Genomic DNA, 71,904 nt, shown 5'->3' on the forward strand with positions numbered 1-71,904 from the left:
CGTTACACATTCGTTAAACTCATATCATGCTTAAGCAATCTTTATAAATATTCACAAGCTATTGTTGTCAGTTAAGTTCGGATTGAATTGTCAGGGAGAAAATTCCCCCAAAAGTTCTGTGGCTCCACATACAAGGAGTAGGTCGAAGTTGGGAATTCTGAGTTGTAGCAAGAGATAGAGTCTTCGTACTGTAAACCACCTTTCCGAATTAACGCTTGTTTTCAGCCTACGCCGGAAGATCGATCTTTCGTCGTTGGAAATTGAACAGTGAGTGAGTAAGCATACCTTCCAAAAGTTGAAATGTACGTAGTTTTGAAAACCAACTGATCCTTGCCCAACCTCGCGAATTTGAAACCTCTGACCCCTGCCTATTGAGGCTTTGCCTTGAGCGATCTGATCGTTGGCTAATTAGAGATGCCATCTGCATCCAGTCATCGACTGAACTCCGCATAGGAGATCACGTTTTGTCAGCCAGACCGCCTCTTTGATTTTCGACTCATTCCGAAGTTAAAAGATTTAATGATTTTTCCACATTTGTGCGAAAAGCGAAAGTAACGAACTTAAAGTATTCAATGATTTTCCCATGTTATGCGAAAAGCGAAATTTATGAATTTAATTAGAATTTAACTCGAATTACAATATCCTTATATACCCAACCATTACGAATCACCTATTTTTAGTAGTTATTAAGATCATTTACTATGTTGCCATATCGGATTTAATTTTTGTGTTAAGGAAATAATGTTGAAGTTTAGATAAAAGAACAAAATGGACTCAATGCTAGCTCGCGCGTTTTCGTAAAAGGTCAAAAGGGGTCATCGAAGAACGGCTATTCCGTGAGGATGACCAAAGGCAGGGTGGGTTCAGACTCCGCATAACATCTGCGGACATATACACCGATGTCTCTCCGTTTTCCTTGGTTCTTACTTCCCTTTCCTCTTTATCCTTCTTTCCTTTCGCTTCCCTCTCTCTTCCTGTTCTCTATCCTCTTTAGCTTCGTATCTTCTTCTCGTCAAATCTACCGTTTTAGCACAAGTCGCAGCACGCTAAATTCTGGCAATATTATTAGTAATTGAAGCCTCGAGTCTGGGTTGATCTGAGGGAGCAACAACTCCACCCCCAAAGCCGGATGATTATTAGCGTGCCCAGCTCTCTCAAATCGTAACGCCCGTTTTCGAACAGGACTCGTTGCACGTTACAGTTATAATTATTAATAATATTAAAAGTGGCGCCCAACGTGGGGCCCCAGTGGGTACTTCGAAATATTCCACGGGGACTCCTGGATGATTAGATAGATTCTTTCATTTTTCCCTTTTCTAAATTTTCCGCTTTCATTTTTCGGAGGAGTTATTGCCGTGTTAGAGTCCGCTTGGAAGACAGATAGAGAGAATACCCGTATTCCCTTCTGACCGCGGATTACTGGTTCGGTGACGATTTTTCCAAATATGAAAGCGAAGTTAGGCCACTTTAAGCAGAGGAATTGCAGGACGAGATCGACTCCGGTTGACCACCTGACCCTTTAGAGAGTTCCGCGTCATTGGCTTATTGGTGTTCAATGTTAGATTGGTTCTTTTACGCTGCCGCGTCGGAAAATAAATAGACAGCTTTCGAAAGTCTCTTTATCCACGGTCGCTGGAGAAAATCTTCGGTTGATTTTTCTGAAGAAGCATTAGAGGTAGCCATCGAAAGCTGGAAAACCGACAAACCGTTGTTGAACAGTTGTCTGTCCGCTTCGGTGTGAGCTGCTGACGGGAACATCGTTCGTTTTGAGGAATAAGTCTGGAGATTCCTGACTGCCCACGACCAAGCGATTTACTTGAGAGTAGTAACTCTAATCTTTTTCCGTGGTGAGGGAGATATCGGTTGTATGATTAGGACCTTACGATTCGCTGCGTAGCTGCATTGAGTTCAACCTAGTCCAAGTTAGTTAAAGTTAGTTCAAGTGAGTTCAAGTTAGTCAATTGAGTTCATCATTGGTATTAAAGTTATTATCGGAATTGTAGGTGAATAAAACAAAGTTAGGAAGAATTATAGGCACGAATTTGAGTATAGTATTTCTGGCCATGGGTTTGGACAGATCTCCCGGAAAGGAAGCCCAAGGGGCAGGTGAAGGCGTCAGCCCGCTGTGCGCGCTGTGCCAGAAAGCCATACTGACCACGGATGAGGTATTCAGATCGGTTTGCGAGCACGTGTTCCATCTTCCCTGTATGACCACCCATTTAAAGACTAGCAATGTTTGCCCGGTATGTAAAGGCAGGTGTAGAACTGTAAGCGGGGCGGTGCCGAAGGTAGTAGTGCAAAATACTCGCGCTCAGTCTAAGGAACGTGCAAAAGGGGGAGAAGAAGCGAGTTCTTCTAAAAATATAGATCTGGTGGCAATGGAACAGAGATTGCTCACTTCACTAAGCAAACGAATGGCAGAACTGATTCAAAGCTCGGTAGTTGATTCAATGCAACAGTTAACCCGAACCTCAAGTCAGTCCACTGTCACCGCAGCTTTAGACCGTTCTTCAACGGCGTTGTCCGAGCAGTTGCAAGCAACCAACTATGGTGAGGGAACTGGTCCTGGCCATAGACTAGAACCCCAAAGCATAGCTCATCCGTCACTATTGAGAAGCGGTTTTTCTGATTTATCCCAGAGACCGGACAAAGTAGTCCATATACTTAATGGCTGGAAAATTAAGTTCTCGGGAGTCGGAGTATCGATAGATAACTTCATATATAGAGTAGAGGCATTGACCCATCAAACTTTGGAAGGAAATTTTTCCGTGCTTTGCCGGAATGTGAGTGTTTTGTTTGAAGGCAAAGCTAACGAGTTCTACTGTCGACATCACAAGGCCGTAGTTGAAGTTCAATGGAATACTTTATGTGCTGCCTTACGACTTCAGTTTCGCCAAGAAAAAGATGACGTCGACATCGAAGAGCTGATCCGAAACCGAAAGCAAAGGGCAAGCGAGACTTTCGATAGTTTTTACGATAGCATCTCTAACTGGACCGATCAGTTGGAAGTACCATTCGGAAGTTGGTTCGTGTATTAAAGAACAACCTGCGTCCGGAAATTCGCCATGAGCTGTTGAATATCGATTTAAAAAGTGTACAGGAGCTCAGGGAAGTGTGCCGCAGGCGGGAGATGTTTTTAGAAGACGTCAAAAGTACACATGGGTATACCAAAGCTGTTCCATTTCGACGTGAAGTATCAGAACTACTGCTAGATCGGGAGCTACGAGAAGACTCAGACACCGAGAGGGAGTTGGCGGTAGAAGCCATCTCGTTAATCTGCTGGAACTGTCATCAGACCGGTCACAGATATCAAGATTGCGTTTCAGAACGAAAAGTTTTTTGTTACGGCTGTGGAGCCGCGAACACTTATAAACCAAGTTGCGAAAAGTGTACAAAAAACTCCAAGTCCAGCACGCCGAAGTCGCAGTACAAACTGAAGACTTCGAGTGTGCTTCGCCATCAAGGCACAAACACCGATTAACTTCGGAGCCAACAACAGTGACATCACTGATTACACCGGACTTTCAAAAAAGCAACAATGATTTAGCGTTGGATTGCAAACTCGGATCAAAAAAAATTTTAACTGGCTGTGAATTACCAGAGACCGTAGGGAAGAATAAATCTCGGGGAAAGAAGCGCATGATTCGATTCTGGCAAGAAGTAAAGAAGAGTAAATCAGGTGTGGCGTATCTAAGCGCTCTCTCTGAAATGGCTAGAGATCCTCGTCCGTTTTTACCGATTCAACTGTTAGACCGCACAGTATACGTTTTGCTGGATTCAGGAGCGTCCATCAGCAGTATAGGAGGTAACTTAGCGAGCGAAGTGATGTGCGGAAACGTACCTTACAAGAGAATCACGGAAAATGCTAAAACCGCTGATAGAAGAGCACAACGGATAGCAGGGAAAATGAGGATAGACATCGAATACGGAGGTGATAAAAAGTCACTAGAGATTTATTTGATTCCTTCATTGAAACATGACCTATATCTCGGAATTGATTTCTGGAATTTATACGATTTACTGCCTAGTAGGTTGCGGGTATCAGAAATAGAGGCTCCGCGAACGAAGGATAGTGAGGAACAACATTCGTTAACCAGAACCCAAAAGGACCAACTGTCCAAGGTCATAGACGCTTATCCCTCGTTCACTGTAAATGGCTTAGGTAAAACGAACTTAATCACACACGTGATCGACGTAGGAAATGCCAAGCCAGTAAAACAAAGGCATTTTCCTGTTTCGCCAGCCGTTGAAAAGGCCATGGACGGTTTTCTAAGGGTTAACTACTCAGTCCCCAGGCCTCGAGTGGGGAGCATCCAAAATTTAAGTTTTTATTTTCGAAAAAAAAAAATAAGAAATTCTGTGTTAAAAAAAAAAAATTGTTTGTTCCTAGTTAACAATTTTTTTGTTACTTTTTGGACTTTTGTTATCTTCTGTCCGTTCCGCATGGACATCAATTCTCAATTCTCAAGAGAGTGAGAGCGCTCTAACTGCGATTGCCCACTCGGAGAACGGCGTAGTTTCATGCTAGGGCGGCGTAACCTCGTTTCCGATCACCATGAAGAGTCTTCGTTTGCGTTTCGACGAAATCACAACGACAATTAGCAGTTGCAGCCGGCCGCGCTTAAACCCGTATTGTACTCTATACGCGATTAAGATTAAAGTTTAAGTTGATTGAAGTCCAAATGAATAAATCTCGAATTGTCTATATCGTGTAGTACATTATTAAACGCAAAGATTCCCCAGAGCATTTCTGCTCAACATTGAAATCTCGTATCGAGGATTTCACAACATTTTTGGTGGCCAATGAGGGGAACCGCGTTTAATTCGTACTATACGCATATGATTCTACCTCGTTCCGCGTTCAGTTAAATGTACAAATAAAATCATATTTTACCGGCTGCAACTGTAAACGGCAAACACAACGCAAACCAACGGTTTATCCAACAGCCGCTATCTCTCGCACGAAGCAGGGACAAAGAAGACCAGACGATAGCTCTGCGCCTGGACAGTAGCACACAACAACAACACAAGCAGACGGTTAGACAGCAGCCTCTCTCTCGTGCAAAGCAGAGACCAAGAGACCAACGAGCGTTCTGTTGCTGCACATCATCTCTAGACACAAGGCCTCAACTCAACGCTCACAGTAGCACAGTTTCTGCTCTCCGCTCGGACAACACCAACAACAACGACTCGCAAGTTCTCTTAAGCTACGCTTTAAGCAAAGAGAAGCACTCCCGAGTACCAGAGTAAGTGTTTCGTTGTGGGTATTTTGTACAAGGTCAAAGAGAGTGCAACTAAGGGTGAGAAAGGTACATACACATATAACAGCAACATGTCAACAGCCGAGTCCCACTACCTCGAAGCCGATCCTCAGGTGGAGATCGACAATCTCAGTGTTATTCAGACAAATCTCATTGCGAGGGTTAATCAAACGGTGCGTAATTTCAGAAAGGATGGCGCAGATCGGAAAACAAAAGCTTATTTTCAAACGCGCTTACAAACTTTGCAACGGTTCTTAGGTGAATTTGAGCAAAATCATCAACGTTTACTAATACTTCGATGTCCAAGTACGCATAGTTATGTGTCCAGCGAAGTGGCCTTTCGCTTTGATGAAGACTATACAACGGCATTCAGAATCATATCAGAGGCCTACGAAAATGTATGTCCAAGAGCACCACCGGTACAGCAGAATCCGGAGCCAGCAAATCCATCTGTATCATCAGTGCAATTGCCCAAGCTACCTGTACCGACATTTACAGGCAAGTTTGTGGATTGGCCGGCATTTCACGATGCATTTGTTCAATTCATCCATAACAACCAGAAACTGTCCGACGTCCAAAGGTTTCATTTCCTGAAGCAAGCTCTTCCCTCGGATCGCGACGAGGATATTCAGCAGATGGCGCTTGCGGGAAATAACTATGCAACAGCTTGGAGTCTCGTCCTCAAGCGATACGACAACAAACGGCTGCAGTTTATGTACCATATGAACGGTTTGTATGACTTGCCACAGTTGACAAAGGAGCAGTCTGCTGATATAAAACATATGCTTAATGTTGCGACGGTTTGTCTCAATGCTTTCAAGAATCTAGATGTTCAGCATTGGATGGCTCATCATCTCACTTCCAGACTGCCAAGCACGACACTGCAAGCTTGGGAGCTCCATCTCGGTAGCTCTGCCGAACTTGCCACATTTTCTCAGCTACAATCATTTCTCAACGACCGTCTTGTCAGCATCGATGTGTTCGAAAACCGAGGCCACTCCACGACGCGGACACCTGTGCCGCAGCCTGTCAATCAAAGGCACCCGAAGAAGTCAGTTGGCAACGTAACATACAAGGGCAACAGTTTCCACGCCAAGACTGCGGTTGCCGAACACACTCGCTGCCCTCACTGTAGCGACAGTCACAATCTTCGGCATTGCCCGGACCTTTTGTCCAAGGACTGCTTTGCAAGGAAAGCCATCGTAGATCATGCAAAGGCATGCCTCAACTGTCTGAGCCGTTCCCATGCACTTTCAAAATGTACCAGTAAAAGGAACTGCACGCAGTGTGGTCAAAGACACCATACACTGCTGCACTTCCCAACTCCTGCTCAGGTGGCAACACAGCCTCACGCAGCCTCCCATAGCGCTCGTTCCGGTAACTCCTGGCAGTATACAACGAGCGACTCATCTGGCAGGGCTACACCTACGCAACTCTACGCTAGGACCCCACTTCCTACTCAGAGCACTGCACAGCCTCTCCCAGTTGTTCCCATACAGAACGGATTCATACAGAACTTGCCATATGTCGAGCAAATTCAAGTACCACGATGGCTGCGCTTCAACATCCACGAGCTTGCGTCATTACAGTTACATGTTTTCTGCGATGGATCATCACTGGCGTATGCAGCATGTGCATATATTCGTGCAGAGCTACCAAACGGAATGATTCAAACTCATTTGCTAGCTGCACGCAGTCGAGTCACACCCACGAAACCGATCACAATTCCACGAGTCGAACTTTCGGGTGCGCTGCTGGCAGTTAAACTGGCAAAATGGATCCGGGACCAACTTCGCACTGCAGGACCACCTATGGCAACCTTCTATTGGTCAGATGCTACTATCGTTTTGTTTTGGATAAATGGAGATCCCCACCGATGGCAAACCTTTGTGTCAAATCGCGTTGGACAGATTTTGGAGCATAGTACATCAACTCAGTGGAGACATGTACCTACTGCGGTAAACCCAGCGAACTGCGCAACTCTTGGCTTAACACCACAAGAGTTAGCAGTACATCCATTATGGTGGTCTGGACCATCATGGCTACAGCAGCCGGAAAGCCAATGGCCGGCAAACGGAGTTCCCAGTCAGGACATCGACAGGAGAAACCATCAGTTTTGTTCCAAAATGCTGTGCAAATCTCGGAGGCTCCAGAAGCCTTCATCCAAAACTCGACCTCATACGACAGGTTAATATCAGTCATGGCATCTGTTCTACGGTTTATACATAACATTCAAGCCAAAGGGGACAAACTGTCTGGACCACTGAGTGTGCAGGAGCTCGACAACGCTTTAATTCATCTCGTTCGCAGCATTCAACAGGTGGTCTACGCGACAGAGATATTGAGGTTGAAAGGAAACAAGGCACTATCGGGCACACACAAGCTGTGTCAATTATCCCCATTTCTAGATGACCAACAAATTCTACGAGTCAGAGGTCGACTGCGAAATGCAATGCACCTTCCGATAAGCCAGCGACAACCAATGATCATTCCCAATCATCATCATTTTACCGATCTCGTCGTGCGTAATGCCCACCGTCTCGCACTCCACGGCGGCACCGAATTAACGCTGGCCACTATTCGACACAAATTCTGGATAGTCAACGGAAAACAAACTGTCAAACGCATTCTTCGACAATGCGTCCGATGTTTTCGTCACCGACCGAAACCAGCAGCACAATTTATGGCCGATCTTCCCCTACATAGAGTCAATCCGCCAACTCGTGCATTCATCGCCACCGGAGTGGACTATACAGGCGCGTTCGAAATTCAAGCATCCAGATTCCGTGGACACACAAACTACAAGGCGTATATCGCAGTTTTCATCTGTTTGGCTACAAAGGCAATTCATCTTGAAGCGGTCACGGGCTTAACCACCGAACACTTTCTCATGGCCCTACAACGTTTCATCGCGCGTCGGGGCTACTGTCAACACATGTATAGCGACTGCGGCACGAACTTCATTGGTGCCGACCGGACTCTTCAAACCTGGCAAATACATTTGAAACGAGAGCTACCCACAACTGTAATACCTGCTTTAGCGGCCCGAAACGTCCAATGGCATTTTAATCCACCGCATAGTCCTAATTTCGGAGGACTTTGGGAGGCAAATGTAAAGTCTGTCAAAACACATCTCTATCGAGCCTTTTCAGGATATAAAATGACCTACGAACAACTTGCTACAGTGCTAACACAAATTGAAGCCTGTTTAAATTCCAGGCCATTATGTCCACTAAGCGCGGAGCCGGAGGACCTAGCTGTCCTCACCCCGGCACATTTTCTTATTGGAGATTCATTATTAGCACCGCCGGATGTAACGACAAGGGATGTTCCACTCGCAGTCCAATTTATGGAAGGACAGAAAATGATCCGGCAATTTTGGAAACGTTGGAGTTCGGATTGGCTATCACATCTTCAAGCCCGTCCAAAGTGGCGACATGAAACCGACAATCTACAAGTCAGCGATCTAGTAATTGTCAAGGATGACCGACTGCCACCCAACGAGTGGAAACTGGGAAGGATAATAGAAGTTCACCCTGGAGCTGACAGTTTAGTCAGAGTCGCAACTGTTAAAACAGTATCAGGCGTATACAAACGATCGGTCTCTAAACTATGTCGGCTACCGTTGCCACAGACCTCAGAATAATCCTACCACCGTTGCTAGCTCTATTCACAGAGCATTCACATGTGACATCCTTTGGTTTCTAATACTGGTCCCAGTATTGGGGGCGGCATGGACGGTTTTCTAAGGGTTAAACTACAAAGAGAGTGAGAGCGCTCTAACTGCGATTGCCCACTCGGAGAACGGCATCGTTTCATGCTAGGGCGGCGTAACCTCGTTTCCGATCACCATGAAGAGTCTTCGTTTGCGTTTCGACGAAATCACAACGACAATTAGCAGTTGCAGCCGGCCGCGCTTAAACCCGTATTACCCATTACATTGTACTCTATACGCGATTAAGATTAAAGTTTAAGTTGATTGAAGTCCAAATGAATAAATCTCGAATTGTCTATATCGTGTAGTACATTATTAAACGCAAAGATTCCCCAGAGCATTTCTGCTCAACATTGAAATCTCGTATCGAGGATTTCACAACAGGCCATGTATACCGAAATAGACCGGATGTTACAGTTAGGTGTGATTGAGGAATCGGACAGTCCGTGGTCCTCACCGATAGTAATGGTTACTAAGCCCGGAAAGGTTCGGATCTGCTTAGATTGTCGAAAGGTAAACGGTTTCACAGAAAAGGACGCTTATCCTTTGCCTCAGATTAGTGGCATTCTTAGCCGACTGCCGAAACCAGAATACATCACGAGTCTCGATTTGAAGGACGCCTACTGGCAAGTACCGTTACAGCTCAAGTCTCGTGATAAGACCGCGTTTACGGTTCCAGGTAGGCCTCTGTACCAATTCAAGGTAATGCCGTTTGGATTGTGTAATGCCACCAGCACCATGTCTCGCTTAATGGATAAAGTAGTTCCAGCCCGGTTGCGGAACGAAGTATTCGTTTATTTAGACGATTTATTAGTTGTTTCCTCGAATTTTGAAAAGCACCTAGAGGTTTTGTCAGAGATATCTAGGCATCTGAAACAAGCAGGATTGACGATCAATATTGCTAAAAGTCATTTCTGCATGCGACGAGTGCGTTACCTAGGTCATGTCATAGGAGATGGGGGTATCCGGACAGATCCCGAGAAGATCAAGGCGATCACCAGTTATCCCTTACCCAAAACTCTAAAGGGACTGAGAAGTTTTATGGGTTTATGCGGATGGTATCGTAAATTCGTACCAAATTTCGCTTCGCTCTCTGCTCCATTAACGGACGTCATGACCACCAAACGGAAATTCGCTTTGACGGATGAAGCGGTAAAAGCTTTTGACGCCTTGAAGCAATGTCTCTGCGAAGCCCCGGTACTGAGAAGTCCAGATTTTACAAAACCGTTCTACATTCATTGCGACGCCAGCAAAACAGGAGTGGGAGGAGTATTAGTACAGTTGTCCAAAGAGGGAGACGAATGCCCTATTGCCTTCGTTTCAAAGAAGTTGAACAGAGCGCAACGTAATTACACTGTGACGGAGCAGGAATGCTTGGTGGCAATAGTATCTTTGAAGAACTTCAGAGCATACGTGGAAGGTCATGAGTTCACGATCATAACCGATCACGCCTCGTTAAAATGGCTTATGTCCAACACAGATCTAAGTTCCCGGTTAGCTCGTTGGGCCATTGCTCTGCAGAGGTATCGATTCAAGATCGAACATCGTAAAGGTGCGCAGAACGTAGTACCCGATTTTTTGTCCCGGGTCAACGAAGCTGAAGTAGCAGCTTTGGATTCACCTGATGGGTCGTTGGTCGATTTATCTTCTAAACACTTCTTATCGTCCGAATATACGGATTTAGTACAGAAGGTCCAGGCTAACCAGGACCAGCTGCCTGACTTAAAAACGGATAAGGGATTTGTGTACCGTCGCGCTGAACATCTGACCGGAGAACAAGTTCACGACGAGTACGCTTGGAAGCTGTGGATACCAAAGATAATGGTTCCCGAAGTGCTTGCGCGCGCTCACGACAATTCGTTAGCGTCCCACGGAGGAATCCACAAGACTATTGAACGCATAAGGCGACATTATTTCTGGCCTGGTCTAGTATCCGACGTAAAAGCACACATCAATGCTTGTCTCGTGTGTCGTGTGACGACCAAAGCCCCGAATTATGTTCTTCGACCTCCGTTAGGGAAAGCGCCGGAGAGTCAGCGGTTCTTTCAAAGACTGTTCGTGGATTTCCTGGGACCTTATCCCAGGTCGAGAGGCGGAAACATAGGCATTTTTATCGTACTGGACCACTTCTCGAAATACGTCTTCCTGAAGCCCGTCAAGAAAATAAGCGCTGACGTGGTGGTTAAGTATCTCGAAACTGAATTATTCATGACGTTTGGTGTTCCCGAAACAATCGTATCTGATAATGGATCCCAGCTCCGATCCGAATCGTTTCGAAAGCTAAGATCCGCGTCTCATGCTAGTATAGGGACTACCCCGTACTACATGGTGTTTGGCCAGCATATGGTCACCGCCGGGTCGACATATTCGCTACTCAGGAAATTAAAGTTACTAGACGATCGATCCTTGGTATTCAACAGACCCGACTCGCTTGAAATCATACGCAAGGGCGCCTGTGTACAAATGCAGAAGATGCACGATCAAAACGAGAAGCGATACAACCTGCGCTCAAGACAAGTAGATTTCGCCGTAGGTCAGGAAGTGTTCCGGAGGAACTTCAAGCAAAGCTGTTTCCAAACAGGGTACAGTGCCAAATTCGGACAAGCGTTTGTGAAGGCTCGAGTTCGAAGAAAGCTTGGCGGTGCGTATTATGAATTGGACGACTTGCAAGGACGATCTTTGGGGAACTACCACGCAAAGGACATACGACAATGATAAGTCGCTTCATGCTGTATCAGCCTAGGAGATGTAACCACCCCTAGTCTGATCTGGTGGGGGGCTTTGTAGCGGGCCTAAAGCGACGTAGAAGAAGTCGATAGGTTTGGCGGGAAGGATTAATCGGCTAAGATTTGAAAGAAAAATTGAAAGTCAAGACCATGATATCGATCTCGGGGCCAGGGATACATGCTGCCACCCTTTGACAGGCACAGGGTTACTTTGACCTGTTGACAGGCGCAGTGTTACTTTGACCTGTTAACGCGCAGAGATGCTTTGGACATCTGACAGGCCATGTCAAATTCCTTTTCCGGTTAAAGATCTCGTCGAGTACGGGTGTGCGCGCAAACGAATCTTTTGTAAGAAGTGCCATCATAGGAAAATTCCATTGTGAAACAACTCGACACGGTACGGAAAAGACATACCTTTCTGTTGATCGCGATATTTTGGCTCACGCACCCGCTGATTCCCTTGATCGTACAAGTGGAGTGACGGGGCACGGGAGTCTCGCGACAGATCCCGCTCGGAGGAAAGACGCCACAGCTTCAAAGACCGGACGGTCTTTCGCTTATTGCGTGGGGCAGCGACCCACGCTATTTAAACGCACCCCATCGTCCAGTCGCTGGCTAAGTAAGCCGCAGAGCGCAGTCAGCCGGGGGCTGGAATAAGCAAACGCCTTCCCGCTTGGGACCCTTCGCCTGCGAGGAGCACCCTAGACAGGGTTAAACAGCAGCGCGCGCCAAGGCGCGTGAAGAAGAAGCAGGAGCAGATCAGGGATGCTGCAGTGCTAAAGCCACCTGCGGCCTTCGTTTTCTCGGTTGCCCGAGCGCAGACCATGCTGGATTAATGCGATCCACTGCGGCCCTCGTCTTCCTGGTTGCCCAATCGTCGGCCAAACAGAGGCAGAATTCTCCGCCTTCGGCTGTCCTCTTCGCCCCGACTCTGTCCAAGATTCCTCTTCCAGCAGCTTCAGGGAGCACAGTTCACCAAATCATAGGGTTCAGCGGATGCTAGCCTCGTCTATTACCATCCTAATGTTTAAAGTATAAAAATCTCACAAAATTTGTAGATTCATGAAGAATAATTATCAGCCAACCTCATTAACGTTCAAGTTCCCCCTGGGAGTTCGGGAAATGTGTTCAGAATTTGCAGTTATAAGTATTGTTAAGACATCGCTAGTTTAATTCATTTTCGTTACACATTCGTTAAACTCATATCATGCTTAAGCAATCTTTATAAATATTCACAAGCTATTGTTGTCAGTTAAGTTCGGATTGAATTGTCAGGGAGAAAATTCCCCCAAAAGTTCTGTGGCTCCACATACAAGGAGTAGGTCGAAGTTGGGAATTCTGAGTTGTAGCAAGAGATAGAGTCTTCGTACTGTAAACCACCTTTCCGAATTAACGCTTGTTTTCAGCCTACGCCGGAAGATCGATCTTTCGTCGTTGGAAATTGAACAGTGAGTGAGTAAGCATACCTTCCAAAAGTTGAAATGTACGTAGTTTTGAAAACCAACTGATCCTTGCCCAACCTCGCGAATTTGAAACCTCTGACCCCTGCCTATTGAGGCTTTGCCTTGAGCGATCTGATCGTTGGCTAATTAGAGATGCCATCTGCATCCAGTCATCGACTGAACTCCGCATAGGAGATCACGTTTTGTCAGCCAGACCGCCTCTTTGATTTTCGACTCATTCCGAAGTTAAAAGATTTAATGATTTTTCCACATTTGTGCGAAAAGCGAAAGTAACGAACTTAAAGTATTCAATGATTTTCCCATGTTATGCGAAAAGCGAAATTTATGAATTTAATTAGAATTTAACTCGAACCTATTTTTAGTAGTTATTAAGATCATTTACTATGTTGCCATATCGGATTTAATTTTTGTGTTAAGGAAATAATGTTGAAGTTTAGATAAAAGAACAAAATGGACTCAATGCTAGCTCGCGCGTTTTCGTAAAAGGTCAAAAGGGGTCATCGAAGAACGGCTATTCCGTGAGGATGACCAAAGGCCACCCCCAAAGCCGACGAGCTAGAGCCGGATGATTATTAGCGTGCAAGCTCCAAACAGTGTGTGTAATATCCTGCACGAGTTTTGCAGAGCACTTATCGACGAGTTTTCAAAGGAGTACATGTCGCCCAATTACCTAACTTCCGACAAAATTTATGAGTGCGTAAATGGATTCGAGGCAATTGGGTTTCCTCAGTGCCTAGGTGCAATTGGTAGGAAATCAATAAGAACTTCAGCAATATGTTTACATATAAATTGGTTTTTAAACTTCCTTTTCATTCTAGATGGATGCCACATCGAAATAAAACCACCAGCACCTGAGGCAGTAGACCACCATAACTATAAGGGCTGGTATTCCACAGTCTTGTTTGCCCTAGTGGATTATAGGTATGCAAATATCTTGCACAAAAATATGTATTTAGCAAGTTGGTTTAATGTCCTAAATTATTTAAATCCGATTCTTTTTAGATACAGATTTACATATGTATGTAAATATCGGCTCTGCAGGAAGGTGCAATGACTAGATGATATACCAGAAGTCAAGCCTTGCAAAACATATCGAAGCATCGGCATTACTCCAAGAGAAAGCCAAGGAAATAAGCGGAGTAAACGTCCCTGTAATGCTTATCGGGGACTCGCCATTTAGGTTTTCTAAAAAGCTGATGAAACCTTACCCGTTTTCCACAGTCGCCTCTTTGGAACAGCGCACGTTTAACTACAACCTTTCCAAAGCTAGGCGAGTGGTGGAAAATGCATTTGGGCATTTAAAAGCCAGATTTCGAATAATCGGAAAAGGTCTTGATAGCCACCACAAAAATAATAGCGCCATAATAATGAGCTGTTGTATTTTACACAATATATTAAATATGCACAACAGCGCGATTAATGAAAATTGGGAGCTTGCAACAAATGAGCAGCGCGAACAGCCCGATACCAGCAACAGTTCTGCTGACTTTAATCAGTCAGCAGAACAGATACGATCTGCAATCGCAAAATATTGTGTAGACCGTAATGAAAATTAAAAACTTATTTATTTTTATTTTTTAAAACTTCTAATAAGTCGTTCTGGAATTTTGTTTGGGTGCTGATCAAGTCCTGCACCATCTTCTCCTGCCTAACGTCGTGCTCCTCCTTCTTTCTGTGGTGGTCCTTTTGTTGTTCGAGACGCTCCTGGGCGATCTCTGCCAGCCACGAAATGTCGGTCTTTTTCTTTTTCTTTGGCGGACGCCCAGACAAGGTGCTGGAGCTATAAGATCCGTCCAGGTCCATCTCAATAATATCCGAAAAGTACTATCAGGATCTGCAATGAACACCTTAAATGAAATATATTTTTTTAGCAATAAATTAATAAAACTTACTGTCGTTGTCCAATGTGCTCTGCTCCATGTTGTTTGCACTCAAGATGCCAAACCAGCGAACTTCAGCTCAGCGCCCTGAATGTGACGGTCAACCGGCGGTAATCTGATATCTTGCACATGCCGCAAGATCAGCATTATCGCTTATGCCAAGTCGGCTTACAGACTGTAGCTTTGTAGCTCTAAGTACATATATTTTGTAGCTTTTCATTCTTTGGCAATTAAATACTTTTGATTCAGCTTATGCCCCAGGTTGCTGGTGGCTCCTAGTTTTAGTTCTGTTCTTATAACGAAAGCTAACGCTTGTTAATAAACCTCAGGGACTTGGCAGCCCCCTGTTCTAAGTATGCCTTATCCGGGCAACGTGGATCTCTGCCCGGACGGACCGTACCCCTTCTCTGCAGCTCGTGGGAAAAGAATGGAAGAATTTAAAAACAAAAAAATGAGTCTGGCACTCCCCAAATGCCAACAGGGAGCAATCCCAAACAGGGGAAGGCAGCGGCCCAAAGGCCTGGCCCGACCCGCAAATCAGCAGGGAAAACCTGCGCGGCGGAAGATGCTAGGGAGAGCCCAAAGGGTCCCATCCCGGTGTCGGGGTGGGTGGTGAATTGGCTCCCAAAATCGATACCTTGGCAGAGTGGCTATGCAATCCTGCGGCTGCTCTGCCTGCTGGTAAAGTGGCGGGTGATGAATCACCATCTACTAGTGTCCAAGCCAAATCTTTTACATATGCCGATAGAAGGAGTGCTGGTAATATACTCCGTCGGCAGAACGCAAGCCAGATGTCCAGCCCGACGGACAAATGGATAAAGAAGGTTGAGTGGGCCTCGAAGGTGCTGCCGAACTTTGGCAAGGAAGCACCGAAGAAGGTAGCCCCTCAGCCAAAAAGGCAGCGCTCACAAGAGACTCCGGGGCCGACACCGAAGCGCTCCAGAGTCCTGCCTAACACATCATTCGCGCAGATTGCCAGAGAAAGGACGCTGATTGGCGTCCTGGACAAAGGCAGCGCGGACTCCCGGATACCTAGAAACCAGTGGAAGTGGGTGGAAGCGGCACTGGCCGACCACTGCTTCGAGCTGCTGGAAAAGCAGCCTGGCACCCCCCCCGTCTGCAAAGACAATGGCTGGTACCAGGGCTGCATAAAAATCGTAGCCTGTGAAGACGAGCGCTCCGTACAGCTGTACAAAGCAGCGGTAGCGCAAGTCGGGGAAGTCTACCCAGGGGCGAAGCTCGTAGCTGTAGACTGGAGCGAAGTGCCCAGTAGACCAAGGGCGAGAGTCTGGGTGCCCGCCTCCATGAAGGAGCCGGAGCGCATCCTAAAAATGTTGCAAAGATGCAACCCCCACCTCCCAACAGCAGATTGGAAGGTGGTCAAAGTTGAGACGACACAGGGCCCCACAAACCAGGCGGTGGTCGTCCTCAACAAAGAGTCGGCCCCGATTGAGGCTGCCAAAGGCGAGCTCAATTTTGGGTTCAGCTCTGTGACCGTAAAGGTCTACAAGTCGGATGCGGCGGCCGAGGCACGTCCTGTCGACAAGCCAGTTGAGCAGGACGCTGCCTCGGAGATCGAAGCACCCGACGATCACACAGAGATAGACCCAGAGGGCTACTCCACCGATGGCACGCTGAGATGCGACTTCGAGGCGATGTGTTGCCACGAGGAAGTCGAGGACGATCCGGATGCCGACATTACAGTGGTGGAGAACACTAAGGATGTCTCTGAGGCTCCTTCAGATCAATCTCCACCACTGTAAAGCAGCATCCGCTGCTCTTATACTCCGCCTCGAAGAGAGCGGAGCAGACGTAGCCCTGATCCAGGAACCTTGGATAGTGGGAGACAAGGTTTGTGGACTAGGGTCGAAGGAGTACAAGATAATTGTAGCTCAACATGAAGGTAAAACCCGCACCTGCATTCTCGCCAGAAAGCACCTTAATATCTTTCTGCTCCATAACTATAGCGATAGCGACAACACGGCGGCAAGCCTAGAGCTGAAAGGGACACATCTAAGGCTGATGTCGTCCTACATGGCCCATGAGGGAAACGATCCTCCCAAAGACCTGGTTCGCAAACTAGCCAGCGACAGCAAGAGGTCGGACATAGACCTATTAATAGGTTGCGATGCCAACGCTCACCACACTCAGTGGGGGAGCTCGAACACAAATGTAAGGGGTGAGTCACTTTTCAGCTTCATCATCAACTCAAATCTATTTATTTGTAATCGGGGCAACGACCCCACTTTTATAATTAAAAATCGACAGGAGGTTATTGACATCACCCTAGTGTCTTCCAACCTGTTAGACATAGTCAAGAGTTGGCAAGTCCTTGATGACCACTCTTTCTCTGACCACAGATACATCGAGACCACACTATCCCTCGAGTGTCCGAAACCTAAGGACTATATTAATCCCAGGAAAGCCAACTGGGAAAAATATAGCTCAGCCCTGGAGGACTTACTCCCCTCCAAAGCACCATCATGCCCTGACACAAAAGACGACCTAGATCGCCTAGTGAACAGGTTCACAGAGGCATGCAACAAAGACTTCGCGGCAGCGTGCCCCTCTAGCAAACCTAGGGGGAAAAAGAAACCCCCCTGGTGGTCAAAACAAATAGACATCCTACGTAAAAGCTGCAGGACCCTCTTCAACAGGGCCAAAAGCGCGAACGAGGAGAGCCACTGGGCAGACTACAAAATCAGTCTGTCACTATATAAAAAGGAAACAAGGAAAGCAAAAAGGGCCTCTTGGCAAAAATTTTGCTCGGAAATTGAGGAAACGTCAGAGGCCGCAAGGCTTCGCAAGATTCTCTCAAAAACTAACCCCTCGGTAGGGTATCTTAAAAGGAATGACGGCACGTGGACTAACTCCAGTGAGGAGTCCCTGCAGATTCTACTAGACACACATTTTCCAGGGTGCACAACCATCGAGACGGCACATCTTCCAGGAGAGGGACCGGTAACCTCGATGGATCACATCCTCACAAAACGTAACATAAGCTGGGCAATAAACAGCTTCAACCCGTTCAAATCGCCAGGCCCAGACCAGGTAATCCCGGCCCAACTTCAGAAGGCCGGGGATACGGCCATCAACTGGCTACAAGGTATCTTCAGGAAGATACTGGCTGTGGGTACAATCCCGCGAACATGGCTTAAGGCAAAGATAGTCTTCATTCCCAACTGAGGACAACTATACACCCTCAGTTGCTGTCAGGCGCACAGCATGCCTACCGGAAAGGAAAATCCACGGAAACGGCTCTTCATGAAGTGATCTCAGCGGTAGAGAAATCTCTGCATCACAAAGAGTACTCACTCATAGCCTTTCTCGATATTGAGGGAGCTTTCAACAACGTTGTACCGGGCGCCATTACAGAAGCCCTGACTGACCTGGGGGTGGACCGTCACTTGGTGATGCTCATTGATCAATTGCTCACATGCAGGACGGTGACATCATCGATGGGATCGTCCGCCCAGTCAAGGTATGTCAACAGAGGCACCCCGCAAGGTGGTGTCCTGTCTCCTCTTCTGTGGAACATAGCAGTCAACAAGATTCTATGTGACCTAGAAGGGGGGGGGGGCTGCAATGTCGTGGCCTATGCGGACGACGTTGCGATTATCTTCTCGGGGAAATACCCCAAACACTGTGCGACTTAATGTCCACAAAGCTAGCGCAACTGTCGGATTGGACAGAATCGCGCGGTCTGGGAGTAAATCCCTCAAAAACGGAACTCGTACTATTCACAAATAAATACAAGGTCCCGCCCCTCAACCCTCCAATACTACAAGGATGCAGGCTCTCCTTTAGCGACAGTGCCAGTTACTTAGGGTTGGTAATTGACAAGAAGCTTAGCTGGAACCTGAATGTCAAAGACAGAGTGAAGAAGGCAATGACTGCACTCTACACATGCAAAAAAGCTATTGTGCTAAGATGGGGTATGATCCCAAGCATAGTCCAATGGATATATCAAGCTATAGTTAGACCAATACTACTCTACGGAGTTACGGTGTGGTGGCCGGCCCTATCAAAAAGGGCGATCACCAAGCAACTGGGCAAAGTCCAGCGGACTGCCGCCCTATGCATCAGCGGAGCTCTTCGCACCACCCCAAATGATGCGCTAAATGCCATCCTATGCCTACAGAGCCTTGACCTCGCAGGAAAGGAACGGGCAGAAGCAGCAGCAATACGTCTAAGAGACTCAGATCAATGGGTGACACAGTGCATAGGTCACTCAGCCATATTAAATAATAGCAGTACCGTCCCCTCAAAAACAGACTACCAAGTTCCAAGAGAGTACACAGACACTCCCTTCGACACAATCATCCCTCACAGAGACGAATGGCTCGAGGGACTCCCAGGCCCAGATGGGGCCATAAACATCTTCACAGATGGATCAAAGTTGGACGACAGAGTCGGAGGGCGGAGGGAATCTACTCTGAACAGCTAAGCATAAGGCATTCCTTCAGACTCCCAGATCATTGCAGTGTCTTTCAAGCGGAAGTCATAGCAATCAGGGAGGCTCTAGACTGCCTACAAGCGGCTGCCGTCACGGCAACCAAGCTAAACATTTATAGCGAGAGCCAGGCTGCGATCAAATCGCTAAGCGCGATTTCCTCGAACTCGGCCACCGTGGCAGACTGCCGCCAATCTCTGCACGAGATGGCTCAGCAATTTGCTATTAGCCTGATTTGGGTCCCGGGCCACCGGGACATCGAGGGCAACTGTATAGCGGACGAGCTGGCCAGATCTGGCACTACAATCCCCCTTCTCCAAGACAAGGAGGATATCTGTATGCCAATGGCCACCTGTAAGCTCATTATCGCACAACTCGGCAAACATGGCCGACCATGGACATGAAGCGCACCTCAGAGCTCCTCAAGTTAAGCAGGAAAAGGTGCAGCGTAGTCACACGTTCCCTCACGGGACACTGGCTAATAGGCACCCACGCTAACAGGCTGGGGGCCCCACATAACGATTTTTGTCGCAGCTGTAGAGACGAGGAAGAGGAGGAGACAGTGGAACATCTGTTCTGCTCCTGCCCAGCTCTCAGCAGAAGAAGGCTACAGCACCTGGGCTCAGCCTTTCTACACGACATCTCAGAGATGTCCAAACTATGTCCCAGGAGGATAGCGAACTTTGTGAGAGCATCTGGATGGGATAATTGCTGACAGGAAGTCTCACAACGCAGGAAGGAAATGATCCTATGCGGTATCACAACGGGCCGAAACCGGCCTAAGTGTGACGGGTTCCGAGCGAGCCCGGCAGCCGCCTCAACCTAACCTAACCTAATAAACCTTGCTCCGGCAACCAGCCGTAAACACTTTGAATTATGAATTCTATACCACTGTACCACAAGGCCAGTGATAAGAGAGACAGTTATCTCTCCAACATAATCTTCATAAAGGATTCTATACCACGGAACCCGCACGAGGACCACCGCATCAAGCAGCTAAGGCTACTTGGACATACGGACAACTTAATTTACACATGTGAATTTTTGCGTGGTCCGCGCAAATCTTCAATTTTCTCCTTCCATATGTCAATCAGCAGGCTCTCAAGCGCGGCACTCCATTTCACCCTGCCGCCTGCTGTTGTTCTCTTGTTTGCTGCATTGTGTAATAATATTATATATTATAAACAATAAAAAACAAATATATCTCTATTCAACGTACCACTGGAGGAGTTTTCTGGCACTAATACTGCAAGCTCTCGGGAAAGAGATTGAATCGCTTCTTATCGTCTGTGGCCACCACATCGACACTGCCCAGCAGCACGGCACAGCCGGAGAGCACATCCACGGCCAGAACGAAAATGTCCAGCAGATAGAGTGCCCTGTTAACCTTCTCCTTGTTGGAGGCCTCGGCCAGCAGCATCTGGATCTCCAGGAATATTTCCATGATCCAGTTACAGGCATGTTCATCGCTTCCAAAGGCATAAAGAGCAGCAGCCAAGTGGCGATAGAAGAAGGAGCGCTCCTCCTTGCGCTTCTAGTAGACATCAATAGTGGGCGTCAGCCACTTGAGTGGGTTGGGCAACTTGTCGTTATACAGCACCAGATAGCATCGGATGATGGTGGCCTTTTTTAGCTTGCCTATGACCGTCTCCCACCAATTGGCGGGCGTGGTCAGCCCGTCAATGGCATTCGGATGCAAAACGGCCACCACCTCTGTGTAGCGCTCAAACAGCCTCGAGTCCATGTGGCGCTCTACAATCAGTGTGAAAACATCCAACACTTCGGGTAGGTCGCACTTTCCCGTGAAAATGTACTTGACGCTGTCCAAAAACTTTTCAAAAAGGCATCCTGCAAACAAGATGATACAAGGTCATCGCCTGGACAAAAAGCAAGCAAAAAAAAGTGTAAACTCACCCTCGACAAAGCCGTTTATCTGTGACTCTTTAAAGCAATAGAGAGCCACTTTCTCGGCAAAGTTCTTTATGATCTGAAGGCCCACGTTGCTGGCGATCTCCGGTAGCAGTGAGAACAGTAACAGCAGATCCTCCTCGAAGCAATTAGGCTCGAATTCTACCAGGAAGTTCTCTAGCAAACGCTTCGCTGTGCCTGAGCTCGACGCCTGATTCTTGGCTATCATGATGCTGTACTTCCTCGCATCGAAGGATAGGTGAAAGAAGCTCGTCAAGCAGCTCCAATCGAGCGGTGGTATCGGCTTGGGAAATTTCTTGGACAGCGCCCTGAGTGCAAAGGTCACTGCATAGGGCTCTGACAAGTAGTCTCCGAAGCGGGCCTGGCTCACCATGTAGTTGGTTACTGCACGGAGCGGGCTGGTCCCGAACAAACCCACTATCTTGCGTGGCTCCGGCTTGCTCTCGGGCAGGCGGTAGACTCCGCTCCGAAAGCCGTTTATTTCGTTGCTTATGCGATGGGAAATCAGATCAGCTGCTGCATCTCCACATTCCGGGCGAATCTTCTGTAGTAGCTGCACCCACACCTCGCCGGGGACGGTCTCTTCCTGCAGATCCACCACCTCTCGGCCACTAAGTCCTCCCACTGCTCCACCGACAATCTCAAACCGAAATTGAGCCGGAATGTGCCGCAGGTTGAGCGAGGTTCCTGGCTCATAGCTCTTTAGGGCTGCCAGAGCCAGAGCTGACAGAAGACCGTGTTTGACTTGACATTTAGGGCGTCGACAAAGGCGAAAACATCCTGATTCTCGCAGGCATCGAACGACTCCACAAGATTGGCCAGATCAAATGCAATCGCAATGTCCGGATGATAGTTGCGCATGTGGGCCGGCTTCAGTTGCTTGGTGGATATCCGCTCGCACTCATCCGACTGTTGGAGGTCGAGCACACGCTGCACTATCTGGTTAGCCAGAGCCAGCCCCTCGGCGTGTATGAATGCAGTCTGAGACAGCGACTGAATGATGCCATCCAGACACATGTTCAGAATGTATTCATGGCCACAGCGCTCCTGCACGACCACGAAGACAATGATCAGCAGCAAGTCGGCCAAGTAGAAGGGGGACAAGACGTGCAGCACTTCCGCCAGCAGAACCAAGAGCACATGGTAGTGATTCCGCGTATGCTCCCGAGTCGCATGCAATACGCGAAGCAAGCACTGCAGACTGGGACGATGATCAATGCCGTAGTTGGCCAGCTGTTTGATCAGGCAAGCCTGGTAGATGCACAGATCGATGGACTGGGCATGATCCGACTGCTGCAGGAAGTAATCGATGGCCTCGATCACCAGGATGCTGGTGGATAGACAGGTGCTGGCATTGTTGAACTTGCTCCACGATAACAGCTCCTGCATCAGGGCTCTGGCCTCTGGCTGGCTCTTACTCAGGCCGAGCAGGCAAGTCCAGATCGGCTTGACATCGTGCAGCGTCTGTGGAGTGCACAGCACATAGAGGAACACGGGACGCAAATACTCAATGCTATGATTGCGTATGCTGAGGACATAGTTTGTATATCAATCAATGGTTGACTTTGTTAATCATTGAGGCCAACCTCTTGTCATGGTGCTGGCAGATGCCGATGATCTTGTTGCTCACATCATTCATGTTGACGCTGGAGTGCTGCTGAAGGCTGAAGGCCCACTATGCTCTCTGTGATGATGGCAAAGTGCATCGGACTGAAATGGAAGATAGTCACGATGGAGGTCAGAGAATCCAAATGGGTGGGTGTAATAACAATTTACAGGGCTTTGATAATCATGATGTGCAAGCTAACATTAAGGTATAACGAACAGCTTTAACTGGCGTTTAGCTCAACTTCCGTTGCAGCACAGAGACGGCTAACGACTTGCACATATGCAAGAAAGGAGTGCAAAGCGGGTAAGTCGCTTTGCGTTTGACGGGGGTAATTACAATTCACGCGTTGGCCAGCGGCGATTGCCTCCGGATGACGGCGTCTGGCCACTCGGGCCCTGTAATTGTGGTTTCTGCCCTGCAGGCCAATTAATATGCAATCCTTTTTGCCTGCACTTATCAAGGCTAATTCCTGCATTACATGACCGTTTGACGTCCTTCAGAGTGGATAGGGCAACGCAAACATTTCAAGTTCAATGACAGAGTTTTTTCTCGCTTTGAATATATCAAATAAACATTTGTGAGTGAAGCAAGGCCAGCAGGATGTGGCATGTGGGCGTTGTGGACAGAGTCCAAGGAACATGTGCGTGTAGGGAAACGGCTAATAGATTTTATGGCGCCCCGGGCATAATCCCAGATCTAGGTTGGGGACTGGAAGATTGAGCACCGCGGATTGCGGTCTGCGGAAATCAAGTCAATGTCAAACAGCTTGGATTTCCTAGTCCTAGTCCTTTCATTCTCCCATTTATCACATGACGTGCGAAGTGCCAGGGCAATTAATTTGTAGCGCGCGGCACGGCACGTGGCAAGCGGAAATGCGAGTGATTGCGTGCCGATTGGAAGAACAATATTAAGAGCAGTCCCAATCTGAACATTGGCAACATTGCAGTCTGTTGTACTCCTCTCTGCTCGCAGTCAGTAATTTATGCACCTTTGCGAGCAATTTCGCAATTAGATTCACTGCGTTCCATTTAGCTTGGCTGCTGCTGCCACTGCACTCCGGAAGTACATAGGCGTGTGTAATGTGGGTCGGGTCGTCGTTTCGGTGCATGTCCTTACCCTGCATTGCCCAGCATGGAGAGGAGTGTGTTCTGTACACTGTTGGCATCCAGCACACCCTCGTCGACCAGGCGCACCAGGGTCTGACAGCTTATCAGACTGAGCTGCATGTGCTCGTGCTTGCATTGTGTCTTGAGAAAGTCAATTTCCTTGATTTGATGTTCGGCCACATGCTTCTCCCGGCTCTCGACGATTTTGTTGTAGACCTTCTCCAGGCAGGCGGCCAGCTTGACCACCGAGCTGTTGGGTTTTATGCTGCTGAACTCCTCCATGGCTGCAACTGCTGAAATGGCAACAACAATTCACTCAGTTAACCTGCTACAACTTTCAATGCCCACACACAACACCAGCGACAAAAACGCGATTTATGGTTTGTTTGGGCCCCGTGGCACACAAGGCAATTTGAAAACGTTGCGGGGCGCGTGTCCTTTCTGCTACTCGGCCGCCATTCGAATGCCGAAGCTTTTTGAACATTGCCGCGTTTCCATTCTGCAATATCGCGCGTGATCCACACACCGCACCAACACACTCACGTCAACCCCTCTACTGCTTTCCGTACCTTTCCCCGGGCTACCTCATTTCATGGCAAAGCGTGAACGTTTAAACTGCCAGTTTGTTCTCACGTCGTTTAAAATAGCGAAATACGTGCAGAGAAGGGAAATAAATGGAAAATGAGAAAACGGGGAGAATCAAATTTGAGGAAAGCCGGCTATGGAATGGAACAGCTGTTCGGCCACAAATCCAATTGAGATGGCAGTGCTTCGATAAGTCACGACAGCTGATCTCATAAAAAGTATACCGTAAATATAATGACGAATATTATACGTATTCCTCGTTTTTGATATTCCGTCGCATATTACTAGCTTAACAGAACCCTCAGCGCTGCCCACATAATTTTATCCCATTAATTTATCAATTTTGTATTTGACTGGTTTATTTTAAATACTTGCTTTTATTGGATTTTGTCTAAAAAAAGGTTGACCAAACTTGACCGCCAAAGAGAAATTGTTTGAAATATACGGCACCAATTAAGCAATGAGTGTACTTGAATAACTTCCAACTTACCACAAATTTTCCTATGCCTACCTTGGGGCGCACTCAAGCACCTTGTGGTCATACATTAGGTCTCGGCCTCCTGCGGCCGACATAAATTGGCCGACCAAGACCTTTTCAATTTCCAACATAAGTTCTACTTTTGTACTGAAACTCTAAATTTGAAAAATGTTAAAATATATACGAGTCGGACATGGGGTGGCAGTGCGGTGGGGTGAGCACACACATAGTTTGTGTGGGTAAACATAATTTGTAAAATTTAATGAGGCAACCGCGACGACGCGACCGACAAATCGGGCTCGCATTTCGTTGCCTGGCTCCTGGCAACCTGCGGAAAGAGAGCAACAAAAAAAATAACATAAAATGGGATGATGCCCTGAACGGGCGCCACCCCTGCGTTGGGTTGCGAACCACCGCCAACCAGGTTGCCCAGAGATTGCTGCAAGGCGCGCAGTATGCCAATGAGAATCTGCAATGCCATAAGATAAGATGCCAGAAGGTAAAGATCAAATAAATCTGTGTAGAGACGTTGCACTCACGTCGAGGGCCAAACCAACGGGTGAGGATTGGGGTGCCAAGAAGCGGCGGAGAGGATATTCAGGTTAGTGTGAGGCAATAAAGGAACTGAATGCCGGAAGCCACTGCCGCCACCAAAAAGCAAACAAAAAGTCACATGCATCAAACGAAAGTTAAGGCAAGGCAAAAATACTAGGTACGAGTATATATGAATATGTTTTGGATTTGGAAATATGTAATTTCAACAAGTCGATGGCCGCATGTCCGGCAGCCTGACCTGACCACGCCCACATTGTCCGCAAATGTTTTCAAATAAAATTACAGCAGGGAAATGTAATTCCGCCCTAAAGCGAAAGTTTATCCACCGAAAAGCCAAAAATTGCTGTTCTCCTTCGCTCTCCATTTTCGTGGCTGTGTGTGTATTTGTGTGTGTGTGTATCTGTGTGCTTGTGCCGGTTTGTATCTGTATGTACGTGTCTGTATGCTTGCCACACCGCATCGTATTTGGTTGGTTGTTGTTGACTTCTCCTGTTCCTCCTCTGGTTTCCGCTCGTGCACTTCCTGGGTGTCGCCTGCAGGAGAAGCGCTTTGTTGCAGCTGCTGCTGCTGCATCACGTATACGGTGCGTTGCCGCTGACGTGGGCGCTTGACGCGGTGGCGCGGCCGTTTCACAATTATCACCGATGTGGCAGGCCCAGTCGGAGGCGGATTGTGTGTGGCGGGCACGATGGGCCCTGCGGCTCCCACAACATGATTCTCAATGATTTCGCTGCGGTCCGACTAACACATCAGCGGAGAGAGGGTGCATATATTGATGAGTTCTGGTTTGTCGACGCACTGTCGATGCGCTATTCATCAATCTATCTAACTCTATCTCTCTGGGAAAGTCCCATAAATAGTTTTACAATTGATAAAGTTCAGTTCTGCTTAAAGTAGGAGCTTATTCCTCTGTAGGGGTACTTTTCGACACTTATGCCAGCAAATTCCAGGAAAAATTCCCCGAATACTTGTCCAAAACTTTACACACGAGTATTTCCTAAGCGATTTTCACTTGCTATTCGCAACTTGCTGGAATTTGTACATTCTTCTTGTATAAATATGCATACTCACGTCTTGCCTGATCAACGAATACTTCTTTGGTGGCTTAATCCTCTGGACATTATTGCTGACGGTGGGCAGAGCCGGAGGCGCATCTGGGCCAGAAGTGGGCGAGACGGCCACTGGCGCCTGTTGGACCGTGTGCTGTTTGGAGGAGATGGCCGTCTTGCCGGGACTGTGTGCCTCAGCGCCAATATAGCCGTGTTCACCAGCGCTGCCTCCCAGCAGGGCACTGGCGCCCACTGAAGGATTAGCCTGGGCAGCGGCATATCCAAAGCCATCAGTGCGTCCTGCAGACAGAGAGAGAAGCAGGATAAAAGTGTAACTAAAATTAAATCAATCAAGAGAAGTGTAGATATTTCGTACCGTCAAGGTTATCGCCTAGACCGCCGCTGGTCGTGAGACCCAGGGGGTGCCGGCCGAGGCGCTGAGGCCGCCGTGGGCAGAGTTGCCAGTGAGGAGGCCGCCCAGTCCAGCATCGGCGTGGTAGCCGGCAAAGTTAATGCCCACCTTGCCATCGCGCAGCATAATCAGCTGCAAGGAGGGAGGTTCAGATGTGAGAGATGTGAGGCTATAGCGAAAAGTTCGCTACTCGTTGCGTATACGTAATTTAATTGAAAGTTTCCTGACTTCCCAGAACTCGCCCACGAAAGGTCGGGAGCTGGTCAGGATTCTGGCTTAAAGCTTGGGCTTGCCGAAACTTTCCATAAGATGTTTTGTCGGGTTTTCAGTATATTAATAGTTACAAGTTTTGTCAAAACTTTTGCTGGTGCAAACAACACAAAACACTTTGTGTCCGTTTAAGTAAGTTTCTATAATTATTCATCTTTTTCCGCCATCTACGGCCGTGAGCCTTTCGCAACTCTGCTGTGGTACGAGTATCTAAAGTCGGCTAAGGTCGGCCGAGATGCCATGAGACCGCAATTCGACGTCTGTTCAGAAATGTGGACAAATATTTGCACAGTTTGCCGATGAGAAGCGGATAGAAGATATCGGAGTAGGTGCGATAGATAAAATCGTCGGAGAGCTTCAGTCTGTGCGTGGAGAATATTTTGTGCTAGTTATCAATAATTATGACAGGTTCCAACACAGTTGAAAAACGCAAGCAAACACCACCGACAATGGTTTTATTCCCAGTGGCATAATGATCTCTGAATGCTCTTTCATGTTTAAAAGTTGAAGTAAATTTTGAAAATTTGATTTTCGATTTGTTATAGTAAAGAGCTTTAAGGGTATTAATGGTACTCTTTTGCCTTGCTCTTTCTTTTGCAAGCCATAGTGCAGTCATGAATACTGCCTTCTTTGGGAGTTCTTTGACCCTGACCACCTCCTAAACCAAGTCCAAGAACTCCACCCAAAGTGAGTTATCATGAGTTATCATGAGTTATCACGACAAGAACGAGATAGAGAGTCACAGAGAGAGAGAGAGAGAGAGAGAGAGAGAGAGAGAGAGAGTAAGAGTGTGGGAGGCCAGAACACCTGCCACTGATAACAGCTTTTCCATGGAGAGAGACACAGCGACAATACTTTATTTGGCCACCTGAAGGCTGCTCATTTGAGTTTCATACGTCTGTGGGACGAGCACGAGAAGAAGGTGGAACCAGGGAAAGTGAAAAGTGGAAAGTGAGTGCCCTGCTACACAAAAGAAAGAGGAGAAAGAAAGCATTGGCAGAACCAGAACCAGAACCACAGCCAGAACGTGGCCTCAGAGTACTCGCAGAGTGGACGAGGCGGACACATGTTGTCATGTTCACAAATGCTAGGGAATGGGAATTAAAGAGCAGTCAACTGTTGCTGCTGCTGCTGTTGCTTCTGGGGGGCCTCAGTCACCTGGGGACATGTCAAGAAATATGCCAGCCTGCTGTACACGGAAGACGTGTACCTAACGCTAGAGACCCCAGGCAGAGATGTGGTCTACGGCTCGCAGGTGAGATAAACAAATACATATATTATACACTAATTTATATAAATTTCTTAATCTCCACTGGAATCGCCACCCATACAGAATGCCTCTGATAGCTACATAATTACGGCTCTGCATGTGGAGGACCTCAGCCGCAGCCCCCCAAGTGCCAACGGGGTTGATGGGGCCGAGGAATCGGCACATCTACAAGTGTCCGTCTATGGGCTGGAGCTGTGAGGTGTATCTGTGGGATCGTATCTTTTTAAGTGCGTGTGTGGGAGAGCGTGTAAAAGCTGTAAATATTAATTACTATAGAGGCGACACTTGGATTGGCACTTACATTGTCAAGTGTAATAGTCACTTACATATGCATAGTATATACATATATATAGTATGTATGTATGTGTAGAAAAGTAACACTCTACTCTTATCTTTAGGCTCTTTAAGTCTCCCCTCAATTCGAGAGGATTTTCAACTCATTCGACATCAATTAAACTTTGTTTTTGGTAATAAAATACTTCCGCTTTGACAACATACATATATGTGGTGTGAGGACCCATACTGGGAGCCTCACATAGTAACAAGAGTTAATTGATTAAGAAGACAACCTGAAAATATAAGACATCGCAATGGAGCGAGATTTGTATCAGTAAAAATCATCTTCTATGTTAGTAAATAAGCTAGTTAATTTTTGCATAGCCGAAATCCCGCCAAACGGCCAGCTCACACAGAATAGCCGCAAAGAGAACAGCGAAGAGAGAGAGCCACGCTCAGCCGGCAACAGAGCAGATCTCTTTCGAGAAAGTCCCGTTGGCCCGAAAACGAGCGCCAGGCGTGGTGAGAGCGTCGAGCGACCGTGGCGAGAGCGGGAGTCGATTTTCGGAAGCGAGCAAAGACGGAACGCCGCGGAGTGACTAGAAAAGCAAGAAAAAGTGTTGAACGGCCGGGCGCCCGAGAAGTAGAGAAGAATGGACGAGCTGCAGGAGCACAGACGCCGGATCCGCGGGTGAGCTGGCCGATGGCCAAGGTAGTAGTAGAAGTAGCAGGGAGTGCGAGGGAAACCATGCCAATAAAACTTCGATCATATGACTAAGAATTCTACTGCTTCCATTTGCTTTCCCCGGTCGGACCACCGGCTGCAGTCATCTCTCCCCTTTCCCCTTCCGTTTTCCTGGCTGTTTTCGGTCCCTACGCTCCCGCTCTGACTCTGGCAACAAGGTTTTACCCTGCTGGAGTGAGAAGCGGTATGCGTTCTCTCCCTTTCCTCCTCCTCACCGGACCCGCGGCTCACCTCGACCTTGGCAACAGGAGTTTTTACCCTGCTGAAGTCGGGGTGTGCAGCGTCCCTGGTGAGTTTCGCACCGCCCGGCTCAGCGCCCGCTCCCCTCTCCTCACCATCACCCTCACCCTTCGTGGCCTAAAGACCCACAAGTAGATCGCGTAGGTAGCGCCGCATCAAACCGAGGAGAAATTTATAGGGTATCAATAGGAAAATACGGTACGAAGGTACAGGCCAGCAGCGAGCAAAGCGTGGCCGAAAATCGGTACAATCCCCGTAAGCCGTCGGCAAATTGAGAGGAGAGAACGGGAGAGAGGAAATGAGAGAGGAAAACGACAGAATGAAAGTACAGCCCGCAGCCAAGCAAAGCATAGCGATGTTCTTCCCATGTCCAGCAGAAAGAGAAAAAAAACGAGGGGGAACGTTGTGAGTTGCTGCGGAGACCGCAACTCTACAGTTATACCCGATACTAAGTCAGTATGGCTCTCCTCCGACAGACGCCGCTAATATTAAACGACACGACAAGGAGTGCGTGCGAGAGAGACAGAAAATCAGTCTGAGCGTGACGTCGGGTGCTGCGTAGCCAGTGCAAATTGATTTGTTCCTTTTGGCTATAAAAATGATCTGATCTGATCCAGATTCAGCAATCTGATATATATGATCATTATCTATGATTCTGCGTTTTTAGTTTTCTCGTATCCTCAATATTGTGGATGCAACAGATTTTCGTCCTTTGTGGGGGCGGAAGGGGGTGGGGCGAAATTTTGAGATATACGTTTTATAGTGAGATCTAACAGGAGTGCGGATACCAAATTTGGTTACTCTAGCCTTAATAGGCTCTGAGATTTGTGAATATCCCCAGATTTTCATCCTTTGCGGGGGCGGAAGGGGGTGTGGCGAAATTTTGAAACAAACTCGTCTCGGTCCGATATATTAGGAGTGTGGATACCAAATTTGGTTGCTCTAGCTTTTATAGTCTCTGAGATCTAGGCGCTAATGTTTTACTCTAAGCAAAGCCGGCTATGCTACGTGTGTGTTAGAGAGAGACAGGGCGAGAAAAAATGAAATTGTTTTCTTGATTCTGGCTATAATAATTATACGATCTGGTTCAGATTTTGCACTCTAGAAGATATAGTCATCTTCTACGATTCTGCGTTCTTAGTTTTCTCGTATCGTCGAAATTGTGGATGCCACAGATTTTCGCCCTTTGTGGGAGCGGAAGTGGGCGGGGCAAAGTTTTGAAATATTCTTGTAGCAGTGACATATCACAGAAGTCTGGATCCAAAACATCGTTGCTCTCGCTCTTATAGTCTTTGAGCACTAGGCGCTGAAGGGGACGGACAGACGGACAGACGGACGGACGGACAGACGGACAGACGGACAGACAGACATGGCTCAATCGACTCTGCTATTGATGCTGATCAAGAATATATATACTTTATGGGGTCGGAAACGATTCCTTTTGGACGTTACACACATCCACTTTTACCACAAATCTAATATACCCCAATACTCATTTTGAGTATCGGGTATAAAAAAAAATCCAAGCACCAGCGACGAAGCAGCACGCAAAACAGAACGAAAATTCCGTGGTCCCCGTTATACTCGGGCAAAACCATGCGGGATCATAGCGCCCGGTACAGTGGGGAAAGAGCCAAGGGCAGCCAGACCTCTGTTACATTTCAGTGGGGAGAGAGGGGGCGAAGACCGGAGAACAGTTCTGGGCGTCGGCGGCGGGGATGTGCCGAACGACCCACGAGTATAATACATGCAATTATCCCTTCCTCATACTACCCGCACCCCCGATCTTCGACTATTTACCTAACCATTCGCCCGCGGCTCTCTCGCGTGGTGTTCTCGGCCGATTCCGAGACGTCGACGTCGGCAGAGGCTCGGCCGTTCAGCCAGACCCAATATAAGCCGGGTTGTACACAACGCAAAAAAGGACAGTAGTCCTCAGCCTTCGGTCAACTTACAACGTGTGAAACAGAGTAGTCCTCAGCCTTCGATCAGTATACAACGCGCGAAAGGACAGTAGTCCTCAGCCTTCGGTCAACATACAACGTGTGAAACAGTAGTCCTCAGCCTTCGATCAGTGCACAACGGGCAATACAGTGGTCCATATCCTGCAGCATACAACGTGCGAAAGACAGCGATCCCGCGTCTCCTGCCCATCTCGCGCTCCCTCCGTAGCTGAACACGAACTAACGGATTCTCATCGGAACGATCCTGCAGAAACCAACGACTAAAGTACCCCTGAACAAGCGCGGGTTAATTGGGTTGCCAGCCCCGTGTCCAGGTCCCCGACCAGGACGGCCCACCGGTAATTCACCACCGAATAGTCTCGCACGCGTCCTCGCTGTTTAAGGATTCAGAGCCCCGTCTTTCGCCGCATCATTAGCTACGTTTTTCGATTCTTCGGGCGACGCCCCAGACATTCGATCGTGGACCACGTGCAGCAGCAGTGACCCGGACCAACTCAGCATGGGAGTCAAGTGGATTTCGGTTAGGCGCAAAAACGAGTTGGAGATGATTACCGCGGAGCTTGGTTTAGACAGTGCTGGAACTGTCGAAGAGTTGAGACGTCGACTCGCGACCTTCGCAAACTCGGCCGATTTACCGAGTACGGTGCGCTCTCGGTTGGAGGAAATGGAGGCCCAGTACGGAGTCGCCGTGACTCCACTTTCTCCCCGCCCTTCTACACTCGCGCCTCTTAGCCTACAAACCCATCCCCCGGCTGCGTATGATGTCGTACCCGCCAGTACCCGTAGTATCGTGGCGTCGGGATCCGCTGTGCCGGTAGAAAGCCTGCTCCACGGCATCGACGTCGGTGCCGCGCAGAGAAACCTGCACGGTAGCAAGGACCCATCAACGAAGGGGCCCACCTGGAACGAAGAGCATTTTAACGCTACGATCACCGAGAAAATGGTCCGCTGGGGAATCGTGTTTGATGGGTCCGGCGATCCGTTAAGTTTCCTTGAGCACGTGCAAGAGAGGGCAGCCACTTATAGGATAGATCTACGACACTTATCACAAGGAATCCTCGGGTTGTTGACCGGTCGGGCCGAGAGTTGGTTTCGAACGAGCCGCCTCAGTGAAGAACCATGGGAGATCTTCCGCAAAGAGTTTTCAGAGTTTTTTTTGCCTCCCCGGTACTTTCAACGGCTAGAGGACGAGATCCGAACCCATTTTCAACGACCAAAAGAAGCGTTTAAAACGTACCTCGTGGACATTCGACTAATGATGCAGCGCGCGGGATACCCCGAAGCTCAGGAATTGGAAAGGATATACGATAACATGCTCCCGGGATACCAGTTGTTTACGAGGCGAAAAGATTTTGATTCTCACAGAGTCACAGAGAGAGACAGAGAGAGAGAGAGAGAGAGAGAGAGAGAGAGAGAGAGAGAGAGAGAGAGAGAGAGAGAGAGAGAGAGAGAGTAAGAGTGTGGGAGGCCAGAACACCTGCCACTGATAACAGCTTTTCCATGGAGAGAGACACAGCGACAATACTTTATTTGGCCACCTGAAGGCTGCTCATTTGAGTTTCATACGTCTGTGGGACGAGCACGAGAAGAAGGTGGAACCAGGGAAAGTGAAAAGTGGAAAGTGAGTGCCCTGCTACACAAAAGAAAGAGGAGAAAGAAAGCATTGGCAGAACCAGAACCAGAACCACAGCCAGAACGTGGCCTCAGAGTACTCGCAGAGTGGGCGAGGCGGACACATGTTGTCATGTTCACAAATGCTAGGGAATGGGAATTGAAGAGCAGTCAACTGTTGCTGCTGCTGCTGTTGCTTCTGGGGGGCCTCAGTCACCTGGGGACATGTCAAGAAATATGCCAGCCTGCTGTACACGGAAGACGTGTACCTAACGCTAGAGACCCCAGGCAGAGATGTGGTCTACGGCTCGCAGGTGAGATAAACAAATACATATATTATACACTAATTTATATAAATTTCTTAATCTCCACTGGAATCGCCACCCATACAGAATGCCTCTGATAGCTACATAATTACGGCTCTGCATGTGGAGGATCTCAGCCGCAGCCCCCCAAATGCCAACGGGGTTGATGGGGCCGAGGAATCGGCACATCTACAAGTGTCCGTCTATGGGCTGGAGCTGTGAGGTGTATCTGTGGGATCGTATCTTTTTAAGTGCGTGTGTGGGAGAGCGTGTAAAAGCTGTAAATATTAATTACTATAGAGGCGACACTTGGATTGGCACTTACATTGTCAAGTGTAATAGTCACTTACATATGCATAGTATATACATATATATAGTATGTATGTATGTGTAGAAAAGTAACACTCTACTCTTATCTTTAGGCTCTTTAAGTCTCCCCTCAATTCGAGAGGATTTTCAACTCATTCGACATCAATTAAACTTTGTTTTTGCTAATAAAATACTTCCGCTTTGACAACATACATATATGTGGTGTGAGGACCCATACTGGGAGCCTCACATAGTATCAAGAGTTAATTGATTAAGAAGACAACCTGAAAATATAAGACATCGCAATGGAGCGAGATTTGTATCAGTAAAAATCATCTTCTATGTTAGTAAATAAGCTAGTTAATTTTTGCATAGCCGAAATCCCGCCAAACGGCCAGCTCACACAGAATAGCCGCAAAGAGAACAGCGAAGAGAGAGAGCCACGCTCAGCCGGCAACAGAGCAGATCTCTTTCGAGAAAGGCCCGTTGGCCCGAAAACGAGCGCCAGGCGTGGTGAGAGCGTCGAGCGACCGTGGCGAGAGCGGGAGTCGATTTTCGGAAGCGAGCAAAGACGGAACGCCGCGGAGTGACTAGAAAAGCAAGAAAAAGTGTTGAACGGCCGGGCGCCCGAGAAGTAGAGAAGAATGGACGAGCTGCAGGAGCACAGACGCCGGATCCGCGGGTGAGCTGGCCGATGGCCAAGGTAGTAGTAGAAGTAGCAGGGAGTGCGAGGGAAACCATGCCAATAAAACTTCGATCATATGACTAAGAATTCTACTGCTTCCATTTGCTTTCCCCGGTCGGACCACCGGCTGCAGTCATCTCTCCCCTTTCCCCTTCCGTTTTCCTGGCTGTTTTCGGTCCCTACGCTCCCGCTCTGACTCTGGCAACAAGGTTTTACCCTGCTGGAGTGAGAAGCGGTATGCGTTCTCTCCCTTTCCTCCTCCTCACCGGACCCGCGGCTCACCTCGACCTTGGCAACAGGAGTTTTTACCCTGCTGAAGTCGGGGTGTGCAGCGTCCCTGGTGAGTTTCGCACCGCCCGGCTCAGCGCCCGCTCCCCTCTCCTCACCCTCACCCTCACCCTTCGTGGCCTAAAGACCCACAAGTAGATCGCGTAGGTAGCGCCGCATCAAACCGAGGAGAAATTTATAGGGTATCAATAGGAAAATACGGTACGAAGGTACAGGCCAGCAGCGAGCAAAGCGTGGCCGAAAATCGGTACAATCCCGTAAGCCGTCGGCAAATTGAGAGGAGAGAACGGGAGAGAGGAAATGAGAGAGGAAAACGACAGAATGAAAGTACAGCCCGCAGCCAAGCAAAGCATAGCGATGTTCTTCCCATGTCCAGCAGAAAGAGAAAAAAAACGAGGGGGAACGTTGTAAGTTGCTGCGGAGGCCGCAACTCTACAGTTATACCCGATACTAAGTCAGTATGGCTCTCCTCCGGCAGACGCCGCTAATATTAAACGACACGACAAGGAGTGCGTGCGAGAGAGACAGAAAATCAGTCTGAGCGTGACGTCGGGTGCTGCGTAGCCAGTGCAAATTGATTTGTTCCTTTTGGCTATAAAAATGATCTGATCTGATCCAGATTCAGCAATCTGATATATATGATCATTATCTATGATTCTGCGTTTTTAGTTTTCTCGTATCCTCAATATTGTGGATGCAACAGATTTTCGTCCTTTGTGGGGGCGGAAGGGGGTGGGGCGAAATTTTGAGATATACGTTTTATAGTGAGATCTAACAGGAGTGCGGATACCAAATTTGGTTACTCTAGCCTTAATAGGCTCTGAGATTTGTGAATATCCCCAGATTTTCATCCTTTGCGGGGGCGGAAGGGGGTGTGGCGAAATTTTGAAACAAACTCGTCTCGGTCCGATATATTAGGAGTGTGGATACCAAATTTGGTTGCTCTAGCTTTTATAGTCTCTGAGATCTAGGCGCTAATGTTTTACTCTAAGCAAAGCCGGCTATGCTACGTGTGTGTTAGAGAGAGACAGGGCGAGAAAAAATGAAATTGTTTTCTTGATTCTGGCTATAATAATTATACGATCTGGTTCAGATTTTGCACTCTAGAAGATATAGTCATCTTCTACGATTCTGCGTTCTTAGTTTTCTCGTATCGTCGAAATTGTGGATGCCACAGATTTTCGCCCTTTGTGGGGGCGGAAGTGGGCGGGGCAAAGTTTTGAAATATTCTTGTAGCAGTGACATATCACAGAAGTCTGGATCCAAAACATCGTTGCTCTCGCTCTTATAGTCTTTGAGCACTAGGCGCTGAAGGGGACGGACAGACGGACAGACGGACGGACGGACAGACGGACAGACGGACAGACAGACATGGCTCAATCGACTCTGCTATTGATGCTGATCAAGAATATATATACTTTATGGGGTCGGAAACGATTCCTTTTGGACGTTACACACATCCACTTTTACCACAAATCTAATATACCCCAATACTCATTTTGAGTATCGGGTATAAAAAAAAATCCAAGCACCAGCGACGAAGCAGCACGCAAAACAGAACGAAAATTCCGTGGTCCCCGTTATACTCGGGCAAAACCATGCGGGATCATAGCGCCCGGTACAGTGGGGAAAGAGCCAAGGGCAGCCAGACCTCTGTTACATTTCAGTGGGGAGAGAGGGGGCGAAGACCGGAGAACAGTTCTGGGCGTCGGCGGCGGGGATGTGCCGAACGACCCACGAGTATAATACATGCAATTATCCCTTCCTCATACTACCCGCACCCCCCGATCTTCGACTATTTACCTAACCATTCGCCCGCGGCTCTCTCGCGTGGTGTTCTCGGCCGATTCCGAGACGTCGACGTCGGCAGAGGCTCGGCCGTTCAGCCAGACCCAATATAAGCCGGGTTGTACACAACGCAAAAAAGGACAGTAGTCCTCAGCCTTCGGTCAACTTACAACGTGTGAAACAGAGTAGTCCTCAGCCTTCGATCAGTATACAACGCGCGAAAGGACAGTAGTCCTCAGCCTTCGGTCAACATACAACGTGTGAAACAGTAGTCCTCAGCCTTCGATCAGTGCACAACGGGCAATACAGTGGTCCATATCCTGCAGCATACAACGTGCGAAAGACAGCGATCCCGCGTCTCCTGCCCATCTCGCGCTCCCTCCGTAGCTGAACACGAACTAACGGATTCTCATCGGAACGATCCTGCAGAAACCAACGACTAAAGTACCCCTGAACAAGCGCGTGTTAATTGGGTTGCCAGCCCCGTGTCCAGGTCCCCGACCAGGACGGCCCACCGGTAATTCACCACCGAATAGTCTCGCACGCGTCCTCGCTGTTTAAGGATTCAGAGCCCCGTCTTTCGCCGCATCATTAGCTACGTTTTTCGATTCTTCGGGCGACGCCCCAGACATTCGATCGTGGACCACGTGCAGCAGCAGTGACCCGGACCAACTCAGCATGGGAGTCAAGTGGATTTCGGTTAGGCGCAAAAACGAGTTGGAGATGATTACCGCGGAGCTTGGTTTAGACAGTGCTGGAACTGTCGAAGAGTTGAGACGTCGACTCGCGACCTTCGCAAACTCGGCCGATTTACCGAGTACGGTGCGCTCTCGGTTGGAGGAAATGGAGGCCCAGTACGGAGTCGCCGTGACTCCACTTTCTCCCCGCCCTTCTACACTCGCGCCTCTTAGCCTACAAACCCATCCCCCGGCTGCGTATGATGTCGTACCCGCCAGTACCCGTAGTATCGTGGCGTCGGGATCCGCTGTAATCCGCTTTCCGGTAGAAAGCCTGCTCCACGGCATCGACGTCGGTGCCGCGCAGAGAAACCTGCACGGTAGCAAGGACCCATCAACGAAGGGGCCCACCTGGAACGAAGAGCATTTTAACGCTGCGATCACCGAGAAAATGGTCCGCTGGGGAATCGTGTTTGATGGGTCCGGCGATCCGTTAAGTTTCCTTGAGCACGTGCAAGAGAGGGCAGCCACTTATAGGATAGATCTACGACACTTATCACAAGGAATCCTCGGGTTGTTGACCGGTCGGGCCGAGAGTTGGTTTCGAACGAGCCGCCTCAGTGAAGAACCATGGGAGATCTTCCGCAAAGAGTTTTCAGAGTTTTTTTTGCCTCCCCGGTACTTTCAACGGCTAGAGGACGAGATCCGAACCCATTTTCAACGACCAAAAGAAGCGTTTAAAACGTACCTCGTGGACATTCGACTAATGATGCAGCGCGCGGGATACCCCGAAGCTCAGGAATTGGAAAGGATATACGATAACATGCTCCCGGGATACCAGTTGTTTACGAGGCGAAAAGATTTTGATTCTCACAGAGTCACAGAGAGAGACAGAGAGAGAGAGAGAGAGAGAGAGAGAGAGAGAGAGAGAGAGAGAGAGAGAGAGAGTAAGAGTGTGGGAGGCCAGAACACCTGCCACTGATAACATGGAGAGAGACACAGCGACAATACTTTATTTGGCCACCTGAAGGCTGCTCATTTGAGTTTCATACGTCTGTGGGACGAGCACGAGAAGAAGGTGGAACCAGGGAAAGTGAAAAGTGGAAAGTGAGTGCCCTGCTACACAAAAGAAAGAGGAGAAAGAAAGCATTGGCAGAACCAGAACCAGAACCACAGCCAGAACGTGGCCTCAGAGTACTCGCAGAGTGGGCGAGGCGGACACATGTTGTCATGTTCACAAATGCTAGGGAATGGGAATTGAAGAGCAGTCAACTGTTGCTGCTGCTGCTGTTGCTTCTGGGGGGCCTCAGTCACCTGGGGACATGTCAAGAAATATGCCAGCCTGCTGTACACGGAAGACGTGTACCTAACGCTAGAGACCCCAGGCAGAGATGTGGTCTACGGCTCGCAGGTGAGATAAACAAATACATATATTATACACTAATTTATATAAATTTCTTAATCTCCACTGGAATCGCCACCCATACAGAATGCCTCTGATAGCTACATAATTACGGCTCTGCATGTGGAGGACCTCAGCCGCAGCCCCCCAAATGCCAACGGGGTTGATGGGGCCGAGGAATCGGCACATCTACAAGTGTCCGTCTATGGGCTGGAGCTGTGAGGTGTATCTGTGGGATCGTATCTTTTTAAGTGCGTGTGTGGGAGAGCGTGTAAAAGCTGTAAATATTAATTACTATAGAGGCGACACTTGGATTGGCACTTACATTGTCAAGTGTAATAGTCACTTACATATGCATAGTATATACATATATATAGTATGTATGTATGTGTAGAAAAGTAACACTCTACTCTTATCTTTAGGCTCTTTAAGTCTCCCCTCAATTCGAGAGGATTTTCAACTCATTCGACATCAATTAAACTTTGTTTTTGCTAATAAAATACTTCCGCTTTGACAACATACATATATGTGGTGTGAGGACCCATACTGGGAGCCTCACATAGTAACAAGAGTTAATTGATTAAGAAGACAACCTGAAAATATAAGACATCGCAATGGAGCGAGATTTGTATCAGTAAAAATCATCTTCTATGTTAGTAAATAAGCTAGTTAATTTTTGCATAGCCGAAATCCCGCCAAACGGCCAGCTCACACAGAATAGCCGCAAAGAGAACAGCGAAGAGAGAGAGCCACGCTCAGCCGGCAACAGAGCAGATCTCTTTCGAGAAAGGCCCGTTGGCCCGAAAACGAGCGCCAGGCGTGGTGAGAGCGTCGAGCGACCGTGGCGAGAGCGGGAGTCGATTTTCGGAAGCGAGCAAAGACGGAACGCCGCGGAGTGACTAGAAAAGCAAGAAAAAGTGTTGAACGGCCGGGCGCCCGAGAAGTAGAGAAGAATGGACGAGCTGCAGGAGCACAGACGCCGGATCCGCGGGTGAGCTGGCCGATGGCCAAGGTAGTAGTAAAAGAAGCAGGGAGGGGGAGGGAAACCATGCCAATAAAACTTTGATCATATGACTAAGAATTCTACTGCTTCCATTTGCTTTCCCCGGTCGGACCACCGGCTGCAGTCATCTCTCCCCTTTCCCCTTCCGTTTTCCTGGCTGTTTTCGGTCCCTACGCTCCCGCTCTGACTCTGGCAACAAGGTTTTACCCTGCTGGAGTGAGAAGCGGTATGCGTTCTCTCCCTTTCCTCCTCCTCACCGGACCCGCGGCTCACCTCGACCTTGGCAACAGGAGTTTTTACCCTGCTGAAGTCGGGGTGTGCAGCGTCCCTGGTGAGTTTCGCACCGCCCGGCTCAGCGCCCGCTCCCCTCTCCTCACCCTCACCCTCACCCTTCGTGGCCTAAAGACCCACAAGTGGATCGCGTAGGTAGCGCCGCATCAAACCGAGGAGAAATTTATAGGGTATCAATAGGAAAATACGGTACGAAGGTACAGGCCAGCAGCGAGCAAAGCGTGGCCGAAAATCGGTACAATCCCCGTAAGCCGTCGGCAAATTGAGAGGAGAGAACGGGAGAGAGGAAATGAGAGAGGAAAACCACAGAATGAAAGTACAGCCCGCAGCCAAGCAAAGCATAGCGATGTTCTTCCCATGTCCAGCAGAAAGAGAAAAAAAACGAGGGGGAACGTTGTGAGTTGCTGCGGAGACCGCAACTCTACAGTTATACCCGATACTAAGTCAGTATGGCTCTCCTCCGACAGACGCCGCTAATATTAAACGACACGACAAGGAGTGCGTGCGAGAGAGACAGAAAATCAGTCTGAGCGTGACGTCGGGTGCTGCGTAGCCAGTGCAAATTGATTTGTTCCTTTTGGCTATAAAAATGATCTGATCTGATCCAGATTCAGCAATCTGATATATATGATCATTATCTATGATTCTGCGTTTTTAGTTTTCTCGTATCCTCAATATTGTGGATGCAACAGATTTTCGTCCTTTGTGGGGGCGGAAGGGGGTGGGGCGAAATTTTGAGATATACGTTTTATAGTGAGATCTAACAGGAGTGTGGATACCAAATTTGGTTACTCTAGCCTTAATAGGCTCTGAGATTTGTGAATATCCCCAGATTTTCATCCTTTGCGGGGCGGAAGGGGGTGTGGCGAAATTTTGAAACAAACTCGTCTCGGTCCGATATATTAGGAGTGTGGATACCAAATTTGGTTGCTCTAGCTTTTATAGTCTCTGAGATCTAGGCGCTAATGTTTTACTCTAAGCAAAGCCGGCTATGCTACGTGTGTGTTAGAGAGAGACAGGGCGAGGAAAAATGAAATTGTTTTCTTGATTCTGGCTATAATAATTATACGATCTGGTTCAGATTTTGCACTCTAGAAGATATAGTCATCTTCTACGATTCTGCGTTCTTAGTTTTCTCGTATCGTCGAATTTGTGGATGCCACAGATTTTCGCCCTTTGTGGGGGCGGAAGTGGGCGGGGCAAAGTTTTGAAATATTCTTGTAGCAGTGACATATCACAGAAGTCTGGATCCAAAACATCGTTGCTCTCGCTCTTATAGTCTTTGAGCACTAGGCGCTGAAGGGGACGGACAGACGGACAGACGGACGGACGGACAGACGGACAGACGGACAGACAGACATGGCTCAATCGACTCTGCTATTGATGCTGATCAAGAATATATATACTTTATGGGGTCGGAAACGATTCCTTTTGGACGTTACACACATCCACTTTTACCACAAATCTAATATACCCCAATACTCATTTTGAGTATCGGGTATAAAAAAAAATCCAAGCACCAGCGACGAAGCAGCACGCAAAACAGAACGAAAATTCCGTGGTCCCCGTTATACTCGGGCAAAACCATGCGGGATCATAGCGCCCGGTACAGTGGGGAAAGAGCCAAGGGCAGCCAGACCTCTGTTACATTTCAGTGGGGAGAGAGGGGGCGAAGACCGGAGAACAGTTCTGGGCGTCGGCGGCGGGGATGTGCCGAACGACCCACGAGTATAATACATGCAATTATCCCTTCCTCATACTACCCGCACCCCCCGATCTTCGACTATTTACCTAACCATTCGCCCGCGTCTCCCTCGCGTGGTGTTCTCGGCCGATTCCGAGACGTCGACGTCGGCAGAGGCTCGGCCGTTCAGCCAGACCCAATATAAGCCGGGTTGTACACAACGCAAAACCGCAAATCCGTAGCTGAACACGAACTAACGGATTCTCATCGGAACGATCCTGCAGAAACCAACGACTAAAGTACCCCTGAACAAGCGCGTGTTAATTGGGTTGCCAGCCCCGTGTCCAGGTCCCCGACCAGGACGGCCCACCGGTAATTCACCACCGAATAGTCTCGCACGCGTCCTCGCTGTTTAAGGATTCAGAGCCCCGTCTTTCGCCGCATCATTAGCTACGTTTTTCGATTCTTCGGGCGACGCCCCAGACATTCGATCGTGGACCACGTGCAGCAGCAGTGACCCGGACCAACTCAGCATGGGAGTCAAGTGGATTTCGGTTAGGCGCAAAAACGAGTTGGAGAAGATTCCCGCGGAGCTTGGTTTAGACAGAGCTGGAACTGTCGAAGAGTTGAGACGTCGATTCGCGACCTTCGCAAGCTCGGCCGATTTACCGAGTACGGTGCGCTCTCGGTTGGAGGAATTGGAGGCCCAGTACGGAGTCGCCGTGACTCCAGAGGTTAAACCACTTTCTCCCCGCCCTTCTACACTCGCGCCTCTTAGCCTACAAACCCATCCCCCGGCTGCGTATGATGTCGTACCCGCCAGTAGCCGTAGTATCGTGGCGTCGGGATCCGCTGTGCCGGTAGAAAGCCTGCTCCACGGCATCGACGTCGGTGCCGCGCAGAGAAACCTGCACGGTAGCAAGGACCCATCAACGAAGGGGCCCACCTGGAACGAGGAGCATTTTAACGCTGCGATCACCGAGAAAATGGTCCGCTGGGGAATCGTGTTTGATGGGTCCGGCGATCCGTTAAGTTTCCTTGAGCACGTGCAAGAGAGGGCAGCCACTTATAGGATAGATCTACGACACTTATCACAAGGAATCCTCGGGTTGTTGACCGGTCGGGCCGAGAGTTGGTTTCGAACGAGCCGCCTCAGTGGAGAACCATGGGAGATCTTCCGCAAAGAGTTTTCAGAGTTTTTTTTGCCTCCCCGGTACTTTCAACGGCTAGAGGACGAGATCCGAACCCATTTTCAACGACCAAAAGAAGCGTTTAAAACGTACCTCGTGGACATTCGACTAATGATGCAGCGCGCGGGATACCCCGAAGCTCAGGAATTGGAAAGGATATACGATAACATGCTCCCGGGATACCAGTTGTTTACGAGGCGAAAAGATTTTGATTTTCACAGAGTCACAGAGAGAGAGAGAGAGAGATAGAGAGAGAGAGAGAGAGAGAGAGAGTAAGAGTGTGGGAGGCCAGAACACCTGCCACTGATAACAGCTTTTCCATGGAGAGAGACACAGCGACAATACTTTATTTGGCCACCTGAAGGCTGCTCATTTGAGTTTCATACGTCTGTGGGACGAGCACGAGAAGAAGGTGGAACCAGGGAAAGTGAAAAGTGGAAAGTGAGTGCCCTGCTACACAAAAGAAAGAGGAGAAAGAAAGCATTGGCAGAACCAGAACCAGAACCACAGCCAGAACGTGGCCTCAGAGTACTCGCAGAGTGGGCGAGGCGGACACATGTTGTCATGTTCACAAATGCTAGGGAATGGGAATTGAAGAGCAGTCAACTGTTGCTGCTGCTGCTGTTGCTTCTGAGGGGCCTCAGTCACCTGGGGACATGTCAAGAAATATGCCAGCCTGCTGTACACGGAAGACGTGTACCTAACGCTAGAGACCCCAGGCAGAGATGTGGTCTACGGCTCGCAGGTGAGATAAACAAATACATATATTATACACTAATTTATATAAATTTCTTAATCTCCACTGGAATCGCCACCCATACAGAATGCCTCTGATAGCTACATAATTACGGCTCTGCATGTGGAGGACCTCAGCCGCAGCCCCCAAAATGCCAACGGGGTCAAATCTACAAGTGTCCGTCTATGGGCTGGAGCTGTGAGGTGTATCTGTGGGATCGTATCTTTTTAAGTGCGTGTGTGGGAGAGCGTGTAAAAGCTGTAAATATTAATTACTATAGAGGCGACACTTGGATTGGCACTTACATTGTCAAGTGTAATAGTCACTTACATATGCATAGTATATACATATATATAGTATGTATGTATGTGTAGAAAAGTAACACTCTACTCTTATCTTTAGGCTCTTTAAGTCTCCCCTCAATTCGAGAGGATTTTCAACTCATTCGACATCAATTAAACTTTGTTTTTGCTAATAAAATACTTCCGCTTTGACAACATACATATATGTGGTGTGAGGACCCATACTGGGAGCCTCACATAGTAACAAGAGTTAATTGATTAAGAAGACAACCTGAAAATATAAGACATCGCAATGGAGCGAGATTTGTATCAGTAAAAATCATCTTCTATGTTAGTAAATAAGCTAGTTAATTTTTGCATAGCCGAAATCCCGCCAAACGGCCAGCTCACACAGAATAGCAGCAAAGAGAACAGCGAAGAGAGAGAGCCACGCTCAGCCGGCAACAGAGCAGATCTCTTTCGAGAAAGTCCCGTTGGCCCGAAAACGAGCGCCAGGCGTGGTGAGAGCGTCGAGCGACCGTGGCGAGAGCGGGAGTCGATTTTCGGAAGCGAGCAAAGACGGAACGCCGCGGAGTGACTAGAAAAGCAAGAAAAAGTGTTGAACGGCCGGGCGCCCGAGAAGTAGAGAAGAATGGACGAGCTGCAGGAGCACAGACGCCGGATCCGCGGGTGAGCTGGCCGATGGCCAAGGTAGTAGTAGAAGTAGCAGGGAGTGCGAGGGAAACCATGCCAATAAAACTTTGATCATATGACTAAGAATTCTACTACTTCCATTTGCTTTCCCCGGTCGGACCACCGGCTGCAGTCATCTCTCCCCTTTCCCCTTCCGTTTTCCTGGCTGTTTTCGGTCCCTACGCTCCCGCTCTGACTCTGGCAACAAGGTTTTACCCTGCTGGAGTGAGAAGCGGTACGCGTTCTCTCCCTTTCCTCCTCCTCCCCGGACCCGCGGCTCACCTCGACCTTGGCAACAGGAGTTTTTACCCTGCTGAAGTCGGGGTGTGCAGCGTCCCTGGTGAGTTTCGCACCGCCCGGCTCAGCGCCCGCTCCCCTCTCCTCACCCTCACCCTCACCCTTCGTGGCCTAAAGACCCACAAGTAGATCGCGTAGGTAGCGCCGCATCAAACCGAGGAGAAATTTATAGGGTATCAATAGGAAAATACGGTACGAAGGTACAGGCCAGCAGCGAGCAAAGCGTGGCCGAAAATCGGTACAATCCCCGTAAGCCGTCGGCAAATTGAGAGGAGAGAACGGGAGAGAGGAAAACGACAGAATGAAAGTACAGCCCGCAGCCAAGCAAAGCATAGCGATGTTCTTCCCATGTCCAGCAGAAAGAGAAAAAAAATGAGGGGGAACGTTGTGAGTTGCTGCGGAGACCGCAACTCTACAGTTATACCCGATACTAAGTCAGTATGGCTCTCCTCCGGCAGACGCCGCTAATATTAAACGACACGACAAGGAGTGCGGGCGAGAGAGACAGAAAATCAGTCTGAGCGTGACGTCGGTAGCTGCGTAGCCAGTGCAAATTGATTTGTTCCTTTTGGCTATAAAAATGATCTGATCTGATCCAGATTCAGCAATCTGATATATATGATCATTATCTATGATTCTGCGTTTTTAGTTTTCTCGTATCCTCAATATTGTGGATGCAACAGATTTTCGTCCTTTGTGGGGCGGAAGGGGGTGGGGCGAAATTTTGAGATATACGTTTTATAGTGAGATCTAACAGGAGTGCGGATACCAAATTTGGTTACTCTAGCCTTAATAGGCTCTGAGATTTGTGAATATCCCCAGATTTTCATCCTTTGCGGGGGCGGAAGGGGGTGTGACGAAATTTGGACACGAAACGGTCAAGGTCCGATATCACAGGTGTGTGGATACCAAATTTGGCTGCTCTGGCTCTTATAGGTTCTGAGATCCTTGAACTCATATTTTGCAATTGGCAAAGCCGACCATGAAACCTGTGTGTTAGAGAGAGACAGAGCGAGAAAGAATGAAATTGTTTTCTTGATTCTGGCTATAATAATTATACGATCTGGTTGAGATTTTACACTCTAGAACATATAGTCATCCTCTACGATTCTGCGTTTTTGGTTTTATCGTATCTTTAAAAATGTGGATGCCACAGATTTTCGCCCTTTGTGGGGGCGGAAGTGGGCGGGGCAAAGTTTTGAAATATTCTTGTAGCAGTGACATATCACAGAAGTCTGGATCCAAAACATCGTTGCTCTCGCTCTTATAGTCTTTGAGCACTAGGCGCTGAAGGGGACGGACAGACGGACAGACGGACGGACGGACAGACGGACAGACAGACATGGCTCAATCGACTCTGCTATTGATGCTGATCAAGAATATATATACTTTATGGGGTCGGAAACGATTCCTTTTGGACGTTACACACATCCACTTTTACCACAAATCTAATATACCCCAATACTCATTTTGAGTATCGGGTATAAAAAAAAATCCAAGCACCAGCGACGAAGCAGCACGCAAAACAGAACGAAAATTCCGTGGTCCCCGTTATACTCGGGCAAAACCATGCGGGATCATAGCGCCCGGTACAGTGGGGAAAGAGCCAAGGGCAGCCAGACCTCTGTTACATTTCAGTGGGGAGAGAGGGGGCGAAGACCGGAGAACAGTTCTGGGCGTCGGCGGCGGGGATGTGCCGAACGACCCACGAGTATAATACATGCAATTATCCCTTCCTCATACTCCCCGCACCCCCCGATCTTCGACTATTTACCTAACCATTCGCCCGCGGCTCTCTCGCGTGGTGTTCTCGGCCGATTCCGAGACGTCGACGTCGGCAGAGGCTCGGCCGTTCAGCCAGACCCAATATAAGCCGGGTTGTACACAACGCAAAAAAGGACAGTAGTCCTCAGCCTTCGGTCAACTTACAACGTGTGAAACAGAGTAGTCCTCAGCCTTCGATCAGTATACAACGCGCGAAAGGACAGTAGTCCTCAGCCTTCGGTCAACATACAACGTGTGAAACAGTAGTCCTCAGCCTTCGATCAGTGCACAACGGGCAATACAGTGGTCCATATCCTGCAGCATACAACGTGCGAAAGACAGCGATCCCGCGTCTCCTGCCCATCTCGCGCTCCCTCCGTAGCTGAACACGAACTAACGGATTCTCATCGGAACGATCCTGCAGAAACCAACGACTAAAGTACCCCTGAACAAGCGCGTGTTAATTGGGTTGCCAGCCCCGTGTCCAGGTCCCCGACCAGGACGGCCCACCGGTAATTCACCACCGAATAGTCTCGCACGCGTCCTCGCTGTTTAAGGATTCAGAGCCCCGTCTTTCGCCGCATCATTAGCTACGTTTTTCGATTCTTCGGGCGACGCCCCAGACATTCGATCGTGGACCACGTGCAGCAGCAGTGACCCGGACCAACTCAGCATGGGAGTCAAGTGGATTTCGGTTAGGCGCAAAAACGAGTTGGAGATGATTACCGCGGAGCTTGGTTTAGACAGTGCTGGAACTGTCGAAGAGTTGAGACGTCGATTCGCGACCTTCGCAAACTCGGCCGATTTACCGAGTACGGTGCGCTCTCGGTTGGAGGAATTGGAGGCCCAGTACGGAGTCGCCGTGACTCCAGAGGTTAAACCACTTTCTCCCCGCCCTTCTACACTCGCGCCTCTTAGCCTACAAACCCATCCCCCGGCTGCGTATGATGTCGTACCCGCCAGTAGCCGTAGTATCGTGGCGTCGGGATCCGCTGTGCCGGTAGAAAGCCTGCTCCACGGCATCGACGTCGGTGCCGCGCAGAGAAACCTGCACGGTAGCAAGGACCCATCAACGAAGGGGCCCACCTGGAACGAGGAGCATTTTAACGCTGCGATCACCGAGAAAATGGTCCGCTGGGGAATCGTGTTTGATGGGTCCGGCGATCCGTTAAGTTTCCTTGAGCACGTGCAAGAGAGGGCAGCCACTTATAGGATAGATCTACGACACTTATCACAAGGAACCCTCGGGTTGTTGACCAGTCGGGCCGAGAGTTGGTTTCGAACGAGCCGCCTCAGTGGAGAGATCTTCCGCAAAGAGTTTTCAAAGTTTTTTTTGACTCCCCGGTACTTTCAACGGCTAGAGGACGAGATCCGAACCCATTTTCAACGACCAAAAGAAGCGTTTAAAACGTACCTCGTGGACATTCGACTAATGATGCAGCGCGCGGGATACCCCGAAGCTCAGGAATTGGAAAGGATATACGATAACATGCTCCCGGGATACCAGTTGTTTACGAGGCGAAAAGATTTTGATTCTCACAGAGTCACAGAGAGAGAGAGAGAGAGAGAGAGAGAGAGAGAGAGAGAGAGAGAGAGAGAGAGAGAGAGAGAGAGAGAGTAAGAGTGTGGGAGGCCAGAACACCTGCCACTGATAACAGCTTTTCCATGGAGAGAGACACAGCGACAATACTTTATTTGGCCACCTGAAGGCTGCTCATTTGAGTTTCATACGTCTGTGGGACGAGCACGAGAAGAAGGTGGAACCAGGGAAAGTGAAAAGTGGAAAGTGAGTGCCCTGCTACACAAAAGAAAGAGGAGAAAGAAAGCATTGGCAGAACCAGAACCAGAACCACAGCCAGAACGTGGCCTCAGAGTACTCGCAGAGTGGGCGAGGCGGACACATGTTGTCATGTTCACAAATGCTAGGGAATGGGAATTGAAGAGCAGTCAACTGTTGCTGCTGCTGCTGTTGCTTCTGGGGGGCCTCAGTCACCTGGGGACATGTCAAGAAATATGCCAGCCTGCTGTACACGGAAGACGTGTACCTAACGCTAGAGACCCCAGGCAGAGATGTGGATCTCCACTGGAATCGCCACCCATACAGAATGCCTCTGATAGCTTCATAATTACGGCTCTGCATGTGGAGGACCTCAGCCGCAGCCCCCAAATGCCAACGGGGTCAAATCTACAAGTGTCCGTCTATGGGCTGGAGCTGTGAGGTGTATCTGTGGGATCGTATCTTTTTAAGTGCGTGTGTGGGAGAGCGTGTAAAAGCTGTAAATATTAATTACTATAGAGGCGACACTTGGATTGGCACTTACATTGTCAAGTGTAATAGTCACTTACATATGCATAGTATATACATATATATAGTATGTATGTATGTGTAGAAAAGTAACACTCTACTCTTATCTTTAGGCTCTTTAAGTCTCCCCTCAATTCGAGAGGATTTTCAACTCATTCGACATCAATTAAACTTTGTTTTTGCTAATAAAATACTTCCGCTTTGACAACATACATATATGTGGTGTGAGGACCCATACTGGGAGCCTCACATAGTAACAAGAGTTAATTGATTAAGAAGACAACCTGAAAATATAAGAAATCGCAGTGGAGCGAGATTTGTATCAGTAAAAATCATCTTCTATGTTAGTAAATAAGATAGTTAATTTTTGCATAGCCGAAATCCCGCCAAACGGCCAGCTCACACAGAATAGCCGCAAAGAGAACAGCGAAGAGAGAGAGCCACGCTCAGCCGGCAACAGAGCAGATCTCTTTCGAGAAAGTCCCGTTGGCCCGAAAACGAGCGCCAGGCGTGGTGAGAGCGTCGAGCGACCGTGGCGAGAGCGGGAGTCGATTTTCGGAAGCGAGCAAAGACGGAACGCCGCGGAGTGACTAGAAAAGCAAGAAAAAGTGTTGAACGGCCGGGCGCCCGAGAAGTAGAGAAGAATGGACGAGCTGCAGGAGCACAGACGCCGGATCCGCGGGTGAGCTGGCCGATGGCCAAGGTAGTAGTAGAAGTAGCAGGGAGTGCGAGGGAAACCATGCCAATAAAACTTCGATCATATGACTAAGAATTCTACTGCTTCCATTTGCTTTCCCCGGTCGGACCACCGGCTGCAGTCATCTCTCCCCTTTCCCCTTCCGTTTTCCTGGCTGTTTTCGGTCCCTACGCTCCCGCTCTGACTCTGGCAACAAGGTTTTACCCTGCTGGAGTGAGAAGCGGTATGCGTTCTCTCCCTTTCCTCCTCCTCACCGGACCCGCGGCTCACCCCTACCTTGGCAACAGGAGTTTTTACCCTGCTGAAGTCGGGGTGTGCAGCGTCCCTGGTGAGTTTCGCACCGCCCGGCTCAGCGCCCGCTCCCCTCTCCTCACCCTCACCCTCACCCTTCGTGGCCTAAAGACCCACAAGTAGATCGCGTAGGTAGCGCCGCATCAAACCGAGGAGAAATTTATAGGGTATCAATAGGAAAATACGGTACGAAGGTACAGGCCAGCAGCGAGCAAAGCGTGGCCGAAAATCGGTACAATCCCCGTAAGCCGTCGGCAAATTGAGAGGAGAGAACGGGAGAGAGGAAATGAGAGAGGAAAACGACAGAATGAAAGTACAGCCCGCAGCCAAGCAAAGCATAGCGATGTTCTTCCCATGTCCAGCAGAAAGAGAAAAAAAACGAGGGGGAACGTTGTGAGTTGCTGCGGAGACCGCAACTCTACAGTTATACCCGATACTAAGTCAGTATGGCTCTCCTCCGGCAGACGCCGCTAATATTAAACGACACGACAAGGAGTGCGTGCGAGAGAGACAGAAAATCAGTCTGAGCGTGACGTCGGGTGCTGCGTAGCCAGTGCAAATTGATTTGTTCCTTTTGGCTATAAAAATGATCTGATCTGATCCAGATTCAGCAATCTGATATATATGATCATTATCTATGATTCTGCGTTTTTAGTTTTCTCGTATCCTCAATATTGTGGATGCAACAGATTTTCGTCCTTTGTGGGGGCGGAAGGGGGTGGGGCGAAATTTTGAGATATACGTTTTATAGTGAGATCTAACAGGAGTGCGGATACCAAATTTGGTTACTCTAGCCTTAATAGGCTCTGAGATTTGTGAATATCCCCAGATTTTCATCCTTTGCGGGGGCGGAAGGGGGTGTGGCGAAATTTTGAAACAAACTCGTCTCGGTCCGATATATTAGGAGTGTGGATACCAAATTTGGTTGCTCTAGCTTTTATAGTCTCTGAGATATAGGCGCTAATGTTTTACTCTAAGCAAAGCCGGCTATGCTACGTGTGTGTTAGAGAGAGACAGGGCGAGAAAAAATGAAATTGTTTTCTTGATTCTGGCTATAATAATTATACGATCTGGTTCAGATTTTGCACTCTAGAAGATATAGTCATCTTCTACGATTCTGCGTTCTTAGTTTTCTCGTATCGTCGAAATTGTGGATGCCACAGATTTTCGCCCTTTGTGGGGGCGGAAGTGGGCGGGGCAAAGTTTTGAAATATTCTTGTAGCAGTGACATATCACAGAAGTCTGGATCCAAAACATCGTTGCTCTCGCTCTTATAGTCTTTGAGCACTAGGCGCTGAAGGGGACGGACAGCCGGACGGACGGACAGACGGACAGACGGACAGACAGCCATGGCTCAATCGACTCTGCTATTGATGCTGATCAAGAATATATATACTTTATGGGGTCGGAAACGATTCCTTTTGGACGTTACACACATCCACTTTTACCACAAATCTAATATACCCCAATACTCATTTTGAGTATCGGGTATAAAAAAAAATCCAAGCACCAGCGACGAAGCAGCACGCAAAACAGAACGAAAATTCCGTGGTCCCCGTTATACTCGGGCAAAACCATGCGGGATCATAGCGCCCGGTACAGTGGGGAAAGAGCCAAGGGCAGCCAGACCTCTGTTACATTTCAGTGGGGAGAGAGGGGGCGAAGACCGGAGAACAGTTCTGGGCGTCGGCGGCGGGGATGTGCCGAACGACCCACGAGTATAATACATGCAATTATCCCTTCCTCATACTACCCGCACCCCCCGATCTTCGACTATTTACCTAACCATTCGCCCGCGGCTCTCTCGCGTGGTGTTCTCGGCCGATTCCGAGACGTCGACGTCGGCAGAGGCTCGGCCGTTCAGCCAGACCCAATATAAGCCGGGTTGTACACAACGCAAAAAAGGACAGTAGTCCTCAGCCTTCGGTCAACTTACAACGTGTGAAACAGAGTAGTCCTCAGCCTTCGATCAGTATACAACGCGCGAAAGGACAGTAGTCCTCAGCCTTCGGTCAACATACAACGTGTGAAACAGTAGTCCTCAGCCTTCGATCAGTGCACAACGGGCAATACAGTGGTCCATATCCTGCAGCATACAACGTGCGAAAGACAGCGATCCCGCGTCTCCTGCCCATCTCGCGCTCCCTCCGTAGCTGAACACGAACTAACGGATTCTCATCGGAACGATCCTGCAGAAACCAACGACTAAAGTACCCCTGAACAAGCGCGTGTTAATTGGGTTGCCAGCCCCGTGTCCAGGTCCCCGACCAGGACGGCCCACCGGTAATTCACCACCGAATAGTCTCGCACGCGTCCTCGCTGTTTAAGGATTCAGAGCCCCGTCTTTCGCCGCATCATTAGCTACGTTTTTCGATTCTTCGGGCGACGCCCCAGACATTCGATCGTGGACCACGTGCAGCAGCAGTGACCCGGACCAACTCAGCATGGGAGTCAAGTGGATTTCGGTTAGGCGCAAAAACGAGTTGGAGATGATTACCGCGGAGCTTGGTTTAGACAGTGCTGGAACTGTCGAAGAGTTGAGACGTCGACTCGCGACCTTCGCAAACTCGGCCGATTTACCGAGTACGGTGCGCTCTCGGTTGGAGGAAATGGAGGCCCAGTACGGAGTCGCCGTGACTCCACTTTCTCCCCGCCCTTCTACACTCGCGCCTCTTAGCCTACAAACCCATCCCCCGGCTGCGTATGATGTCGTACCCGCCAGTAGCCGTAGTATCGTGGCGTCGGGATCCGCTGTGCCGGTAGAAAGCCTGCTCCACGGCATCGACGGCGGTGCCGCGCAGAGAAACCTGCACGGTAGCAAGGACCCATCAACGAAGGGGCCCACCTGGAACGAGGAGCATTTTAACGCTGCGATCACCGAGAAAATGGTCCGCTGGGGAATCGTGTTTGATGGGTCCGGCGATCCGTTAAGTTTCCTTGAGCACGTGCAAGAGAGGGCAGCCACTTATAGGATAGATCTACGACACTTATCACAAGGAATCCTCGGGTTGTTGACCAGTCGGGCCGAGAGTTGGTTTCGAACGAGCCGCCTCAGTGGAGAACCATGGGAGATCTTCCGCAAAGAGTTTTCAGAGTTTTTTTTGCCTCCCCGGTACTTTCAACGGCTAGAGGACGAGATCCGAACCCATTTTCAACGACCAAAAGAAGCGTTTAAAACGTACCTCGTGGACATTCGACTAATGATGCAGCGCGCGGGATACCCCGAAGCTCAGGAATTGGAAAGGATATACGATAACATGCTCCCGGGATACCAGTTGTTTACGAGGCGAAAAGATTTTGATTCTCACAGAGTCACAGAGAGAGAGAGAGAGAGAGAGAGAGAGAGAGAGAGAGAGTAAGAGTGTGGGCGGCCAGAACACCTGCCACTGATAACAGCTTTTCCATGGAGAGAGACACAGCGACAATACTTTATTTGGCCACCTGAAGGCTGCTCATTTGAGTTTCATACGTCTGTGGGACGAGCACGAGAAGAAGGTGGAACCAGGGAAAGTGAAAAGTGGAAAGTGAGTGCCCTGCTACACAAAAGAAAGAGGAGAAAGAAAGCATTGGCAGAACCAGAACCAGAACCACAGCCAGAACGTGGCCTCAGAGTACTCGCAGAGTGGGCGAGGCGGACACATGTTGTCATGTTCACAAATGCTAGGGAATGGGAATTGAAGAGCAGTCAACTGTTGCTGCTGCTGCTGTTGCTTCTGGGGGGCCTCAGTCACCTGGGGACATGTCAAGAAATATGCCAGCCTGCTGTACACGGAAGACGTGTACCTAACGCTAGAGACCCCAGGCAGAGATGTGGTCTACGGCTCGCAGGTGAGATAAACAAATACATATATTATACACTAATTTATATAAATTTCTTAATCTCCACTGGAATCGCCACCCATACAGAATGCCTCTGATAGCTACATAATTACGGCTCTGCATGTGGAGGACCTCAGCCGCAGCCCCCCAAATGCCAACGGGGTTGATGGGGCCGAGGAATCGGCACATCTACAAGTGTCCGTTTATGGGCTGGAGCTGTGAGGTGTATCTGTGGGATCGTATCTTTTTAAGTGCGTGTGTGGGAGAGCGTGTAAAAGCTGTAAATATTAATTACTATAGAGGCGACACTTGGATTGGCACTTACATTGTCAAGTGTAATAGTCACTTACATATGCATAGTATATACATATATATAGTATGTATGTATGTGTAGAAAAGTAACACTCTACTCTTATCTTTAGGCTCTTTAAGTCTCCCCTCAATTCGAGAGGATTTTCAACTCATTCGACATCAATTAAACTTTGTTTTTGCTAATAAAATACTTCCGCTTTGACAACATACATATATGTGGTGTGAGGACCCATACTGGGAGCCTCACATAGTAACAAGAGTTAATTGATTAAGAAGACAACCTGAAAATATAAGACATCGCAATGGAGCGAGATTTGTATCAGTAAAAATCATCTTCTATGTTAGTAAATAAGCTAGTTAATTTTTGCATAGCCGAAATCCCGCCAAACGGCCAGCTCACACAGAATAGCAGCAAAGAGAACAGCGAAGAGAGAGAGCCACGCTCAGCCGGCAACAGAGCAGATCTCTTTCGAGAAAGTCCCGTTGGCCCGAAAACGAGCGCCAGGCGTGGTGAGAGCGTCGAGCGACCGTGGCGAGAGCGGGAGTCGATTTTCGGAAGCGAGCAAAGACGGAACGCCGCGGAGTGACTAGAAAAGCAAGAAAAAGTGTTGAACGGCCGGGCGCCCGAGAAGTAGAGAAGAATGGAAGAGCTGCAGGAGCACAGACGCCGGATCCGCGGGTGAGCTGGCCGGTGGCCAAGGTAGTAGTAGAAGTAGCAGGGAGTGCGAGGGAAACCATGCCAATAAAACTTCGATCATATGACTAAGAATTCTACTGCTTCCATTTGCTTTCCCCGGTCGGACCACCGGCTGCAGTCATCTCTCCCCTTTCCCCTTCCGTTTTCCTGGCTGTTTTCGGTCCCTACGCTCCCGCTCTGACTCTGGCAACAAGGTTTTACCCTGCTGGAGTGAGAAGCGGTATGCGTTCTCTCCCTTTCCTCCTCCTCACCGGACCCGCGGCTCACCTCGACCTTGGCAACAGGAGTTTTTACCCTGCTGAAGTCGGGGTGTGCAGCGTCCCTGGTGAGTTTCGCACCGCCCGGCTCAGCGCCCGCTCCCCTCTCCTCACCATCACCCTCACCCTTCGCGGCCTAAAGACCCACAAGTAGATCGCGTAGGTAGCGCCGCATCAAACCGAGGAGAAATTTATAGGGTATCAATAGGAAAATACGGTACGAAGGTACAGGCCAGCAGCGACCAAAGCGTGGCCGAAAATCGGTACAATCCCCGTAAGCCGTCGGCAAATTGAGAGGAGAGAACGGGAGAGAGGAAATGAGAGAGGAAAACGACAGAATGAAAGTACAGCCCGCAGCCAAGCAAAGCATAGCGATGTTCTTCCCATGTCCAGCAGAAAGAGAAAAAAAACGAGGGGAACGTTGTGAGTTGCTGCGGAGACCGCAACTCTACAGTTATACCCGATACTAAGTCAGTATGGCTCTCCTCCGGCAGACGCCGCTAATATTAAACGACACGACAAGGAGTGCGTGCGAGAGAGACAGAAAATCAGTCTGAGCGTGACGTCGGGTGCTGCGTAGCCAGTGCAAATTGATTTGTTCCTTTTGGCTATAAAAATGATCTGATCTGATCCAGATTCAGCAATCTGATATATATGATCATTATCTATGATTCTGCGTTTTTAGTTTTCTCGTATCCTCAATATTGTGGATGCAACAGATTTTCGTCCTTTGTGGGGGCGAAAGGGGGTGGGGCGAAATTTTGAGATATACGTTTTATAGTGAGATCTAACAGGAGTGCGGATACCAAATTTGGTTACTCTAGCCTTAATAGGCTCTGAGATTTGTGAATATCCCCAGATTTTCATCCTTTGCGGGGGCGGAAGGGGGTGTGGCGAAATTTTGAAACAAACTCGTCTCGGTCCGATATATTAGGAGTGTGGATACCAAATTTGGTTGCTCTAGCTTTTATAGTCTCTGAGATATAGGCGCTAATGTTTTACTCTAAGCAAAGCCGGCTATGCTACGTGTGTGTTAGAGAGAGACAGGGCGAGAAAAAATGAAATTGTTTTCTTGATTCTGGCTATAATAATTATACGATCTGGTTCAGATTTTGCACTCTAGAAGATATAGTCATCTTCTACGATTCTGCGTTCTTAGTTTTCTCGTATCGTCGAAATTGTGGATGCCAAAGATTTTCGCCCTTTGTGGGGGCGGAAGTGGGAGGGGCAAAGTTTTGAAATATTCTTGTAGCAGTGACATATCACAGAAGTCTGGATCCAAAACATCGTTGCTCTCGCTCTTATAGTCTTTGAGCACTAGGCGCTGAAGGGGACGGACAGCCGGACGGACGGACAGACGGACAGACAGACATGGCTCAATCGACTCTGCTATTGATGCTGATCAAGAATATATATACTTTATGGGGTCGGAAACGATTCCTTTTGGACGTTACACACATCCACTTTTACCACAAATCTAATATACCCCAATACTCATTTTGAGTATCGGGTATAAAAAAAAATCCAAGCACCAGCGACGAAGCAGCACGCAAAACAGAACGAAAATTCCGTGGTCCCCGTTATACTCGGGCAAAACCATGCGGGATCATAGCGCCCGGTACAGTGGGGAAAGAGCCAAGGGCAGCCAGACCTCTGTTACATTTCAGTGGGGAGAGAGGGGGCGAAGACCGGAGAACAGTTCTGGGCGTCGGCGGCGGGGATGTGCCGAACGACCCACGAGTATAATACATGCAATTATCCCTTCCTCATACTACCCGCACCCCCCGATCTTCGACTATTTACCTAACCATTCGCCCGCGGCTCTCTCGCGTGGTGTTCTCGGCCGATTCCGAGACGTCGACGTCGGCAGAGGCTCGGCCGTTCAGCCAGACCCAATATAAACCGGGTTGTACACAACGCAAAAAAGGCCAGTAGTCCTCAGCCTTCGGTCAACTTACAACGTGTGAAACAGAGTAGTCCTCAGCCTTCGATCAGTATACAACGCGCGAAAGGACAGTAGTCCTCAGCCTTCGGTCAACATACAACGTGTGAAACAGTAGTCCTCAGCCTTCGATCAGTGCACAACGGGCAATACAGTGGTCCATATCCTGCAGCATACAACGTGCGAAAGACAGCGATCCCGCGTCTCCTGTCTCTCTCGCGCTCCCTCCGTAGCTGAACACGAACTAACGGATTCTCATCGGAACGATCCTGCAGAAACCAACGACTAAAGTACCCCTGAACAAGCGCGTGTTAATTGGGTTGCCAGCCCCGTGTCCAGGTCCCCGACCAGGACGGCCCACCGGTAATTCACCACCGAATAGTCTCGCACGCGTCCTCGCTGTTTAAGGATTCAGAGCCCCGTCTTTCGCCGCATCATTAGCTACGTTTTTCGATTCTTCGGGCGACGCCCCAGACATTCGATCGTGGACCACGTGCAGCAGCAGTGACCCGGACCAACTCAGCATGGGAGTCAAGTGGATTTCGGTTAGGCGCAAAAACGAGTTGGAGATGATTACCGCGGAGCTTGGTTTAGACAGTGCTGGAACTGTCGAAGAGTTGAGACGTCGACTCGCGACCTTCGCAAACTCGGCCGATTTACCGAGTACGGTGCGCTCTCGGTTGGAGGAATTGGAGGCCCAGTACGGAGTCGCCGTGACTCCAGAGGTTAAACCACTTTCTCCCCGCCCTTCTACACTCGCGCCTCTTAGCCTACAAACCCATCCCCCGGCTGCGTATGATGTCGTACCCGCCAGTAGCCGTAGTATCGTGGCGTCGGGATCCGCTGTGCCGGTAGAAAGCCTGCTCCACGTCATCGACGTCGGTGCCGCGCAGAGAAACCTGCACGGTAGCAAGGACCCATCAACGAAGGGGCCCACCTGGAACGAGGAGCATTTTAACGCTGCGATCACCGAGAAAATGGTCCGCTGGGGAATCGTGTTTGATGGGTCCGGCGATCCGTTAAGTTTCCTTGAGCACGTGCAAGAGAGGGCAGCCACTTATAGGATAGATCTACGACACTTATCACAAGGAATCCTCGGGTTGTTGACCGGTCGGGCCGAGAGTTGGTTTCGAACGAGCCGCCTCAGTGGAGAACCATGGGAGATCTTCCGCAAAGAGTTTTCAGAGTTTTTTTTGCCTCCCCGGTACTTTCAACGGCTAGAGGACGAGATCCGAACCCATTTTCAACGACCAAAAGAAGCGTTTAAAACGTACCTCGTGGACATTCGACTAATGATGCAGCGCGCGGGATACCCCGAAGCTCAGGAATTGGAAAGGATATACGATAACATGCTCCCGGGATACCAGTTGTTTACGAGGCGAAAAGATTTTGATTCTCTCACCGAACTAACGCAACTGGTTGTGAACTTCGAGGTGACGCGTAACAAGGGCCCGTCGGAACTCACGGGCTACGCGAACCAAGCACGAGACACCCATCCCCAGGAAACTTTAGGGCCAACGGCCGGCCAACGAGGACCAAGGAATCACGCGGCTGCGAGGACACAGGATCTCCGGCACGATAGAACCCAGGTGAGGGATTGGTAGACGGACTCGCAGCAGCCGGATGCCAGGAATGGAACCATCATCCAAGACGCCGACACCATAATCGACGTGCAGCATGCTTGTAGGAACTGCGGCGGGTCCGGACACTTCTCCAGGGAGTGTGAACAGCCCCAAGTCTTGTACTGCTGGGACTGCGGCCGTCGCAGGCTACGCACCCTCGAATGCTGTCGCAGGAATTCGTCGGGAAACGGACAGGCGCTTCACTCGGCAGGGGACCGGGCGAAGACCGCCACTCCCACCCCGAGGCAGTAAAGGGAACCCTGCGGCTGGAGAGAGGACGAATTCGCGCGCAAGTAACCATGGAAGGAGAGGACCTGCTAGCTACTCTGGACACAGGCGCCACACGGAGCTTCGTTAGCGCACGCAAAGCTCTGGAGCTGGATAACGGACAGAGTATAGCGATGGTACGAACGACGATCAGATTGGCGGATGGGTCCCTCCGGGAATTGACTCAGGCGCTGATGGCAGACATACGATTAGGGGATCAACAAGTAAAGATGCCGGTGCTGGTAATGAAAGACGTGCTGGATGACGTCCTCCTCGGGATGGATTTTATATGCGGAATAGACGCGACCCTGCAGTGTGGAGGAGTCCCCTTGCGCCTGACATTTAAACACAGCCATGATACCAGGACTCAAGACATAGGATCCACATCCAGCCTGGATCAACCTACGAATCTCAGCCGAGACCGGATCACCCAGCATCAGGACCCGACGAGGAACGACGTACCCAACGAGGAGTGCGTGGCCGATCCCCTGGGATCCATGATGGTGAGGTGGGAAAAACTTGCGAGGGACGACGTACCAAACGAGACGGGCGTGGCTGTCCCTTCAAGAAATTCTAGGAATCCGGAGGAGGTTTCGACCCCGGCAGGATACCAACCCGGATGGACATCGGCGCTCCCCGGCCTCGACCCCAGAGCCATGCGGAAAAACCCCTTCCGAGTACACGAGGTACAGCGGCGATCGAAGAGACGAGTGCGATTCGAGCCCGGCACTGGCGACAACGGACCCCGCCGTAGGAGCACCGGTGAATGGCAACGGACGCAAGGAGCAACAGTGGCCACCGTGAGTTGTAGTAGCCAGCACAAAAATATAGGGAATTGGTTATCTTCTTTCGTCTCGTGGGACCCCCTAGTGATCTTTCAAATGATCAAGCTTTAGCCGCTCTTAAGGTTGGATCAAAGCTTTAGCCGCTCTTAAGTCCGAACGCCCACGCACACATGCAAGCGACGGACAGTGGGAAGCATAGACGGCAATCGTACGATTGCACAGTTAAGCTATGCTGTGCATTAGACGATCGTCTAATGCTGCTCGAATGTTCTAGATCATACGATTGCACAGTTAGTAAAAAGCTCAAAAGCTCTGCTGCACAGGCTACTCAGTCCATCGTCTATTACTGCTTTGAACAAAAGAAGAAAGTTGATCGATCTGTAAAGACGTGATAATTCCCGAGTGCAAGCAACATACACAGTGCACACATATATATATAGTGCTGTCCGGAAAATAAATATATTTCCACATATATATGCTGGGAGCATATAATTACAAGTGCCGTACAGTCCAGTGGTCAGTGAATAAGAAGAATTTTGTGTAGATATATTTGGGGAAAAAGGTATGTTTTCATATTAATGCCGTGCACGTGCTGACATAACCTATGTTGCAGGGAAGTGTACCTAAGCTGCCCCATCGCGGTATAGTCTCGAGAAGACTACCCTGGGAGCTGGCTTAGGCGTACAGTTGTCGAGGTCTCTCCAACTCCAACCATAATTCATCTTTTCTGGATCTTATATTACCACCGAGTTCGGAATCTCCAAAGATCCAAGTGAACCAGATCAGCCTCAATCGCCAAGAATATTTAGCGCTGCTCAGTCATAAATAACTAAATATAGGCTTGGCGGAAGATTCGTCAGTACGGCCAGGAACCATAGTACATATCTGAATGCACCGTTTGTCGCACGACCAAGAGTCCGAATATGATTCTTAGACCTCCTATGGGTAAACCATTCACTTCGGATAGGCCGTTTCAGAAATTATACATAGATCTCTTAGGACCATACCCACGCACGAAAAAGGGAAACATAGGATTGCTCATAGTTGTCGATCACAATACCAAGTTCCATTTTCTGTGTCCCCTGAAGAAATTTACAGCCCCAAAGATCTGTGAATATCTGGAAGGGTCTCTCTTTTATACATTTGGGGTGCCAGAAGTCATCTTGTCAGACAAATGATCCCAATTTAAATCTAGCTACTTTCAGGCATTTTTAAATAGCTTCGGTATAACACAAAAATGCACAGCCATTTATTCACCGCAAGCGAATGCCAGCGAGCGACTGAACAGATCCGTGATAGCTGCGATACGAGCTTATATCCGTAACGAACATTCCAATTGGGACTGTAATCATTGAGATCTACCTTGCATAGGAGTACATGGTATTCTCCATATTTTCTAGCATTTGGTCAAAACATGATGTTGAATGGAAAGGATTACGCACTCTTGCGTAAACTAGACCTTTTGAACGACGATACTAGAATAGAGAACCCAGATTCCTTGCAGCTAATCCGGCAACAGGCTATAGCGAATGTCAAAAAGGCACACGAAGAAAATTCGCGTAGATACAATTTACGCTGCCGTGATACACAATTAAAGATTGGAGATTTGGTATATGCTAGAAATTTCACACAAAGTAGTGCTGTAAAAAAGTTTAGTTCTAAACTAGCCCCTGTGTTCATTCCCGCTCAGGTAATTAAAAAGCGAAGTCCGTACTATTACGAATTGGTCGATGAGAACAAGAAATATCTCGGCGTGTATCATCTGAAAGACATTCAGATCAGGAAATAATCTCTCCTAATCAGGTTCTTCAGATAATTATTCGTCGAGCAGGTCTTGTATAAATATCTGTGGTGTAGTAGCCAGCACAAAAATATAGGGAATTGGTTATCTTCTTTCGTCTCGGGAGACCCCCTAGTGATCTTTCAAATGATCAAGCTTTAGCCGCTCTTAAGGTTGGATCAAAGCTTTAGCCGCTCTTAAGTCCGAACGCCCACGCACACATGCAAGCGACGGACAGTGGGAAGCATAGACGGCAATCGTACGATTGCACAGTTAAGCTATTCTGTGCATTAGACGATCGTCTAATGCTGCTCGAATGTTCTAGATCATACGATTGCACAGTTAGTAAAAAGCTCAAAAGCTCTGCTGCAAAGGCTACTCAGTTCATCGTCTATTACTGCTTTGAACAAAAGAAGAAAGTTGATCGATCTGTAAAGACGTGATAATTCCCGAATGCGAGCAACATACACAGTGCACACATATATATATGTATAGTGCTGTCCGGAAAATATATATATTTCCACATATATATGCTGGGAGCATATAATTACAAGTGCCGTACAGTCCAGTGGTCAGTGAATAAGAAGAATTTAGTGCAGATATATTTGGGGAAAAAGGTATGTTTTCATATTAATGCCGTGAACGTGCTGACATAACCTATGTTGCAGGGAATTGTACCTAAGCTGCCCCATCGCGGTATAGTCTCGAGAAGATTACCCTTGGAGCTGGCTTAGGCGTACAGTTGTCGAGGTCTCTCCAACTCCAACCATAATTCATCTTTTCTGGATCTTATATTACCACCGAGTTCGGAATCTCCAAAGATCCAAGTGAACCAGATGAGCCTCAATCGCCAAGAATATTTAGCGCTGCTCAGTCATAAATAACTAAATATAGGCTTGGCGGCACCATCGCACCTGTTGACCTCAACAAACTTCAGGCGGGCAAGAGTCTACAAAGCAGCCGCACGGGATCGAGTTTTGTCCAATTTACATTTAATTCATTATCAAGTTCCAACGCATAACACCAGCAGTTTAACGTAATGTAACTGAATCTTTATTAACACCCCTCTTTGATGTTACGCGCGTACATATCTACATACATATGTGCATATGCACTCTAAATTGTCTTTCGTTTGTTACTTTTTGGTTCAATTTTCGCGATAGAGCATAACAATTAAATTTCTGTCTGTATTATGAAAACCAAAACAACTGGCTGATGACTATGCGACGGTGTTTGTAGCGTAATTGTATTGTATGCATTATATATTTATGATTTTCCATATTTTAAACAGCTGCGGTCAACATCTACGACATCATTGGGCCCAACGATCAGCGTAAGACAATAACGCCGGAGTGAGTAATTATGTACAGCGAAAAGTAGTTTGGTCAAAAGAGCCATTGGCTTGAAAGTGTAGATATGCATACAACGTTTAATGATTCAAACCCGTCTGCTCAGTGTACCCCAGTCTGATCTAGCTTTTGTTTACGATTTCGATTCTTATTCTCTCGTTTTTATATATATATAATTAAATATGCGACACTTCAGTTTACGTTTTAAAAAAGGTTTTATTGTTTACTTAAACTTTAGCGTACACAGATTAGTTATTTCCCCGACGATGACTGAGGTCTGAAGTCTTAAACGGAATTAACTTTGGTTGAATTCTCCGACGGTGTCGCGATTGACGTTTGTCTTGAACAGAACTGAGTTGGCTTCTTAGATGCAGACTATTATATTATGATGCTCGGTTTGGGATTCGGATTTGGATTCGGAGGCGTTGGCTTCGACTTCGGCTTCGGAGATGGAGTACGTGACTCGATCGATATGTGGGAAAGGCGGCTTTTGATGAAAGGCTTCCGCTGCGTATGATCGGTGTTGCATTACTTGGGGGTGGCTGAGAATAGGGCCTCTGATTGGTCAGCTAGGATGGTGTGATTCTTGAGAATCGATTCGTAATTGATCTCTGAAGAGTGGCGTGATTCTGGTGCGGCTGGATTCTAGGGCGGCATCTATTGTTTTATGTTCAACTTCCAGTTTAGGGTGTTTGTTTACATTGCCTGCAATCGGCTGCGCGTGGTCCATTTCGAGCGTGAGATTGTTTATGAGGGTTCGAAGCTGAGGGTGTCGTATTGTTTATAGTATTGTGGGTGCAGGGTAATAGACATAGACAAGGGTATGCGGAGCATGGACTATAGATATGTCACTCCCCCATTGTTAGATTTAAGCCTGTCCTCAGGCGATTATCCTTGGATATAGTTCGGGTGCGTCTAAAACTGTGCCTGCTGGGGATTCCTCGTCTTCGTCTGAAGGTGTTTCTATGTGCGGGTCGGTTTTAGGCTTATTGCTTTTACTTAGATTAAACAATTTGTAGCTTAATCCTATTATGATTATGACAAATAGTAGTATTAAGCTTACATGTAATACATTATTTAATCGCGTATTTTCTATTACGATTTCTTTGGTTTGCAAATAAGACAATGGTTTAATTTTTGTTACGTTATTGTTGATGTAGATGCTTTGTGCAAATTCTGGTATGGAGTTGGATATTAAGAATTCGTTTAACTGTACACTGCAATTATGTATTTTTATTAATGCGTTACCTTCTACTTTTATTTCTTGGTTTAGGCAATCTTGGTTTAATATGGTTTTTGGTAATTTCCAAGTTAACAATATGTTGGGTTCTATGAAACTTATTTGAAAGTTTTGGTGTGCTTTGGTGTATGGACATTTTGTTTCTACTTGTTTGACTATTCCTGAAATACATTCGTCATTTATTTTTCGTTTTGATTCTTTTTCATATACCTCGTTTTCTAGAACGTAATAATTGTTTTGCGTTAGGTCAGTGAGGATGTTATTATCTTCATCTGGATATGGGACAATTTTAAGTATAGGAATATTTCTGATCTCTCGTGGGATGTTGGAAATTATTAGTATTTCGTTAGTGTCTGTTTTCAACCAGGTAAATGTTTTGATATTTAATAATTTCTCTGAATCGATGTGTTTCAGGTAATCCTGCCTCAATAATTTTGGATTAAAGATCCCTAATCTTGTTAGCTGCATGCCTAATTCAATATCCTCTATGTACTCTGTAAAATGTTGAAGGTTAAATATTAATATCTCTAGTTGCTTATTTCTATCATTATCCTTGCTTAATTTATTGACAACTTCTATGCCAGAATTTACTGCTTGGATTACTAAGTTTAATTCGTTAGCTTGAACACTGTGGCTAGCCAGATTGTTTATTTTCCCTTCTAATTCGACTTTATCATCTTGATCTAATGTTCCAAATAGATATTTATATACTGTGCCTACTGCATTTATAAGGCCTCTTTTGTTTCTTTTGGCTATTTTGATGCCGTTGAATTCACGTTGCAATTTCTCGACTAAATATTGAACTTGGATTTCGTTATTAAATTGGGTTGCCTGTTCTAGTAAACTCTGATATGTTTCATCTGTTCTTGTTATATTAATTGTTAGATAATGGTATTCATAATTAATGGGTATGTTAATGGTATTTGTTTTGAATATGAGATATCCATTCCTTGAGTTGATGGGATCTATCTCTATATTCTGTCCGGAAGACTGTAGGACGGTGAACATTAGTAAGATTATAATATTAATCATGTTGTAGCTCCGGATTCCCAGTACTTTCTTCGGGTACTCTACAATTATCGTATTTACTTTTATTAGATTTTTTCTTTCTTTTGAATTTCGTTTTATAGTGGGTGATTTTCCTCCCTCTATTTTTCTCTTCAAAGTGCTTTTCGTCTACCTGCCTAATTTCCCGTTCTTTTGTACGGGTTGGTTGTTTTTGTTTTAACTAGGGGTGCATTCTTGAAGCGTGTGTCTACTTCAAAGTCGATTCTATCGTTATTCAAATGATTGATCTTCCTAACTTTATTCAGTTGAGTGTTATAATCTGGTAGTCCGGCGTACAGGAAGATATCAGCTGGGGATCTTTTTGTAGTATTATGAACCGTTTTATGGTTATAAGTGTATAGAATTAACTCGAATTTTGTGAGCTTGTTTTCTATGTTATCCTCACTTGAAATGATTCTTAATTTTTCATTGATCGTTTTATGTAGTCGTTCTACATCAGAAACTCTGTTTTTACTGGTGGTGATTTCGATTTTCACGTTTTCCGCATTCAACCATGCTTGCAATGCTGCGCACATAAAGGCTGAATCTTTGTCGGCTTTAATTCCCTGTGGCTTGCCCATTTCGTTAAAGACTTTTATGATGGCTCTCTTGGTTTCTAACCAGTCACGACTCTTAACTTCTACAAGGGTAGCGAATTTAGAATATACATCAATGCATGATAGGAATTGTTGATTGCCTACCAAATAGAAATCCATGACATACTTTTCTCTGATATTTTGTATTTCAGGGGTGATTTCGAAGGTTAGATTGTTGTTACGATGCTCAGTTTTAGCAACGTTGCACGTAGTACACTCATTGATAATATTTTGGATTAACTTTTGATAATCGGGGTAGTAGAATTTTCCTTTAAACCAATTAGTGGTCTTTTCGATACCTGGGTGAAGTAGCTCTTTATGATTCTTCAATATTTGTTCTTTGAATTCGGAGTAGTTGGGAGTATTTATGAGTTTGGTACTGGATTTAATCAGTTTAGTGAAGTGATTTGGACTGATTATCTCCAGGAATGCCCTTTGGAACAGTGGGAAGTCTACTTCGTTATGGAAATATAGTGCACTCTTTTTGGTACACACATATTCCTTTATTATATCTTTTGCTAATGATTCTGTCATTTCGGTATATGTGATTTTTATCAGTATCTTGTGGAAATAGTGGGATGTTACTACCTTATCCTCATTACCTTTAATCAGTTCTATTTGCCTATTAAAGTAATTGATTGGTCTCTCTGTAAGTGGAATATAATTTGTATTATCTTCTTGCGCGCTATGGACCGTTGCACAATCACTATTAATGGTTTCCCCGAGACGGTTTTCGTTAATCTTTACTCTTGATAGAGCATAGGCTACATGGTTCTCCTTTCCGGGTAAATATTTTATTTTGAAGTCAAATTCATTTAATTTGATCTTCCATCGTTGTAGCTTCATATTTGGTTCCTTGAGGTTATTCAACCAAATCAAGGGCTTGTGATCACTTAATATCTCAAACGTTCTACCAAACAGGTATGATCTGAAATACTTAGTTGCGCAAACTATAGCTAGTAATTCCTTTTCTATTGCTGAATAATTGATTTCGTGTTCGTTTAAGGTTCTACTTGCATAGCAGATTGGTTTGTGGTCTTGCGACAACACTGCTCCTAATGCAATGTTACTTGCATCGGTTGTTACCGTGAACATTTTGTTGAAATCTGGGAATGCGAGGATAGGGTCTGAGGTGATAAGTACTTTCAATTTTTCGAAGGCCTCGACGTATTTTTCCTCTGTTGGGTCTATGACTGCTCGTTTCTTTAATTTGAGTGTCATAGGTTTTGCTATATTAGCGAAGTTGGGAATGAATTTCCTATAGAATCCACATAAACCTATGAATGATTTTATTTTTGTGGTTGGGTATTGGTATTGGGTATTGGGAAGTTTATTATGGCAGATATTTTCTTTGGATTAGCAACTATGCCGTTAGTTGTTACTACATGGCCTAGGAATTCCGTTTCTTTCTTCAGGAATTCACACTTATCCATTTGTAGCTTTAAGTTGGCGTCCCTCAACTTTCCAAATACTCTCCTTAGTGACAACAGGTGTTCTTCCAATGAAGTGGAAAATATAATGATGTCGTCTAAGTATACGAGGCAATCTTTGAAGATTAACTCTTCTAGCAGATTGTTCATACATCTTTGGAAGGTAGCGGGGGCAGTGGTTAGCCCAAAGGGCATACGAGTGAACTCGTAATGACCATGCTTCGTGGAGAAAGCTGTTTTTGGGATTGAGCTAGGTTCCATAGGAATTTGATGGAATCCCTTAGCTAAATCGATTGTTGTGAAATATTGGCACCTACCTAGTTTATCTAGTATTTCGTCCATTCTGGGTGTAGGAAATTTATCCTTTATTGTCACCTCGTTTAGACTTCTATAATCTACTACCATACGATATTTCTGCTTTCCTGAAGCATCTATTTTCTTTGGTATCATAGCGATGGGTGCACAATAGGGAGAGTTCGACTTACGAATGATTCCCTGTCTAATCATATCTTTGATTTGTTGAGTCACTTCTTGATCGTGTATTTGAGCATATTTATATGGTCGACGATATACAGGATCTTCGTGATGGGTTTTAATTTCGTGCTTTATAGTACTAGTGAAGGTCAAAATGTCACCTTCTTTATACTGCACGTCTTTAAATTCATAGAGAACTTTCTTTAGTTTCTCCTTTTCTTCGTCATTTAAATGTTCCAACCTTAGCTGGTTGCATTCCCTTAATTCATTCTCTAATGCGGAAGCGAAGTATTGCTCTCCTTCAGGAGATGGGTCAAGGCACTTAGGTGTAGATATATCTTCCTTTGAAGATGGCTTAACACCTTTGTGTGCGGTCTTGCCGACGGCAATTGCTTCTCCACTTTGGATGATTGGGTATGACCTTTCTCCTAACGTTACCGTTTCATTTCGGTAATCGATGACGGCTTTGCTGGCCATCAAATATTCTCTGCCTAAGAGTATGTCATAATTTTCAGAAAAATTATGAATATACAATTTTTGTTTTGTCGGATAGTTTTTGGTTGCATTACGTGTAATGCTCTGAGTCAGACGGACGGGTCCATTGATGGTATGGACGGTGAGGTTGTCGCTATCGACTTTGGAATCTGTATAGTTTTCTTTTAATATATTTATTGACGATCCCGAGTCCGCGATACCTCTTAATTTTTTATTATTTACGATTATTTCTATATATGGTCTTCCTCGATTTCTTCCGAGGCACTCTGCTGAAAATTTACATCCATTTTCATTTGTCCGCTTTGGCTTTCCCTAGATCGTTTGACTGGCTGATTTGGTGCACTGCTACCTGCCTGTGTCTGATTGATTTGATAGTTTGTGGGATTCTGGACTCTGCCCTGGTTTAAGGAATTTCTAAATTCGTTAAATAACCCTTTATTATTTACGGCATTATTTCCTGAATTATTTCGATTCGATCCAAGATTATTTCTGGAAGTACTTGGGTTTTGATTGTTATAATCGTTACTACTATAGCGAGGGTAATAAGTTCCAACATTCCTACGATTGTTATTTCCGTTTCTTGAATGTTCGTGATTCTTGTTATCAGTTACGAAATTTTCGTAGATTCCTAACTCTTGAGCTGATTTTTCTAGATTAGCCATAGTAGAAATGTCTTTTTTTGCTAAAATGATGAATAGTTTATTGGGTAGAGCATCTTCTATGGTATGTCTGGTGGCATTTGCCAGAGCGTTTTTAAAGATTATCTTATTTTCTGGGCTAGTCTCCAGATTTAGTTTACTTACTATAACATTTGACTTAATTTCTAGTTCTTCTACGAACTTACGAATATTCCCATTGAATTTGGTGTCGTGTAATTGTTGTAGCAGCGTCTCGTATGGAGTGTGGTTGTTGAATTTGCTGATTAGGGCTGCTTTTAGACCGGTCCAGGTGTTGGGTTGAAGGCTTTGTGATAAAAGTTGTGCTCGTCCGCACAGTTGACCCTCAGTGGCTCCGTACATGATGCTTTGTTGCCGGATGTCTTCTGTTGAGTACAATTCAGAGATGTACTCGATCCTACTTATGAACGAGCTTAGGCGTTCTTGGCATTCGTCGTATGGTGGAATTTGCCTGATTGACTTCAAGGCTTGGTTCAGGTGTATTTCTGTTAGCGGCATGTTGATTTCTTTTTATTTATTTATTTTTTCTAATATTAATTGAGTTTCGTGTGTAGATTCTTTGGCGGAATCTCTTTAGTATTACGGTTACTTTTCCTCTGATCACTGTAGGTTATTACGCACTGTAACTGTCACTACGCCAATTGATCGTCTTAAAAAAAAGGGATTCACTTTTAACTGAGATCCTACCGGCTGCGCCAATTAAATATGCGACACTTCAGTTTACGTTTTAAAAAAGGTTTTATTCTTCACTTAAACTTTAGCGTACATTGATTAGTTATTTCCCCGACGATGACTGAGGTCTGAAGTCTTGAACGGAATTAACTTTGGTTGAATTCTCCGACGGTGTCGCGATTGACGTTTGTCTTGAACAGAACTGAGTTGGCTTCTTAGATGCAGACTATTTATATTATGATGCTCGGTTTGGGATTCGGATTTGGATTCGGAGGCGTTGGCTTCTACTTCGGCTTCGGAGATGGAGTACGTGACTCGATCGATATGTGGGAAAGGCGGCTTTTGATGAAAGGCTTCCGCTGCGTATGATCGCTGTTGCATTACTTGGGGTGGCTGAGAATAGGGCCTCTGATTGGTCAGCTAGGATGGTGTGATTCTTGAGAATCGATTCGTAATTGATCTCTGAAGAGTGGCGTGATTCTGGTGCGGCTGGATTCTAGTGCGGCTGGATTCTAGTGCGGCTGGATTCTAGGGCGGCATCTATTGTTTTATGTTCAAATTCCAGTTTAGGGTGTTTGTTTACATTGCCTGCAATCGGCTGCGCGTGGTCCATTTCGAGCGTGAGATTGTTTATGAGGGTTCGAAGCTGAGGGTGTCGTATTGTTTATAGTATTGTGGGTGCAGGGTAATAGACATAGACAAGGGTATGCGGAGCATGGACTATAGATATGTCACTATATATATATCTATACCCTAATAATTTTCATGCTTTAAATAATGAATTTATAACTAAACTTATATGATAATTAGGATTAAGGAAATATTACCCACAAATTAGAACCTAAGTCAATTGTTGTGTTTCTACAACTGCAACGTAATGAATATTGAAATTGAAGTCTCCCATTATATTAAAATATGAATCGTTTTGAATTGAAATGAATCTTTAAAATCATTAAAACGGTCTGTCGAGTATCCGTGCCAGGATCTTATAAAATGTGGTAAATCTTAGTAAAGGATTCATCAAGGGACAATGCAAGAACTCGAACGCATTGTCATGGTAGGGTGGGTACAGAAGAGAGGGGCAATCAACACCTAGGTTCTCTCTAAATAAAAATGGTTCAGTAGGGCTTTTATTTGGCGTGTCGGCGCCATCAGTATTTCAGTTTACTTTGTTTTTGTATAATCACTTATAGTTTCCCGTAAAGTGCACTATTTAAATGTAGTGGAGTACGATAGTACAATTAGGTGAGGAAGAACCCCGACCATCCGGCGAGCTAGACCCGAGCCTAGCAAGAGTGCACACGACCAACCCTATTTGTACGCCGTCCTTAAGTTCAGTCATAGTCATCTGCTGATATCATGGGCCTATATATCTGTTTACATATATATATATTTAAACTCTGGTACACTACAGAGTATATCCCAATTGTCCGACGTTTTGACCCCTGGATCCGGGCCCAAAGACGACGAACCCCTGGAACCCTGGATCGTCGAATGGTTGCAACAAGAACTGAAACAATTCGACGGCCTCAGCGGAGTGTCCCCCATTGCAGAACACACCATCGTGATGCGCGATAACAAGCCTATAAAACAACGTTATTATCCAAAAAACCCCGCTATGCAAGCCGTCATTAATAAACAGGTCGACGAACTGCTTAAGGAAGGGAAAATTTGATTGAACCTTCGAAGAGTCCACATAGCGCCCCAATTGTCCTCGTGGGCAAGAAAACAGGTGACATCAGGATGTGCATAGACTTCCGACAGTTGATCGCGCGATCAATCCCCGACGCGTACCCCCTCCCCAGGATTCAACACATATTGGAAAAGCTGAGAGATGCCAGGTACATATCGACCCTGGATCTGAAGAGCGGCTACTGGCAAATTGCGCTTGCCCCAGCCAGCCGCGAGTGCACGGCGCTTACCGTGCCAGGCCGCGGATTGTTTCACTGGAAAGTGATGCCTTTTGGCCTTCACTCCGACGGCGCGACCTTCCAGCGAGCACTGGATAGCGTGATTGGCCCTGACATGGAACCACACGCATTCGCCTGCCTTGACGATATTATCGTTATCGGGCACACAGTGGAGGCCCACATGCGGCATCTCGGGACAGTTCTACAGCGGCTGCGCAAGGCTAATCTTCGACTCAACCAGGACAAATGC

At 47.5% G+C, this 71,904-nt stretch overlaps 2 protein-coding genes, 2 long non-coding RNA genes and 2 pseudogenes across 4 annotated transcripts; 3 read left to right on the top strand and 3 right to left on the bottom strand.

Moving 5' to 3' along the window:
- Window positions 1-556: 556 nt before the first annotated feature.
- On the bottom strand, window positions 557-13,691 carry LOC117193577. The gene is made up of 2 exons (XR_004474627.1): window positions 13,518-13,691; window positions 557-670 (listed from the first exon to the last, which is right to left on the bottom strand). It is a non-coding gene; the product is annotated as an uncharacterized LOC117193577 (long non-coding RNA).
- An 836-nt stretch (window positions 13,692-14,527) lies between these two features.
- Window positions 14,528-24,788, bottom strand: LOC117193575 (annotated as a pseudogene).
- An 815-nt stretch (window positions 24,789-25,603) lies between these two features.
- Window positions 25,604-27,374, bottom strand: LOC117193574 (annotated as a pseudogene).
- Window positions 27,375-28,198: 824 nt separating this feature from the next.
- On the top strand, window positions 28,199-29,815 carry LOC117192938. Its single transcript, XM_033397667.1, has 4 exons — window positions 28,199-28,229; window positions 28,328-28,442; window positions 28,599-28,746; window positions 28,825-29,815. The coding sequence occupies exons 1-4, from the start codon at window positions 28,199-28,201 to the stop codon at window positions 28,957-28,959; spliced, it is 429 nt and encodes a 142-aa protein (XP_033253558.1). The 3' UTR covers window positions 28,960-29,815.
- Window positions 29,816-31,806: 1,991 nt separating this feature from the next.
- Window positions 31,807-34,980, top strand: LOC117193573. Its single transcript, XM_033398320.1, has 2 exons — window positions 31,807-33,911; window positions 33,990-34,980. The coding sequence occupies exon 1, from the start codon at window positions 32,486-32,488 to the stop codon at window positions 33,440-33,442; it is 957 nt and encodes a 318-aa protein (XP_033254211.1). The 5' UTR covers window positions 31,807-32,485; the 3' UTR covers window positions 33,443-33,911; window positions 33,990-34,980.
- An 18,313-nt stretch (window positions 34,981-53,293) lies between these two features.
- LOC117193716 lies at window positions 53,294-55,180 on the top strand. The gene is made up of 2 exons (XR_004474662.1): window positions 53,294-54,111; window positions 54,190-55,180. It is a non-coding gene; the product is annotated as an uncharacterized LOC117193716 (long non-coding RNA).
- Window positions 55,181-71,904: the final 16,724 nt, after the last annotated feature.

Source organism: Drosophila miranda (genome assembly GCF_003369915.1).
Source record: "Drosophila miranda strain MSH22 chromosome Y unlocalized genomic scaffold, D.miranda_PacBio2.1 Contig_Y2_pilon, whole genome shotgun sequence".
Classification (NCBI taxonomy): Eukaryota; Metazoa; Arthropoda; class Insecta; order Diptera; family Drosophilidae; genus Drosophila; species Drosophila miranda.

Coding starts and splice junctions, on each gene's coding strand:
- LOC117193573 (XM_033398320.1), top strand. CDS start 32,486: ATGGGAGTCAAGTGGATTTCGGTTAGGCGCAAAAACGAGTTGGAGATG.
- LOC117192938 (XM_033397667.1), top strand. CDS start 28,199: ATGAGTTATCACGACAAGAACGAGATAGAGA. Junction 28,230..28,327: donor CGACAAGAACGAGATAGAGA/GTCACAGAGAGA, acceptor TTTTCCATGGAG/AGAGACACAGCGACAATACT. Junction 28,747..28,824: donor ATGTGGTCTACGGCTCGCAG/GTGAGATAAACA, acceptor CCACCCATACAG/AATGCCTCTGATAGCTACAT.